Source organism: Chiloscyllium punctatum, chromosome 12 (genome assembly GCF_047496795.1).
Source record: "Chiloscyllium punctatum isolate Juve2018m chromosome 12, sChiPun1.3, whole genome shotgun sequence".
Taxonomy (NCBI): Eukaryota; Metazoa; Chordata; class Chondrichthyes; order Orectolobiformes; family Hemiscylliidae; genus Chiloscyllium; species Chiloscyllium punctatum.
Window position 1 is genome coordinate 110841825 of NC_092750.1, and position 72089 is coordinate 110913913.

The window sequence follows — 72089 nt, forward strand, 5'->3', positions numbered from 1 at the left end:
TTCCTGACGCTCACCTTGTCAAGTCACACTAACTCCATTAGACTCAGTCCGCTGTTGTCACTGTTACCATCTCACACTCACTCTGTCATCATCACCCTGATCCCTATGCACTCACTTTGTCACTGTCACACTGACCTCCTCACACTCAATCCATCACTGCAACCCTGACATCCTCATTCTCACTCCGTCACTGTCACCCTGAACCCCTCAACCTCACTCTATTACAGTAAGACGAGCATCTTCAAACTCTCTCCATCACTGTTATCCTGAAACGCTCACACTCACTCCATGAACGTCACTGTCTAATTTCTTTCCTCACACCCACTCCATCACTGTCACCCTGACACCCCCACACTCAACTGGGTCACCGTTACCCTGACCCCGTCACACTCAATTTGTCAACGGTAACCTTTACCCACTTACTCCCAATTAGTTACCGTTACTCTGAACTTCTCACACTCTGTCCGTCACTATCACGCTGACCCCCTCCACACTACTCCGTTATTGTAACCCTGACCATTTACACTGATTCTGTCGCTGTCACTGTGACTACCTCACAGTCACAAGCTCACCATCACACTAACCCGCCTCACACGCACTGCATCGCCCTCACCCTGACGTGATCACATATACTCCATCACTTCTACCCTGGCTCCCTCACACTTCGTCAGTCACCCTCACTGGCACCCTGTCCCCCCCGCTGATCACTTCATCATCCCTACCCCCCACCGTCATATGCGCACAGTCACGCTAACCCGCTCACACTCTTTTCCTCACCATCACCCTGACTCCCTCAGAATCATATCATCGCCATAACCCAGAATCCCTCACACTCACTCCATCTCTATCAACCTGACCTTATCAGACACCCTCCCTCACCATCCCTGTGTACCCATCACACTCACACTGTAACTACCACCCTGGCAATCACACTCACTGTGTCAATGTCACCCTGGCTACTCATACACTCTCACTCCATCTCTGAAACTCTGACCACCTCACACTTACTCCACCATAGTCACCCTGAAACTGACACATTCATTCCATCACTGTCAACAGGTCCAGCTCACCCTCACTCCATCATCGTCAACGTAACACCCTCACACTCACATAAAAACTATCACCTCACACTCACTCTGTCAATGTCACCCTGGCCACCTCACACTCACTCTGTCACAGTCACTCAGACACACTCACATTCACATGGTCATTGTCACCCTGACCTCCCCCCGGCCCACACTCACTCTGGAACTATTACCCTGACCCGTCAGACTCACTCCGTTGACGTCACCCTGGCCATATCACACTTACTCCATCTTTGTCATCCTCGCCACATCACATTCACTGCATCAACCCGATTTCCTCACAACCACTCCGCCTTCGTCCCTGGGATCTCCTCACACTCACTCCGTCACTGTCAGCCTAACCTTCTTCCCCTCACACACACTCGGTCACTGTCACCAAGACCCTCTCACACTCACTGCATCACTGTCACCATGACAACTTCAATCTACTCCATCACCTTCACCATGACCCCCTTACACTCACTCCGTCACCCTGACACCCTCACACTCAAACCATCATTGTTACCTCGACCTTGTAACAATAACTCCTTCTCTGTCACCCACTCCATCACCATTCGACTGACCACAAACACTTACTGCGTCAGTGACCCACTGACTCCCTCACACTCACTCCACCTTTGTCTCCCTGACTCACCAACATTCACTCTTACACCATCACACTGAAACCCTGATATTCACTTTGTCACCCTGATATTCTCACACTCACTCCATAACCGTCACCATCACCCATCACATTCTCTGTGTCACCCTGACCCCCTCACACTCTGTCAACCTGACCGCCTCCCACTTTCTATGCTGTTGTCAGTCTGACCCTCTCACGCTTAATCTGTCAACATCACCCTGACCCACTCATACATACTCTGTCACTATCACTCTTACCTGCCTCACTCTCACTCCACGGCCCTCATCCTGATCTGATCACATTAAGATCATCACTGCAACCCTGACCCCCTCACACTCACTCCGTTGCCTTGACCCACTGACTATCACTCCACCCCCGTCATACTTACCACCTTACACTCTGTCTTTCACTGGTGCACGCACACACTGACACCCTCTCTGTCACTGTCACCCTGACCCAATCACACTGAGTCCATTTCAGCACAAATTTCTCCTTACACTCACTCCATCACTGAAAACTGAGCCACTCACACTCACTCCATTACTGTCATATTGACCCTCTCGTTTTCACTCCATCACTGTCACCCTGACCCCCTTACACTCACTTTCTAACCATCATCCCGAGTCCCTCACACTCAGTCCATCACGGTCACTTTGAACCCTTCAGTCTCATTCCATCACAGTAACATTGGCACCCTCAATCTCTCCACCACCATCACCCTGATCACCTCACACTCACTCCATCGCCATTGCCCTCACGCCATCACACTCACTCCATCACTATGACGCTGACGCCCTAAGTCACACTCCGTCACTGTCACCCTGAATCCCTCGGTCTCACTCTGTTACCATTACCCCGAACGCCTCTCTCTCACTCTGTCATCGTCATCTAAACACATCACACTTACTCAATCACTTTCACCCTCACTCGCTGACTCTCACTCTGTCTCCATCACCCTGGCCCCATCAGACGCACGCACATTCTGTAACTGCCAACCTGACCCACTCACATGCACTCCATCACTTTCATCCTGACCTCCTTACACTCAGTCTGTCACACTCACCCTGTCCCAATCAGATTCCCTCCGTCACCCTGACACCTAACACTCACTCCATTCCCCTCATCCTGATCACTTCACACTCCATCCCTCACTGTCACCCGACTATTTCACACTCACTCCATCACTGTAACCTTGACCACCTCACACTCACTTCGTCACCATCACCCTGACCGCACACATTCACTCTGTCACACAAACCCAATCACACACATTCCGCCCGGCATCTTGGCTCCCTCCCACTCAAACCCTCAAAGTCATCCTGCCAACTCAGACTCACGTTGTCACCCTGGCCACCTCACGCTCGCTCCATCACTGTTACCATGAACCCCTCAAACTCACTCAGTTATAAGAACCCTGACCCACTCACACTCACTCCATCACCATTACCCACCACATCACACTCACTCCGTCACTGTCACCCTGAACCTCCAAACCCACTCCCTCATTGTCACGCAGACCACGTCCCACACACTCCGTCACCATCACCGTGAATACCACACACTCACTCCATCACAGTAACCGTTACCCCCTCACACTGTCAATTTCTTCCTGACCACTTCACACTCACTCCATCACAGTAACCCTGACCTCCTCACGCACAATCCGTCACCATCACTATGAACCCGACACAAGCCCTCCATCCCAGTCACCCTGACCACCTCACACTCACTCTGACACTGTCAACATGACCCCCTCACACTCACACCCTCACTGTCACCCTGATCCCTTGACACTGACTCCATCACCGTCAACCTTGCCCCCTCACAGTCACTCTGTCACCGTCTTCCTGACCACCTCACACTCATTCCATCACTGTCACCCTGACATCATCTCACTCACTCAGTGAACGTAACTGTGAACCTCTCAGACTCACTTCATCACTGTCACCTTAACCCCCTCACACTCATTCCGTCACAGTCACGCTTACATTCGTGCTCACTTCATTACACTGTCACACTCACAACAACCCTCATGCCCCTGCACCATCACACTCATTTCCTCACTCAATCCCCCATTATTACACTCACTACTGTGCTCCCTCACCAGGACTCCACATGATCTGCAAACGTCACGCTCAATCTCACGCTTCATCTACCAATGTGCTGCTCACTCCCGTGCATATACCCCCACTGTAAAGCTCACTCACCCACACACTTCCCCACCATCAACACTCACTCTCCTGTACATGCACCCAGAGTCGTAGTCATTCACCTGCACAATTCCTCACCATCAAGATCACTTCTCTGTTTGCACCTCAGTCTTTTCTCTCACTCATGCAAGTCGTGTCCCGCCATCATAGTCTCTTTCCAGCTCACGCCCCAACCATCACGATCACTCCCCTGTACACTCCCCCATCGTCATGCTCACTTCCTTGCACAAACCTCCACCGTTATCCTCATATTTTTGCACATTCGTCCACCATCACTCTCACTTCACCGCACACTCCCCAACACAATGCTCACTCCCCTACAGTCTGCCACCATCTCCATCACTCTGCTGCACACTCCCCGAGCATCTGCCTCATTCGCGCCAACATCAAGCTAACTTCCCCACAATCTCATCCACGTCACACTCATTGCACTGCACACTCACCCACAATCAAACTCACTACCTGCATTCTCCACACTGTCATGCTTACTACCCTGCACACTGACTCACAGTCATGCTCATCCCCCCACACTCTCCCCCACCCTCACACTCTCACAACCCCACCGTAGTGCTCACTTGCCTACACGCCCCTACCATCGCACCCCCACGCAAACGCCTCCACCATCATTTTCACACCCCACACACACCCACAACAACATATTCATTCTCGCACAAAATCCCCCACCTTCACACTCACTCGCCTGCAGTCTCACTCAATGTCATTTTCATTTGCCCCTACACTCCTGCACCATCACACTCAGTCGACCTCACACTGTTCCACCCTCACACCCACTCTCCCACACGCTCTCACACAATGAAGTTCACTCTCCCACACACTGCCCCAGTGTGACACCCTGTTAACACCACACGCACCCACCATCACAGTCACTCCGCTATCCACCTTTACACCATTACACAAACTCCCCCACGCACTCTGCTACCATCACACTCCCTCCCCCCATCCACCACTTCCTTTGCATCCACTCCTCGGCATATTCCTCCACCATTTAACTCACACCACTACACACTCACACAACATCCTACTGACTCCTGCACACACTCATCCACCCTCATGCAAACTTGCCGGCACACTCCCCCACAATCAAGCACACATCCCCACACGCTCACCCACCATCACACTCAGTCACCCGCACAGTCCACTTCCGTCCAGCTCACTCCTGCACTTGATGTCCAACCGTCTCGCTCACTTCACCACACACTCCCCTACAGTCCCTCTCACTCCCCCCACTTACACCACAATGTCATGCTCACACCCTTGCACGCTTTCTCACTGTTATTTTCATACTACCCGCACACTGCCCCAGTGTTGTTTTCATTCCACTGTGCACATGCCACCATCACGCTCACGTCTCCTTGCACACTGCCGCTATCATGCTCTCACACCGCCAGACACTACCCAGTCACTCTCACCTCCCTGCACACACCCCTACCATCACACCTACACCTCTGCATGCCCCCCCCCCACTGTCACACACAATCCACTACACACACCCACTGTCACAATCAGTGTCCCAGATCCTTCCCCAAGGTCATGCTCACTCTCCAATCAGACACACTCCCCTGCACACTGCCCCACTGATACCATCACTCACCCCCCCACAAACACGACTACAGAACGTTCATTACATTGTACTCTCCCCCACCATCACACTCACTGCCCTGCACACTACTCTGCATTATGGTCATTCCCCTAACACTCCACCACCATTACACTCACTTTCCAGCACTCTCCCCCACCGTCACACTCACTCACCTGCACACATTAGCATCATCACACTTACGCCCCCACACACTTCTCCAACGTCACTCTCCCTCCCCATGCATACTCCCACCATGCGACTCCTGCCGTTGCACACTCTCCCACTGTCACTACCCTAAACATTCACGAACCTTCATGCTCACTCCTCACACACTTCCCACCCTGAAGCTGATTCCCTGACACACTCCTCTACTGTCATGCCTACTTGCCGCACACTCCCTCACCATCACGATCACTAATCCGCCCACACCAACACTGTCAGAATCTGGCCCTCACACAATCCCGCACTATCATACTCACTCTCTCTTGCTTCCCGACTGTTAGGCCCACTCCCCCGTGCACTCCCCCACCATCACTCTCACCCATATGTTCCCCTCCATCAAACGAACTTTCTCATCATAGTGTCGACTCCCCACAAAGTCTGCCAACATTACACTCATTCCCCAATGCATTCTGCCACCGTCACACTTACTTCCCAAACACTATTCCATCATCACGCTCACTCTCCTTGCACTTCCCCACTGTCACACTTACTCACTAGCATATGCTCCGACCGTCACACTACTCCCCCGCACACTCCTCCACTGTCATGCTTACTCCACGACACACTCCCCCATGGTCATGCTCACTGCCTCATACTCCCGCGATGTTGCACTCACTCAGTAGGACTCTCCATAAGCATCACACTCACTCCCCTGCATACTCCAATATCATCATGTTCACTTCCTGCAATCCGTCCCATGGTCACATACACTCCCGCAATCACTCCAACATCACACTCACTCCCAAATATTACTGAACACTCTCATTCACCACCCGGCACAATTGCCCACTGTCATGCTCACAATCACCTACAATCTCCTTCAATGCCTTGCACACGTCCCCACTTTCACACTCACTCCGACACACTCCCGCACTGTACACTCACTCTCACGTACTCTACCCCACCATCACTGTCTCTTCACTGCACATTCCCAAAACCATTACGCTCATTCCTCTTTCCTCTCCCTCATTGTAATGTTCTCCTCCCACACACTTCTCCACCTTCACTTTCACTCCTCTGCACACGCACCCACCATCATACTCACTCACCTGCACACTCCCCGACCATCACACTCACTCTCTCACATATTGACCCAAAATTCCACTCATTCCCTCGCACGCTCTGCCAATGTCGTGGATGCACCCATACACTCCCCCACTGTCACTTACTCTGCTACACTCTCCCCCATGGGCAGGCTCAGTCATATGCATAAATATGCCAACGTCACTTTCACTCCACCTGCACACCCACATCGTCATGCTTACTCTCCTGAAAGCTCCCATATTGTCAAACTCACACCCTCACACACTCCAATACCATTGCAATTATTCCCCATATGTTTGTCCACCATTTAACTCACAGCCCCAACTCCCTCCACCATCATTTTCACACCCACATACATTCCCCTATTGTCATGCTCGCTCCACAAAACACTGTCCCACCGACAAGCCTACTCCCTACACATATGCCCTCCATCACCCTCACTCACACGCACTCTCCACCATCTTGAGCACTACCCTGAATGCTCTCCACAGTCACATTCAGTCCCCTACACAATTCGTCATGGTCACATTTACTCCCTTGCACACGCTCCCAAAATCACACTCAAGACCAAGCACACGCCCCCATCGAATGCTCACTTCCCTACACACCGCCACAACGTAATGCTCAATACCCCACACACTGTCCTACCATCACACACATTCCCCTGCACACCTTCCCACTGTCCCGCTCACTCTTCCAAGCACAACCCCGCTGACACATTCCCTCAGCTCTCTCTCCCACTGTCATACCATCTCCCCAGCAAACTTGCTTCCATCACACTCATGCCCCAGACACTCCATCATTGTCACACTCACTCCCCTACATACTACTGCACCATCATCGTCACTTCACTGCACACTCCCTCACCATCACACTCACTCCCTCTACACTCTTCTTCACTGTCACCCTCTCTTTCCCGCACACGCCAAAACCATCAAGTGCACAATCATCTCAACTGAACACAACATTGTCTGATGGGGGGACAAGCCCAGCTTATGGGAGTGGGAGCGCTGTTACCTTCAAACACAGGAAGCACGTATAATAGAGAATTAACAAAATTAACATTTGCTGTGTAATCCGAAAGAGATTACTTTGCTAAATCTAACACTTTGCTAAAATTTTAAGTAGACAGCCAAATTTTGCTGGATTCTGCAGGTAGACAGCTTGCCCTTACAAGTCTTGCAAAACTGTCAGAATCCGCAATAGTCAGGGAAAACATAAACTTCATATCAACAGCCGAATGTTCCCAGTTCCTGTCCACGAGAAGGATGAACGAAATGTAGTACAAAAAGAATAGTACAAAAAGAATATGTGAAGGTTGTGCAGCCCCTCACATACGGCAATTGCCAAGCGTATTGAGCCCCCTGCAGAAGTTACAACAAAGCGTTCTCTTTGCTCTTGCTTGAATTTGATTCGAGTCGATTTAATTTCCACGACTGTAAACCTGGGGGCTCGTTCGGTACCCCACGACTGGGTAAGAATCCGAGTATTCCCAGGAGGTGTAGGCTCCAGCGCGTTGTGGGACTTTCACTTCATCTCGGGCTGAATTGGCCCTTTCGCGTGAGAGGACTGGGAATCTGTGGATCGTCCCATAGCCGGGGTTTCAATCGAATAGGGCTGGGGTAAGAGTCGTATCTTAAGTAATCCAACATAGAGTATCATTCTAAGGGAATAAATAAAGCTGGAATAGGTTCCAGTGAACTTTCGCACAGTATTCGAGTAAACATCAAGGTAAGGGATTGCTGTCTCCACAGTGCTTTAGAGACAGCAAGTTTAAGGGTAGTTTGAGACTTGGAACCATCACTGCCTGAGTTAGACTCGCCAAAGACGTACTGGACATGTGGTTTCTTGGTTTTCCAAATCCAAGGCATTGAGGCGGATGCGCACAATGTGAGGAGGCACCTCCAGAGGTAAAAGCAAGTCAAAAAGGAAAAGATAACAGCTCAAAGAAAGAGACAGACAGCTGAACACTTTTCCAGTAACTTTGAAATGGGCTCCAGCAAGAGCAAACGAAAAGAGGGGACTTGGAATGGTCGACCAAACGTACAGTACATGTGAAATAATTATGACCCAGAGTCTGTAAAATAGTTAGAATTGTGGATTAAGGAATGTGGTTTTTCGGAGGGTGGCAGTTTTAGTTGAAGGCAGTTGGAAATATTGAAGTCACAGTTAGAGGTGAGAGAGAAGGAGAAACGGAAGAGAAGAAGAAAACCTATGAATTGGAGTGCTTATAAAATGTGGAAGGTTGAGGCTGATATCAGGGAAAGTAAGTACCAAGTAAAAGATAGATCACATACGCGTATAAACACGAGCACACATGCAGACTTGCGCGGAAAACAACCTGATGAAGCTGTAGAGTGTCTTAAGTCTGTTCCAGATCCTGACCATGATGACTGCCCTTCAGTCCTACAGTCCCCCTATGAGATCCACCTGCTGAAGGTTCCAAGCCAGCAGCCGCCGTCTTAGGGTGTGCTGGAGCACCGATAACCTATTGTACCTTCAACGAATTGAAGTAAGAAGCCTAAAATGAGTGTGGCCACTCCAAGACTGAAAGACATCCAGAGCCTGCTCACGATCAGTCCACGATGGATGATAAGTCAGATGGCGAGAGTACCGACGTACGATCATCTAAGCAGGTCGTTCTGCAAGCACCAATGGTTGAGGTTGCAGGTCCAGAAGGGCGCCCAGTGCTGGTCCACTGATCATGGACCATAAAGGATTTGGAAAGTGCCTATGGGCAGTTGCCTGACCCACGCGAGGTTGGAGGTAATAGGTTCGCTGAAAAAGTAACAAAATTCTGTGTCCAGTTCCATCCCAGGTCACATGAGATGAGACATCTCCTGGGAAAAACATTGGTGCCGATGCCACCAAAATCAAGTATAAATGGTCAGCCGTAAACGTCCATGCCAAATCAACCAACCTGCAAGCGTAAGAGAACAGAGACTTAAATGCTTTTGCTCTACGCTGGCAGCCGCTTATTGGGAGGCATTCCCAGTGCGAATGGGCCCGACCAAAGTTGCAATGTGTAAACAACAAGAAGGTGAGATAGTCTCCCAGTGCCCTACGTGCCTCAATGAAGTCCATAACGCCCATGGTGGACGGAGACCACCCGAGGACATGACGACAGCAGAAATTACACCGTATGCAGCACACCTGAGGAACATCGTCATCATTGGAATCAAAGACGAAACAGTCAAAAATGTAAAAGACACATGTATTACCTGGGACATGAGAAAGCTGAATTTGATAGAACAACATGTGATATATGCTGAAAAAAACGCTGGCCCAAGCAAAGGATAAGCAGAAATTAAAGATGGAACAACAAGCACATAAACCTCAGCTTACTATAATGCGAATTATCAGCCGTTGGAGGGAGGAGCTGCAGGGAGAGAGACAGATGTGTAGGTCGCGGAAGAGGAAGATGAAGGGGTCATGGAAGAGGCGCTGGCAGAGGTAGATCTGGCGGGTACTTTGTTTGCGGAGCAATGGACCACTGGCGAGACAGTGTCCGTCAAGACAATCCCAATCGGCTCTGGAGGCTGGACAGCAGGGTAATTGACAGGGGAATGCTGACGTGAAATTGGGCAGCCCACAAGGTACAGGTAAGCTTCTTTCCCTTATGCTTGGCAATGAAGGATCCCTTATGCTAATGTCTACTGCTAAACGTACAGGGGACTGAAACAAATCTGAAGGCCATATTGAGCACTGAGATTGCGAAGTGTGGACTATATGTTCATTATAACTATGATGTGTATAAGTCGATGCCTACCTCCGTGTTATATTTGGAAGGCACACCAGTTACCTTTTTGGTAGATACAGGGGCATCATATTCAGTCCTTAAATGAAGATAGTTCAGAGAAACAACGGAAATAAAGATGAGTGGAAGGCCGCTGAACACAATGGGTGCAACAGAAATCGTGATATGAGAGAAATTTTCGTCACCCCAAATTTGTGAACCGAGTAATGGGGGAGCATTCCAACGCTTATTTTTGTAATCTGGATTCTGTCCTTTAAATTTGATGGCTCGGGATGTCTTAGTGAGTCTGGTTTGGATTTCCTCAGTACCCCAAATGTTTGCATGTAATTCAAAGGGAATATCTACCCGTGCAGGCTGTAAATACGACCCACGACCCCAGATGTGTATCTATGAGTAGCGATTAAGCCAAAAAGAGAGAAGTTCAGTGAGTGATTCACTTGCCCTGGAAATAAGTGACTATTAACACCGATTTTCTTGCTGGGGATTTTCTTGCACTGCACATATACACCACGATGGCCCTGATGAATCATATGGAAAGGATTGGTTCAGGAGATTCGTTAAACCAGATCATTTGTTATTGTGCGAAACTTATTGGAATGATCACCAGATCTGCCGTCAATGTGAACTTATCTAAAGTATCTGTAACGGCAAGCAGACACTTCATTTTTGATGTGCACGGCTCTTTTTCCTCACGTGTCTTTGACGAAGGCGTCCAGCGACAGGTGGCAGGAATTAGGACCATGGCTGCTAAAGGCACAAAGGTTGGGTCTTCAGGGACGATGTGGGTATCTGGTTCAATGCAGATATGCAGACATATCGGAAGAAAATAAATTGGCTCACTCAGGCAGATCGCACAGTCCAAATAACCCCCATTAGTCCTGAAGAGCGTTGGAGGGTAGACTAGCGTTTCCCAAAGATAGAAGTCTCGGACCCAAGATTAAAAACGGCTTATACTGAGTTGTGGGCAAAAGACAAACATGGTGTGGGGCTCATACGAGGCTGTGAACCCCTAATAATAACCCTGAAGTCCGAGTATTGTGCTTGCAGGGCAGAATAACCATTAAAACCCGAGGCCATAGAAAGAATTACGCCAGTCTTTTAATCTCTACCAATGGCTGGAGTCATAATCCCCTGTGAAAACTCACCGTTGAGGACCCCCATTTTTCCGGTCAAAAAGGCAAACATTCCAGTTGAACCGGAGGAATGGAGGTTTGTTCAAGACTGTCAGGCTGTCAATAACGCTGTTGTCCCGCACGCCCCAACTGTTCCCAACGCCTATACAATAGTAACTCAAGTTACACCGGACAGTAAGTGGTTCTCTGTTGTGAATTTAGCAATGCCTTCTTTCGTGTACCGGTACACGCAGATAATCAATTCTGGTTCGCTTTTTCATTCAAAGGGAAATCATATAGCTTCACGCGACTTTGTCAAGGTTACTGTGAGTCCCCTATCATATGTAATGAAGTTTTATGCAGGAGTCTGGCGACTCTAGTTTTAAGCCTGGGGTCAGCGCTTCTGCAGTATAATAGCAGCACTGACAGAGGAACAATGTGAAAAGGATGCACTCGTATTGTTCTGCCAGCTAGCGAGGTAAGGGCAGAAAGCTAGTCTCACAAAGCTACAATTTGTGCAAAACAGATGAACTTCTTAGGTCACTTAATATCTGAACAAGGGAAGGCCATTGATCAAGACAGAGTTCAAGCAATCCAGCAAATTCCGAAGTCTCAGACGAAGAAACAAGTGTTATCCTTTTTGGGCATGTGCTCCTACTGTAGAATGTTTATTCCACAGTCCGCACCCCCTGAGATGCCCCTAAGTGACATAGCCGATGAGAGAAGATTTCAGAGCCTGAGTCCGTTGCAATGGACCCCAGAAACCGAGAGTACATTTGTTGAATTAAAAAGGCGCTCCAAACTACACCAACACTGGGGATTCCGAATCCAAACAAGCCTTTTGTAAAAACTGCAGATGAGAAGCGTGGCTGTATGACATCTGTGCTGTTGCACGATCATGGGGGAGATTTGAGGCTGGTAGCTTATTTTTCAGCTAAGCTGGACCCCGTAGCGGCAGGATTGCCTAAATGCCTGTGAGCTATGACTGCAGCTGAAAAGGCTGTTGTAGCATCCAGGGACATAGTCGGTTCTGGTAAATTAACCCTTCTGGTCCCACATGCAGTACCCTGACTGCTTTCCGAGCGAAAGACAGCACACATGTCGGAAGCAGATTGGCTCGGATACAATACTGCGTTATTGGAGATGCCTAACATTACACTAAAGCGATGTAACGTCCTTAGCCCTGCTAGCCTTCTCCCCACATAAGGAGGCAGAGACCCACATGCTTGTGTCGCTGTGACTAATGAAGTTTCCACCCTAGAACACATTTGCAGGATTCACCACTTCAGAATCCGCATATGGAGGTTTTTGTGGATTAGTCAGCATTCAGGAGCAAGGAGACAAGCCAGAATTGTTGTCGGAATGCTGTAGTGACTACCGGCGAGGAAGTCAAAGCGGGATTACTACCTTCTCATCTGTGAGCTCGAGCAGTGCTGATTATCTTGATTGAGGCATGTAAGTTGTCTAAAGGAAGACAGTGAATGTTTACACCGATTGCAGATACGCATTTGGGGTGGTACATAATTTTGGAATCCCGTGGAAACATAGGGGCTTCTTGAGTTCCACCAGAAAGACCGTCACACAACGTGACCTGATTTAAGATCTCGTGGAAGCGGTTGTATTGCCTATATCAATCGGTGAGTGTAAATATGAAGCCCACACGAAGAAATAACGATTTTATTTCTCAACGCAATACAAGTGCAAGGTCAGCTGTAAGGACGGCAGGGCAGCAGTGATCAGTTTGACATGTTTATGAAAAAAATTGTACCCCAACAGCAAGACGTACGGGAGTTACAGTCACGGACCTCGCTGGAAGAAAAGCGGGAGTGGACAAAAGCAGGGCCCAACGTGAGGGAAGAGGGATGGTGTGGCCCCAATGGTAAAACCTTGCCTACCACGATCATTATTTCCATTCTATGCCAAACTGACACACGGTAAGGACCATGTGTCAAAATGGGGATGCATGACAGTATTTTGGCACAATGGTACACGAATGGATTTAATCATTATTTCCACAAATATTGTTGTAATCTGTGCTACTAATAATGTGTAGAGGGGAGTGCAGATGAGTCAGGCAGCAGAACCCCAACCCCAAAGACCCTTCGAACATTTACAGATGGATTTTATTGAACGAACACTCAGCGAAGGGAAAGGTAAATGTTAATATGTATTCCACATGGGTGGAAGCGTTCCCCACTTCTAAACATGATGCCAGTGCAGTAGCCAATGTTTTGCTGACTTTAATAATTCCGAGATGGGGCAACCCTGAAAGGCTTAGTAATGAGAATGGGACACCATTTGTCAATAATGCCCCACAGCAAATCAGTGATTATTTGGAAATAAAGATGAAACAACACTGTGCCTATCACCCAGCGAGCGGTGGGGCAGTGGAAAGAGAAAATGCTACCCTAAAAAACAATTTGACAAAATGCTGTGAGGAACTGGGGGTGACATGAACAAAGTCACTTCCAATTATGTTAATGTATTTGAGATCTAGGAGCAAAGGGAGAGCTAATTTTATTCCGTTTGAGATTTTGTTTGGTCGGCTACCAATACAGGAATTAGAACAAGACCCACGGTAAGACAGATAACAGATCACTATGAGGGCGAAATGTTGTGTTAGTGTATGAAACTCTCTACACTTCTGTTTCAAATTCGGAATCAAGTGAAAGCAGCACGACCCAAACAAGCAGAAGGGAAGCTGCACGATGTAGAACTTGGAACCCGGATATTGGTGAAAGACTTCAGGATGAAAAACTGAAGTAGACGGGTTGGCTGGGACCGTTTCAAATGTTTCTCACGACACAGACAGCCGTTAAGATCGCCGAAAGAACGATGTGGAGACATGCCAGACATTGCAAACGTGCAACTGAGCCTGAGGAGACATCGGAAAGCACCGGAACCAATTAAGTGCAAGTAGTAATTAGAAACCTCGTACGCTCATGGGGATGCCCCAACTCGCACTCTTAGTAAGCGCCCTGGTACGACTGGCATCTGGGATACAGCCACAGATGGTAATCTTAACTGATGGTGCAAGAAAAACTTTCACATGCGACCCTTGTCCGTTTACAAACTAGGATGTCAATAATGTGGATTATAAACATTTATGCAGGGATTCTGGTAGCGCCAGTGACTGGCAATTAGAAGTAGCTACCACGGCTACAGGGACACCTGACCGAGAACTGGGTAGGACGTGCCTGGGCACGGGTGATAATATCCAAGACTCAGAAGAGCGATAAGGGAGTCTGGTGAAATGGATAGAACCTTCTCTGAAATCGATAGGCAGGTGAATATAGTGGCTTAGTCACACCCTACACCCCCGCCCCGAGATGCAGTGCAGAAGGTCCTCCAGAAGATAGTAGCACCGAGGCATAGCAACTACACAAACCAAATCATGGACCTAACCCCAAGCAGGGCTGAGGGCATTAATGTCACGCCCGAACCGGCAGGGAGTCGTCCGCTAACTCGGTAGTGGAATTGGCCCTGCAGGATGTTGATGGTGTAACTGCGACGCCAATAGGTTCGGAGATGCGAAGGAACATTGCTTGATATGAAGGGAACAGAGCATGTGCTTTGGCCCTAATACAACACCGGAAATTAGACGTTGACGACTTTGATACACGCCAGCCATTGTTGGCTACACTGCCCAACGGTGACTGCTGAACGAATTACAGAGAGCCTGGCAAGAAATGCGAGCTTTGTGCTTCCGTGGCGGTGACTACCCTGTCCCTGATAAGGGGAGAAATTATGGCAAACGTCGCGCCACCCGCCGAACTCAAGTCCAACTGCAGTCCCAATGCTGACACGCTTCTGACCACAGCCTTCCATATGGTGAAAGGCAGTGGAGAAACGTGTATTTGCACAAATGGCTACCCTTCCTTTGGGGAGGATTGGGGATATTGGATCCTACACATTCTACTACTTGTAGGACTGGCGATACTCATAATGCTTTGTATAGGACCCTGCTTGTGTACCTGGCTATGCCGTTTGCTTATGAGTGCAGTGGGCTTCCAAATGGTAAAACATTCAGTGGCCCCACAACAGGAGGATCCGATTGCGAGGACCACACCATACCGTGACGGTGACGAGTATGACGTGTGAAAATGGGCTGTGCACAGAGCACACAAGGGCAAGTGATGATACTAACACATAGCTGTGTAAAAGTTAGATGGTGTCTGAGGAAAGGCCTGGTGTTACCTAAGCAATTTTGACGTATAATTATCTAACTATGTATGTTTTTGTTGTTGTTGTTTTTGTCATTGCTGTAAAATACCAAAAGGGGGGAGATGTAATGGAATATTTGCCAAATTAACATTTGCTGTGAAATCTGAAAGAGAATACTTTGCTAAATCTAATTTTTCGATAAAACAAGCACTTTACTAAAATTTTAAATAGACAGCCTGACATTGCTCGATTCTGCAAACAGACAGCTTCGCCTTGCAAGTCTTGGAAAGCAGTCAGATTCAACAGGAGTCAGGGAAAACTACGCAATCATACCAACAGCAGAATGTTCCCAGTTTTTGTCCTTGAGCGTGTAATAAGGATCAGTGAAATGTAGTATAAAAATAATATGTGCAAGTTGTTCAGCCCATTACATGCAGCATCTTGCAAAGCGTATTGGGCCCTCTGCATGATTAACAGTAAAGCTTTTTTATTCCTCTTGCTAGCATTTGAGTAATGTTGATTTAATTTCCATGACACACGTTCAACAAGTAACCGTCTCCTTCTGCACCATGAAGTTGGATCAACAACCTGATGGAACAGCAACATGGCATTTGAGAGAGGTTTAACAAGGAATAGCACATGTGAGGTGCAGACGCTGCTAGGTTCCTAACCCCAGATCTACCGGTTTATTAAGGAGGAACTTCAATAAACTAAGCCATAGCGTCACGTTAACCTCGGAGGGAGGGGTGAGCAGGTTGATCCAATACCTCATAATGTTTGCAAGAATGACAATGGTCTTGTTTTAGGACTCAGCAATGGAAAGCAATTATACATCAAATTCAGGAATCCGTTTCACTTCTTGAACCTGGAACACAGGAACAGCAGAAGGAGATTATTTGAAACGATGACAGCAGATGTAGAAGGAGGATGTTTCGTGTCTGGATCCTGACATAGAGTTTCAGGAAGAGACCAATCAGTACCTTCGCACTCCAACACAGGACCCACAATGGACCATGCAGGACCTAAATTGTGTTACACAAAACAGGATGAGGCTATTCAACCTTCTAAATGCTGCAACACAAGAACTGGAAGAGGTCATAAAGTTATTTGAAATTTGCACACTAGTTTAAGGCTATTCAGCCGATTGAATCAATTGCACATGAATAGCAGACTGGCATGAAACCGTTTGAGTTTTTTTATGTGAACAGGAGGGGGCAATTCATCCACATTTATGTTCTATGGGAACCGGAGATGTCCAATCACACCGTTGTTGCGATTTCAGGGATATAGGAGTAGATGTTCAGTTTCTCCAGCCTGTTATGAAGAAACACGAGGAGACACTTCAGCCACTTGAAACGGTGCACTGCTGCAGCAAGTTTCCATGTGTACCCAGTCCTCTCATGAAGAAAAAGCTGAAAGCATTCATGTCTTGAGTGGCTTGGTCAGGAACAGGAGCAGGAAATTCAGCCCTTTGAGACCATAATATAGGAACAGCAGGACGACATTCAGCGTGTCAAGACTATAATGTAGGAACACCAACAAACCCATTCAACACTCAAGTGTGTAAAGTAGGAAGAGACTGAGTCCAATCAACTACTCATGCCTCTTTCATGGCAATTGGAGCTGTACTTTTTGCCGGCTTGTGCCTGTTACTCAGGAATTGAAAGGGAATGTGGAGATTGTGGAAAGGGAAGAACTTCGAATAACCAATTGCAGAAGGGAATGAAAAATAGTGAGCAAATTATTGGAATTGAAGTCATAATGTTAGATTCTGTTAGTAAGGTGATTATCAAAGTCAGCCCTTAATCCATCCATAACAAAATAATTTTATGTTGGATAAATTATTTTTGAATTATTTAGCTGAGTTTCTTTTAATGTGACAAGCATGGTGGATAAAAGGGATCCGAGAGATGTATTATATCTGCCCTTCCAGAAGGCATTGCATAACGTGCATCATAAAAGATTCAAATGCAAGGTAAGAACACAGAGGGTAAAGAAAATATAATTTCTTGGAGAGAGGATTGGCTGACCAATAAAAAAAAAACCATGATGTGGAGGTGCTGTTATTGGACTGGATTGGACAATGTCAAAAATCACACGACACCAGTATAAAACTGAACGGATTTATTTGAAAATGCTAGCTTTCAGAGCCCTGCTCCTTCATCAGGTGTTAGTAAGATAGGAAGGCCTTAAAACAGAATTCATAAGGAAAACACCAAGAGCTCATACAATTCATGCACATCACATGAACACATCTAATATAGCTCTTAAACATTTCAACATTTAGAATGGAGGGACAGATTTTTCTTTGATGATGAGAATCCAACAATTTTCTTCAAGTCAATGCCTGGAGATAACTTCAAGTATTATCGATGCAAAGTGCGTGAAACCTCCGGTCTGATAATGTATTTTAAGCGTGAGGTCTTGTTTACAGTCTGTCTGTGAGTTAAACCGGCGTCAGACTGGCTTTACTTCCTACATAGGAGTTTAAAAATACGACATTGACTGTTGACAAATTGCGTGCTTTTTGAACAAAATAGAAAGCAGCTGAAAAAGCAAACCTGCAAATCCAAATCCACACTGCAGGTTGACATGTATATGCGTGTGAGTATAGCGGGGGTGGAGTGTGTCTGTGGGAGGGGTTGGAGGGATATATGTGTGTGTTTGTGTGTGTGTGTGAGAGAGAGAGAGAGAGAGAGAGAGACTGTGAATTTGAGTGTGTGTAAGGGGAAAGTCAGATTATGTATGTCTACATATAAACACAGACAGATATAGCAGATACCTTTCCCCGTACTCACTCTGTAATTTCAGAGGTTCCATTCTCTGCAGCCTCTGCTCCATTTGTTGTTCAAGTTACACACCCAGATGCTGTAGTTACAGTCTTCATGCTTAATCCAGAATTGGTTCGCCAAGTCCTCAGGTCTGCCTGAATGTCTGAGACAGCTTACAGCACAACCTCCAGCAAACCATCCCCAACGCATCGACTAACTTTTCAATAACAGGAATCAGGTTGAAGCCCATCAGTCACAAGGTAAATGCCTGTTTCTTTAAAATACTTCATCATGTTACTGACCACATTGTCAGCTGAGAAGACAAACACAGGCTTGCGGTTGGCAGCTACTGACCAACTTTCAAAGACGTGAGTGAAGCTGCTGCGCACCCTCTCCAACATGGAGCACCACACGACCGACACCGGGAAGTGAACAACAGCCTGACAAATCTCATGTAATTGTTTCTGAGCCTCACGATGTCAGCACTCGATACATTCGGAAGCCAAACACCCAAGGTCAGGGAACGATACAGAGGAACAGAAAGCTTCGCGTTAAAGATAGAAAGAGACCATTAAGATAGAAATAGAACATGCTGAAATATGGAGGAAGACCCAGGGCAGTACGTCTAATTGGAAGAATGAGACCTTGATAGATCCAATCACAAGAATGAGAACGTTGAATAAAGGCCATGCCTCACAGAACAAACACAGACAGTCTTAACTGATAAAGGTTGACAGCTTAGCATGGAGAGCAGTGCACACTATGCTCGTGTAATTCTTAGTAAGCTAGACTATCTGCCCAGCATGGGGAATATTGAAAACCTTGGACAATATATTCCTGCTATATGTGCAATAGATATCTGTTGCGCATTGGAAGATTTGTAGTCCAGACTGTAAATGACGGTAAATGGGGCTCCCAAAAATTTATATTTCTGTATCTCCATGCATCAGCTCGATGCAAGGTTTTTTTTTAAATAATGCATGTGTGTGTCTACGACTGAGGCGATGATCAAATTGAAAATCATAGTCTAAGGTAGAACACATATGGAGAATATCATTTTAAATATGAATTACTGCAGGGATTGGGATGATGGACAGAGATCGAGTGAGAAATGGTTCATGGACAGATGTGTGGATATGCTTGAGAGTATTAAAGTAAAGGCATTGCCAGACCAATAACCACATACATCAGTGTGCAAAGGAATGACAGAACGATGGGGAATCTTTTTGAGAGTTCAGATAAGATCCGCATGGAATCGACACAGATTTACATCTGCAGGTTTGGAACTGGGAGCATTAGCAGCTGATTATTGGCTTTATTAAGACTGTCTATCATAGCGCAAAGTTCAAATAGCAGATGGGATGAGCCAGTGAACATATCCTACATGTGTCAGTAATTACAATTAGGAGTGGGCAGTTTATGGTAATAGGAATCAAATCAATGCCAAAGGGATCATAGTTGTCATTTATCTGTTTCAGCCTCCGATATTGGTCAGGGATGGGATGCAGTCAAAGGAAGGAAATTCAGTTTGTAATCAGAATAGAAAACAGTGCTCTATGCTCCCAATATTTAAATATCAAGGGCAGTGATACAATGAAACATGGTTCACAGGTAAAATTGAGTAGGTCAACATAGAGACCCATAGTAACACTGCCCGAAGCAACGAAGGAGATAGTGAATTATCAAGGATGCAGTTAGTGGTGGTTTGCAAAGTGAATATCTGAATCAGAGTCTCAGTAGGAACAATAAGAGCGGCAAGGATGGTAGTGTCAATGAAAAGAATAGTGTTAGAGTCAAACATGATTTCTAGAATCAATGACTAAACTGTAAGACTTACCAGAGACACCAAAGAAAGCTCGAACTGCATAATCAAAATATTGAATAATGTAAAGTGCATATTCGATCCAACATGATAATGACCTTCGATCATCATATGTGAAGGGAAGCTAAATATCCCAGTATAAACTTCTGTCCATTGTTGGAAGATTCCGTCTTATATTCTCAGATTCTGTTCAATTGTTGGAACATCCTAGTCTAACGTTCTCAGATTGTGATCTCTCCAGCCCCTCTCTGTGGAGGTGCTAATTCCTGTTAGTACTGTTGGTGATGCTCCGCTCATCCGATGGGTTAACACATTGAATGGAGCCGACGTATGGTTAAAAGATGGAAACCCTCCATTGGAATGCTTAGATTATTTAGAGATTGACATTAATCACCGTCACCAAAGGACTAGGTGAAATTAACCCCTTCCTAACATCACTTTACGTATCACAACAAAAGGAACATTTCCTCGATCTGGATGGAATGGACAAGGTTGGCTGACCATAAATTTTCAATATTTTAAATCATTCCTCCCTGTATGTAGGAGCATTGTCAGAACACTGCAGGATTGTATATGACAGAGATAAAATAACAGACCACCTGCACAAAATGCCTAGTGGGCATTTTCTCGAGACCATAAAATAAGGTAACAAGATTTATTGCCCATTGCCTTTTGTAATTTCATTCCTATTGTTAAGTACCCTTTTACCAATCGTTCCAAAACCTCGAGGAATCATCCAAAACATTAAAATTGCTGCTTAGGAACAGGAGGAAGCAATTCCGTCCCCATGTGCCATTTGCAGAAGGATAGGAGAAGGCCATCAGCCTCTCTTGCCTGTTATACCAGGGTAATTCAGCTTCTCGAGTCTGTTACAGAGGAACAGAAGGAGGCCATTCAGCCCCTTGACCCTGTCACAGAGGAACAGGAGGAAGCCATTATACCTGTTTGGTCTATTATGCAGTAAATATAAGTTTTAAAATACTTATGGAGAAATTAAACCTGACATAAACGTTAAAGCTTGAGTAAGGACAACTTTGTACGTTTTAGGCTGGCACTTTGAAAAGATGCTTGAGAGAAGCTATTGGCATGATAGTGCGAGGCTTTCACAAATGAGATTAAAGAGTCTAGCCACAGTATACTTCTTTTCAAGAGGAGGGTAAGGCTGGTAGGTGTAGAGAATGCTGGATGGCTGAAAGGATGGGCGTTCTGGTCAACAAAAAGTAAGAAATTACAAAAAAGAAAGAAGTGGGTAGTAAAGCTCCACTGAATCCATCGAGCTGTACAAGGGCAGTAGAATAATACTCAAGAGGGAAATCAGGAAGGAAACATGGCGACATAATATGATTTTGGAAAATATGGGCAGCAATGATCCAAAGAATTTCTGCGAACATGTTAAGGTCAAGGCGACCAACATGTGGCACCACAGGATTTGGGGAGACACTAAATAAATATTTCTCGTTCGTATGTACTGTGGAGAAGGATACGTGATGCAGATAACCTGAGGAAATGAACAATGATATCTTGACAAGTGTTCCTTTGACAGAAGATGAGGAGCTGTCATTCTTAAAATGCATTAAGGTGAATGACTCCCTGTCTTTTTTCCCTTTTTTGCAGGGGTATTCCCCCGTGTCGTAACAGAATCAAGTTTCGGGAATGTGCTTTATTCTTGATGCTACTGAAATAACTCCACAGCGGCCGGTATCACCAGAGCGAGTACTTGACACTGATCCAACTCTCTCAGAGGCAGCTCTCAGGGTGACAGAACCATTGACACCCTGTTTATTTTTTTGACACTCCTGTTCTTTGTTCGTGCGTGTGCAGATGTGAGACAGTGAAAGACACAAGGTGTACAATTCTTTATTCCATTTCCACGACCAGGAAGAAAAGAAACACCCAAGCGGCCAATGACCAGCAGTGCCCTTAACATCAAAGGGCAATGCTGCGTGATCAAATTGTAAAGGGGAGTGCAGGGATTAAATCAAAATAGAGTTGGAACTCCCTGTCTTTAAAGCCACTCCTGGATACGTGGAACGTAGTAGAATGAAAGGCATGCAGGTTAGTTTGGTTTTGGAGAAGCATGAAAGATCTGCACAATATCGAGGGCTAAATGGCCTGTACTGTTCGATGTTCTCTGACCTAATCAGATATTTCACGTAACCCATTGGGAAGCTTGGAAAGTAATTGTTCAGCCTCTCGCTGAGATACTAGTATCATGGACAGTCACAGGTAAGCTGCCAGCAGACGACAGGGTGGCTTTTATTGTGCGAGTTTTAAAAAGCAACTGGGAAGGAAAAGCCAGAAACTGTAGGCCGGTCTGCCAAATGTCATTGGCAGGTAATTTGCTACACGGGACTCTGAGAAACTTGTTTTTTGAAAGCCAAGGCCTGAGCAAGATAATCAATGTGGCTTTTTGTGTGGGAAATCATATTTCACTAATTTGATTTAGATTTCTGAAGATGTGACGAAGTACATTGATGAACGGGCGGAAGCATGGGTTGTCCATATAGTCTTTGGTAAGGTGTTTAAAAAGATTCCTCATGGTAAACTGGTAGCACTTGTTAGGTCACATGAAATACAGGGAGAGTCTTGTACCGAAGGTAAGAGATGAAGGAAATATTTGCAGAGAGGTTTTCTGCTGAGTACCATAACGATCTAATGAATTTTGTAATGAACATAAATGATTTGGATGTGAATAAGGTAGGAATACGTCGTGGGATTGCAAGTAATACCAACATTGGTGATTTAGTGAACAGTGAAGATGGTTAACTCAGAGTACAACGGGACCCTGATCAGATGAACCAAAATGTCGAGGACTTGCTAATGTTATTTATACTCGACAAACTTAAGGTGTAACGGTTTGATAAGGCAACTGGGGGCAGAAGTTGTATGTAGGATCTTGGGATATATTGCCAGCTACATACACCAAAATATAAATCATGGCAGCTCTGTTGAGTAGAAACAGGCCATTTGGCACATTGTGTGCAGACTGACCCGCCAAACAGCATCTCGACTAATACAGCCATGTATTACTCCAATAACCTGACATTTCCCACAGCCAATCCACCACAACCCAGGGTACTGCGCAGCAGTTTAGCAAGGTCACTGCACATGTTGGACTGTGGGACGAAAGCCAAAAATAGTGTTGAAACCCACACAGACCCAGGGAGGATGTTCCAACACCACACATGCAGTCACCCAAGGTCGGAATCAAAGTTAGGCCCTTGGTGCCGTGAGCCAGCAGTGCTAACCAGTGAGCCACATTCTACCCCCGTGACCAGCGTAGCATTCTCCTACTTTCTCTGGAACCCTCACATCTGTTCAGATGATCGCGAGTTCCAGTGGAGTACTTTCAGCATGCTCACCTTTTCTCTCGCACGAGGATTTACATTACCCCTCCCAAACTTTGATGGACAGGGCCTTCAGCTGAAACTGACCCATGTCTTGAACTTCTGCCCTCACTCCCTCACTCCTTCCTAGATTAAGTCAATCATTACTACTGTGGTATGCACAATAATTGACGATTGAAAAATAAAACAGAGTGCATATGCTGGAGATATGATACAAAAGTTCTTCTTATGAAGCGTCCTCAGGTTTGAAATGTTCACTCTGCTTTCTTCCTTCAGATGTTACGAGTCCTGTTGAGTTTTGCCAGCAATTTCTTGCATATCTAACGCCCTGCTTAAATTATGCACAAAATTTGCACGTTTGACATTGAGCATTCTCAGATTATAAAGAAACTCCCACCAGTATTTGTTTCTTCTTGCTTTTTCCAAACTCCAGACAAAATGTTTCTTTATATTCTGACCGCCGTGGGCTGTGATGAGATTGATTATAGATTCACTGAGATGTTCCCTGAGGCCTTCCTTGATGTTAAGGTAAATTCGCTGCATCGTGTTTGTCGTTCTCAAGGGGAATGGTGAGATTCTTCCCGGGGCTCCCCTTGTTCTGGCTGAGTGGAGAATCACAATGATCTCCCTACAATTATGTACGTTGCTCCCTATGCCTGCTCTAATCTTGGGAGCAAATTCAGAGCAGGCAGACATGGTCTGCTGTCATAGCCCTCACTCCTGGATCGAGGGGAAGGAGAGGTTCTGCCTGTGACCCTTCTCACCCGAGAACTTTGCATAAAAACATTAAATATTAAGATGAATCCATAAGAACAGAAGGAATTGGAGCAGGAGTCGGCCATCTAGCCCCTCAAGCTTGCACTACAATAACGTCAGGGCGGATCTTTCCATAGACTCAGCTTCCCTTACCCGCCCTCTCACCATTTCCCGTGATTCCTTCACTCTTCCAAAATCTAGCTTTGCTTTAAAAGCATTCAGAAAACTAGCCTCAAGTACTTCACTCAACAGGGTATTCTACAGATTCAAGTGAAGATGTTCCTCCACAACTCTGTCCAAAATCTGTTCCGATTCATTTTCAGGATCCCCCTAGGTGCTAGTATCACCCAACAGTGAGAACATCCTCCCTACTATTACCGTATCTACTCCATTCACAATGTTATGTTAGCATAAATCCACAATCATTCTTCTAAGAGCCCATGAGTATAGTCCCAATCTACTTAATCTCTAATTATTATTCAACGCTCTCAATTCTAGATCAGCATAGTGTAACTGTTCTGCACCCATCGAGTGCTAGTATATTCTTTCTCAAGTAAGGATTCCAAACCTGTATGCGGTACACGAGGTGTGGCGTCATCAGCACCATTTACAGCTCCAGCATAACCTTTCTCTTTTTGAAGTGTATCCATTCAGCAATGAAGGATAATATTCTATTTGCCTTCTTCGTTATCTGCAAATCAATGTTTTCTGAGTCCTGCACAAGGAAAACCAGGACCCTCTGCATAGCAGCATGCTGCAATGTTTTACCATATAAAAAGTTGTCCAGTGTACTGCTATTCCTGCCAAAATGATGAACTCACATTTAACAACATCGTACTCAACCTGTGAGACCCTTCCCCACTCACTATACTATACCACTCTGCAGATGTTCAGTGTCTTCTATACACTTCACCCGCCCACTTATTTTATGTCACGTGCAAACTTTGTCACACACGAAATCATCCACGCAATACCTCTGATCAATGCACTTAAGATCCTCCTTTTCAATCAAACAGATGTCATTCTTTGTTAGGAGATCTACCCTATTTCATCTTTCGTTTTATATAACATCCCTTAATCTACAATCAGGTGGATGTTCAGTTCTCAGTGTTGGTCGCCCAATCACCATGTTTCTCCAATGGCATTAAGTCATATCCATTTCTTAATCCTTTTTGAGAATATAAAGTAGTTTACAATAGAGTACCTTTCATCAACTTTTTAAAATCATTGTTCCCTTCTTTACTTCCGCCTTTATTTCTCATACTGACGCCATCAGGAAACAGTGTGACAACGCCATACTCACAGAATCAGGCTTGATGGGTAATGTTTCAAGAAGCCTCATCACCAACAACAGGGACTTCTTTCCATCCGGCATGATAAACACACCAGTGGTGGCGACACGGTGGGATACAGACGGAAAAGGAGATACCTTGGAATTCTGCAACATTGATTCCAGAACCCGGGAAATCGGATGGTAACAGGTCGGAAATGGTCAAGGAAAGCTACTGATGATGTACACCTACTGCCCTCCACAGTATTCCTCGGTGATAACACAGTTTCCCTCGATGTCGAAAACAAATCAGAGGGTGCCAAGGACACAATGATTAGTCTGAGTGTGGGACTTCAACGTCTATCACCAAGTGTGTCGCCATTGGCCACCACTGACTGAGCAGGGAGAGGCCTCAAATACACAGCAGCCAGACTGGGGGAAAGTGATGGGGGAAACAACAAGAGGAAAACATTTTAACCAAAACAATTCTCACAGATGGATCTGTCCCAACATTATCTGTAGGAGCAGTCAGCACACGGTCCTGGTGAAGGGAAAGTCTCAGCTCATATTGAAGATACCGCCCACTGTATCATGTGGCACTCCCTCCTGTGCAGTAGGACATACTTCTAATGGACCGAGCAAATGGAAACGGCACCTCCATGAGGCACTGTGGGCTAGCTGTAGCTAGAGCATTAATGGCATTCGCTCCATCATAAAATCAGAAGTGAGCTGCTCAGTAATGGCTTCAAAATTATCAGCACCATTCACAACTACACCGATACTAAAACAGGCAATTCAGACCATGAGAACATTTAAACAGGAACAGAATGAGGCCATTCAGCCATTCGAGTCTTTTACTCAGCAATTGAACCAGAACTTTTATCTCTAATGTCTGTTACATGGGAAATGGAAGGGAATATTCAGCCTTGCAAAGCTGCTACATAGGAATACTGGAAGAACTGGTTTCTGAGATGGGAGCTGGGCTAAATTAGGGATAAATCAGTCTCTATCAGTTTGACAGAAATTAACGCTGCGGTGACGCAGTGACCTGTGCTTGGGCCTCAGTCATTTGCCACTAATATCAACGTTTTCGAAAGATTTAACAGAAGTATTCTAACTAAGAAAGGCAGGAAATTAAGATGGAAGGAGGCGGTACAGTATCTCTAATTGGATAAACAATGGAGGACAATTTGGCACCTGGAATATAACGTGGGTAACTGTGAACCTGTTACTTTTACAGGAAGAATAACAAGCTATATATTTATAAGTGTGGAGAGCTTACAGGACTTCGTGATACGTGTGTACTGGAGGATTCATGCTGTCGTTCACAAATGGGAAGTGTTGCTCCAACTCCTTAAAGGTCTGCTCCCTGATGTTCTCAGTGGCCCAGTTGCTCTCAGTACACACCGGACATTTTTATTGGCTTGGATGGCGGTGGGAAGTGCTGTTAGAGTATGCTTTGTGCTGTGTATCAAGGGGACGGCCTTTATCCAATTGGCCATCCTTTCTTTTGACGTGGAGACTCGAGGACAATGCAAATGGCTGACTGCTTCTGAATGAAGAGGCCAGCACAGTGGGCTTCCACGATCATGATGTAATGTGCATGGTCACAGTGCAACATTAATTGAGGGTTGGACGGAGGATCCAATCACAAGAATGAGAACTAAATGCATTGCCAGATCAGCTGAAATAGTTAGTGAGAACTTGTTCTCAATCCAACACAGAGAACCATTAACTCAGAGGAGATATCTGTTCAGCACAGTGTGAAGTTCGTGCTCTGCTGAGACTAACCCAGCAGTCTGCCGAGTGCGGACAAATGTGCAGACCACGCCAGTGCATTAATCTATAAACTCGGAGTAGATATGAGTCTCACGCTGGGAGCTATCCCCACCACAGCAGTGCATTCATCCAGACACACCAGATATCTATCCAGCACTGGCAGCTATGCAGACCACAGCAGTGCATTGCTCTATAAACCCTGTCGTGCGTCACGAGCTATGCAGATCACAGCTGTACAATTGTATTCAGGCTACTCTCAGTGAAGCACAGTGGAAGAGGTTGAGATGGATTTTCAACCACTCTCTCTAACTTTCAACATTTTTATACAGTTTTCCAATTTTTAGTGAGAATGTATTGTAAAGTCCTAAAACAAACCCAATGTCAGCATGTGGGCCAGCAATAGACATGCCCATAACCTTTTAGTAAGAGACAGTATTGCAAGTAATTGGAAAAAAAAACTGCGTTAAATCTCTAAAGTCATTCTTCGAAGAAGGAAGCAAACATTCTAAAGAGAGTGGCAGAGTCAGAATGTACCTTCCGGAACTTCTCTGCTCTGCCCGCTCATTATACCAACCTTTATTTATTCTGTTTTCTGGAGAGACTTCTTCTTCACAAACTTTTAAAATTTTAAAATTCCTCCGATGGGAATGGAGGAGGTGAGTCCCAGACAGGGGGCTGTCACGGCGATGGGAGGCCTCGAGAAAGCACAGTGTGCTCTTGAGACTAGACCAAAAACAATCTGGATATTGAACTTAGTGCAGCCCGGAGAATGGGCCCGATGCGGTCTGGAGACTGAGTCTGGTATGGTGTGCAAACTGGACCTTGTATGGTCTGGAGACTGGGCCTGGTATAGTGTGGAGACTGTGCCGGGGGCCGCCTGGAGACTGGGTCTGGTGCTGTATGTCTACAGGACCTGGGGAACTATGGAGACGAGGACGGTGTAGTCTATTCACTAGGTCTGGTACAGTCTGGACACTCTGACTGGTGCGGCCTGGGAACTGGTCCTATTGCGGCCTGGAGACTGAGCACAGTTTGGCCAGGAGACTGTGGTCGGTGCAGTCTGGAGACTTGCCACGGTGCGGTCTGGAGACTGGGCCCGGCACTGTCTGGCTACTGAGCCTGGTGAAACCTGGAGACAGGACTCGGTAGTGTCTGGATACTGAGCCCAGTGAGGACTGGATACTAGGCCAGGTTCGTTCTGTAAACTGGGCCTGGTATGGTGTGGAGACTGGACTGGTGCCTGCGGGAGACTGGTCCCGTTGCTGTCTAGCGACTAGGCCTGTGGAATTCTGGAGACTGGGTCCCATATTTACAAAAGACTAGGTCTGGAACAGTCTGGTGACTGGGCCCTATTGCACTCCGGATACTGGCCCCAGTGCAGTCTGGAAACAGGGCCCGGCCCATTGTGGAGAATGGGCCCGGTGCGGTCTGGAGACTCTTTGCTGGCACAGATTGTTGTGTCAGGGACTGTAATTCATGTTTGTTCATGTTTTTCCCTTTTACTCTTCTTCTGGACTTTCAGTTCTCATTCTTTCATTTTTGGACCAAATACTTAAGAATCTATACCTAGATTTCTTGAACCTAAGATGGCGCCATAAGTGAAGCCATTGCAATGTTGCCACTGCATTCATTAAAGTGTACGTGACATTGAAGCCAATTCAATTCAAATGTGAGCGATTCACTTTCTTTGATGACTTTTCCAAACAGAGCTGCGACTTGTGCAGGGTCACGGGGCAAACATCAGAGGTTGGTATTACATCACTTAGAACACAAGATGGAGAGACAAAGAGAGAGAGTGAGAGAATGAGGAAACACATTTTGATCCTCATTTCAATGAATTCATTTGCAAAACAACTGAAATCCAATTGCTCAAAGATGCAGATGCAGATACGCAGATGCAGACTAAAGCACGCACACGTAGACACGGGAAAAAAACAAACACACACACACAAACACATGCAGACATTCGGTCCCTAGTCGCTGCCTTGCCATTCAGTAAGTTCATGGCTGATCTGATCCCTGCCATTCAGTTAATTCATGGATGATCTGATCTTTACATCACCTTTATCACCTCTTGGGAATTAAGGCAGAACATGTGGTTTAGTTGTTAAAATGGGTGACTGTAATTCCATTAGTTTGACAATAGTTCTGGAAAAGGATGAACAAGATCCACAAGTTAACATCTTAAATGAGGGCAAAGCCAATTGTGATAATATTTGGCAGAAAGGTTCAAAAGCTGATTGGAGAAGCTGTTCGCAGTTAAAAAGACATCTGGCAAGTTGGAGTCTTTCAAAGCGAGATAGTGAGAGTTCAGGGACAGCATGGTCCTATTCTTGTGAATAGCAATGTTAGCAGGAGTAGAGATCAGAGCATGGCGGTTATTGAGTGTCTGGTCAAGGGGAATCAAGCAAGTATATGTTACGTATTGGCATCAGCGATCAATGGAATCCCTTGTGCGTAATGTGTATAGGAGTATACTTATCAGGGAAATCAGGAGGGCAAAAACAGGGCATGAGACAGCTGTTAAGGTTAAGGAGAATTTAAAGAGATTATATTATTGTATTAAGGGCAAAAGAAAGTCTACAGAGAGAATAGGGCTCCTAAAAACTTAGACAGCCATCTTTGTGTGGTCCCATATGAGATGGATTACGTTTATGAGGTTTATTGTCACATGTACTCACATGAGGACAGGGATTACTGTACAAGTCGCCATATATGACGCAAGCTTATGCACAAAGTCCCCCCCCCCAAAAAAAAACACAGCATCTTGATATAAAGCAGAAAAGTAAAGAAAAAACAATTAAAATGTAAGGCATTATAAACAATCTGGAAAAAGTGGAAGCACAGAAACACAGTTAACGTTTCAACAACACAGGATATCTGTTTCTGACTATTCTGGGTTCTCACTACTCACAAAGAATCAACCTCAGCCCATTCCAACGCGTTAGAGCCAGTTTCTGCTCAATGGGCGAGATACCCTATAAAAATATAGTGTCAGTATTTACTCTGGAGGAAGACATGGAAGCTGGGGAAATTAGGGAAATAAATCGATTCAGTGATGTTTTGAAATGCGGCTACATTACAGATGAGGAAGTGCCGGAATTTAGAAAATGCACAACGTTAGATAAACACCCAGGGCCTGTTCCAGTATAGGTTTTTCTACGTGAACCTTCATGAGATCCAACAAGATGCCACATGGTAGCCTGGCTAATAAGGTTTGATCACATGGGATCAGGAAAAGTTTCTAAATTAAAGTAGGAGACAGATGGTGCAGGGAGAGATTTGTTGTGACTAGCGGTGTGCCACAGGACCAGTGCTGGGGCCACTGTTGTTTGTTATTTTGAGAAATGATTTGGATGAGAAAATACAAAGGATGGATGGTAACATTGTAGATGACACCAAATTGCTGGTAAAATGGCAGTGAAGAAGGTCATTTAAAAGGAAAATGAGATAATGATTAAGTGCGCCAGTAGGACGAGGATGGGCAGGTGGAGCTTCTTGCCGTTAAATATGAGGTGCTGCCTTTTTTTTTAGAATAATCAGAGCGGTACTTACACATGTGGACAGGGTGGTGTGGAAGGCAGTAGGTACGATTACCTTCATCAGACAACAGTGAATATAGTAATTGGGACATGATGCTGTGCCTGTACAAGAGGACAGTAAGGACAAATTTGTAGTACTGTGTACAATTCGTGTTGCCCTGATATACGAAGAATGTTATAAACCAGAAAGGGGGCAAAATATTTGCAATGATGAGAACGAGACTGGAGGTCATGAGGTGTAAGGGTAGCCTGGATAGAACAAAGAGAACAAAGAAAATTTACAGCCCAGGACGCCCTTTGGCGCTTCAAGCCTGAGCCGATCCAAATCCACCCTGGAAACCTGTCGCCCAATTCCTAAGCATCTGTATCCCTCTGCTCCCCAGGGTCTCATCTATCTGTTGAGATGCATCTGAAATGAATCTAACGTGCCTGCCTCTACTAATTCTGCTGGCAACGCGTCCAGACACCTACCAGCCTCTGTGTAAGGTATTTGCCGTGAGTATGTCCCATAAACCTTTCACCTCTCATCTTGAAAGCGTGACCTCTCATTACTGAATCCTTCATTCTGGGAAAACGCTTTTCTCGATATACCCTGTCAATAACTTTTATGATTTTATAGAACTCAATAAGGTCTCGCCTCAATCTCCTTTTTTCAAATGTAAACAATCCTAACCTACTCAACCGCTCTTCATAGCTAGCACCTTCCATACCAGACGAAATCCTCATAAACCTTGCCTTCACCCTTTCCAAAGCCTCCACATCTTTTTGGTAAGGTGGCGTCCAGAAATATACACAGTATAACAAATGCGCCCGAACCAATGTCTTGTACAATTTTAACAGACCTGGCAATTCTTATACTCAATACCCCGTCCGATGAAGGCAAGCATACTATATGCCTTCCTGACCAATCCATCCACCTATGAGCGACGTTCAGGGTACAATGGACTTGCACTCCCCGATCTCTCTGCTCATCAAATTTTCACAATGCTATTGCGTTTACTGTATAATTCGCTCTAAAATTAGACTTCCCAAAATGCATCATCTCACATTTGCCTGGATTAAACTCCATCCACCACTTCTCTTCCAACCCACCAGTCTACCTATATTCTTCTGTATTTTTTGACAGTGTCCGATGTTTTCTGCTCCTCCACTAATCTTCCTGTCATCTGCATACTTGCTGATTATACCAATAGTGCCCTTTTCCAGATCATTTATATAAATCACAACCAGCACTGGTGCAAGCACTGATCCCTGTGGAACACCACTCATCACGTTTCTCCATTTCGAGAAACTCCCTTCAACTACTACTCTCAGTCTCTTGTTTTTCAACCAGTTCTTTATCCACATAGCTACAACACTCTGCCCACCATGTAACGTCACTTTCTCTGTTGGTTTACCAAGGGAACCTTACCAAACGCCTGTCAAAGTCTATGTATATGACATCTACAACCCTTCCTTCATCTATCAAGGCGGTTACTGAATTCGAGTACGTTGGTAAGGCACGATCTCCCCAGTACAAAGCCATTTTGCATATCACTGCTAAGTCCATTCTGTTCCAAATATAAATAGATTTTACCCCTGAGTACCTTCTGCAGCAACTTTCCTACAACTGACGTCAGGCTCACTAGTCTATCGTTAACCGAAATGTTCCTACAACTCCTTTTGTTCAGGAGGGCAAACAAGCAATTTGCCAATCCTCCAGCACCTCACCTGTGTTTAAGGATGCTACAAAGATAGCTTATCAGCGCCTAGGCATTTTCTCTCTTGCCTCCCACAGCAACCTGGGATAGATCCCACCCAGTCCTGTGGATTTTTCCACCTTAATAAACTCTAGCCTCTACTTATGTGAACGTGATCCAGAGTAATCAAACTTTTATCTCTAATTTATGCATTCATCACGTCCCTCTCCTTAGTGAACACTAATGCCAAGTAATTATTCAGAGTTTCACACATCTTCTCAGGTTCAAAATGCAGCCTTCCTTCCTTATCCTTCAGTGGACCAATCCTTTCTCCAGTTACCCGCTTGCTTCTTATATCCTAACAAAAGGCTTTAGGATTCTCATTAATTGCGCTCACTAAAGTTATTTCATGACCACTTTTAATGGAACATTGAAAATAGAAAAGTAGGCCTTTTGGTCCACGACGTGGTACCGAGCATTAATCCTAATGTAAAATCAAATAACTTAAGCTCCACACCCCTCAGTTGTCTGCTATCCATGTGCATGTCCAGCAGTTGCTTAAATGTCCCTAATTACTCTGCTTCCACCATCACCATTGACAACGCATTCCATGCATTCACAACTCTCTGCGTAAGGAACCTTCCTCTGACATCCCCTCTATACCTTTCTCCGAATATCTTAAAAACTGCGAGCTTTCATACCAGTCAATCCTGCACTGGGGAAAGGTCTCAGGCTTTTGACTCTATCTATTTCTTCTATTACCTTGCGTACCTCGATCAGGTCACGTCTCTTCCTCCTCTCCAGAGGTAAAAGTCCGAGCTTGGTCAATCTCTCTTCACAAGGCAAGCCCTCCAGTCCAGGCAGCATCCTCGTAAACCTTTTTTTTTGCACCGTCTCCAAAGCCTCTGTACCTTTCCTACAATAAGGCGACCAGGACTGGACACAATATTGCATGTGTGGTCTCACCAGTGACTTGTAGAGCTGTACCAAAACCTTGTGGTATTAACGTCGATCTCCCTGTTAATGAAAGCCAAAACACCATATGCTCTTTAACACTCCTATCCACTTGGGTAGCAGTTATGAGGGATCTATCTACTTGAACACCAAGATCTCTCTGCTCCTCCACACTGCCAAGAATCCTGTCTGTAATCCTATATTCAGCTTTCGAGTTCGATCTTCCTAAATGTATCACTTCATATTGTTCAGGTTGAACTCCATTTGTCATTTTCACCCCAGCACTACATTTAGCCTATGTCACGGTGAAGCTGCAGTATCCTTTGATACGATAAACGGAACTCCAATCTTTGTGTCTTCTGCAAAATTTACTCACCAATTTTAATGTTTGCCAAAGCTTCCAGCACATCAGCATCATGGATTTTGATCGAATCAAACTTGTATACGAGTTCCTCAAAGCTCCCATTCGAAACAAAGTCCCTTTCCTTCGTGATGACGGAAGCAAAAGTCTCATTTCGGGCTTCCCCTGTCTGTTCAGACTCCACGCACAAGTTCCCTACGCTGTCCCTGATCGGCCATACTTTATCCCTGATCATTCTCTTATTCCTCACGTACGAGTTAAATGCCTTTTTTATACCCGTTCCTGACTCTCGTCAGTCCATTTCTGAGCTCGTTTATAGTAAGCCTGTGATCCTCTGCGTAATCTTCCCTTCTTCCTATGGATAGGAAGTTCATCTGTTCTCGTCATCCAAGGTTCCTTAATCTTACCCCTTCTTACACATTTCAGAGGAACAAACTTGCATCACTCGCAACAACTTCTCCTTACACGGTATTCACATGTCTGCTGTGCCCTTTCTGTGGAACAATAGCTGCCATGTTGCACTTCCCAACTACTGTCTGATAGCGTCATTATTTCCTTTTCCCCAATTAAATGTCTTCCCTACATGTAACTGCTGCTTTCCCTCTCCAAGGCTTTGATAAATGTGAGGCAATTATGATAACAGTCACCAACGTGTTTTCTCACCGCGAGATCTGACACCGGTGCTAGCTCATTTCCGAGCACCGAATCCAAAATAGCCTCTCCCTTCGTCGGCCTGTCTACATACTGAGTAAGGAAATCCTCCTGAACAAACCTGACATAAACGGCTCCATCCAAACCATCTTATCGAAGGAGATTCCAGTTGATTTTTTTGGGAATGTTGAAATCACCATGACAACAACTTTGCTACATCTGAATTTTTCCAAAGCCTGCCCGCCAATGAATTCTTCAATCTTATTAGTCCGCTTAATTCCTCGTTAAAGAATGGTCCTACTCTCCCGATATTCCATCAGGGCCCATTCTGTTCTTAGCTACCTGGGCGTTATTTACGCTTCCCTATTCCTCTTGGCTAATCGTTCCATTACTCCTGTCATCCACGGTTCACGAATCTTGCCTTTCCTATCCTTTGCTTTCAACAGGGCATGAAAATGTGTTGCTGGAAAAGCGCAGCAGGTCAGGCAGCATCCAAGGAACAGGAGCATGCCTATCCAGTACTATCTTTGCACTATCTTTGAAAGCCTCCCACATATGAAATGTGGACTTCCCTTCAAATAGCTGGTCCCAATCCGCATTTCCCAGCTCCTGCCTAATTTTGATACAATTGGCCTTGGCCCAGTTTAGTACTCTTCCCTTAGGACCACTCTAATCTTTGTCGTTGAGTAGTGTAAAACCTCCATAATTGTGGTCACTGTTCCCAAAAAATCCTCCAACGCAACTTCTACCGCTTCGCCTGCATCATTCCCCAACACCAGGTCCAATATGGCCTCTTCACCCATTTGACTATTGACATACTGCTTCAGAAAACTCTCCTAGCCGCTTCTTATAAATTCTATCCTATCCAGACCTCAGGCACTAATTGTCTGCCAGTCAATGTTGGGAAAATTAAAATGCCTTACTACCACGACATCTTTGCATAATCTGTTCACCTATTTGTCTTTTTACCTTACACTCACTGTTGGAAGGCCTGTAATACAGCCCCAACAATGTAACTGCACCCTTCTTATTTCTCAGTTCCACCCATAATGATTCACTCCTAAAGCCCACCATAATTACCACCTTTTGCAGAACTGTGATATCATCCCTGACCAGCAATGCAACTCCTCCCCACTCTTTTTACGTCTCTCCCTGCAATGGCTGAAGCGTTTATATTCTGGAACATTTAGTTGCTAATCAGGCCCTCCTTTCAACCAAGTCTCTGTGACTGTAATAACAAGATAATTCCAGGCGCCAACCCAAGCCCTACATTCATCTGCCTTCCCCACTATACTCCTCGCATGAAAGTATATGCACTTGAGGCTACCATTTCTTTGCGTTCATCTGCTCTCTACCTACTCTTCCCCTTATTAGTGTTAACTTCGTGATCCTTATGGTCTCCAGTTTCCACCTTGTTGTCTTCTTCTCTGCAATTCTGGTTTCCAGCCCCCTGTCACATTAGTTAAAATCCTGCCCAACAGCAGTTGCAAAACTCCCCTAAGGACGTTAGTTCCAGTCTGGTTCAGGTGAAGACCATCCAATTTTTAATAGTCCCACTTTCCCCAGAACCGGTCCAAATGTCCAACAAACCTGAACCTCCTACACCATCCCCCAAGCCACGTGTTTCATCCTGCCTATTCTTTCATTTGTATGCTGGCTAGCATGTGGTACCGGTAGTACTCTCGAGATCAGTGCCTTTCAAAGACTGGGAATTTTTTCCCTTTTGCATGGCAGGCTGAGTGGTGAACTTGCAAAGTGTTATTATAATGATGGACATGGATAGGGTGAATAGCCAAGGTCTTTTCCCCAGAGAAGAGGTGTCCAAAATCAAAGGTACACTTTTAAGGTAAGAGGGGAGAGTCGTAAAACAGATCAAAGATTTAGTTGTTTCGCACAGACTGCTATGAATATGTAATAAGCTGCCAGAGAAGGCAATACAGGGAAATACAATTACAACATTTAAAATACAATTCAATGGATACATGAGAAGGAAAGGTTTGGAAGGCTATATGCCAGATGCAGACAAATAGGATTAGTTCACGTTAAGAAACCTGGTGAGCATGGCCACGTTGGGCAGAAGGTTCTCTTCGCATATTGTGTGAATCTAAGACCCTATGACATTATAAATCTCTTTCATCACAAATGTTTTGCTGCTCTCAGCTCATTTCAAGGACAAATATCCACTTTAAAGATCGTGCTCCTCTTACTTTGAAAATAGCATTCTTAATATTGATGTATTACCACAAGCCACAGCAGCAGCAACAAAATGGTATTGAACCACGACCTGAAGCCTTTTGCCCGGTATACTCCCTCAGTCTACCATTACCAACGAGCCGATCTATGATTTAGCGATGAGTGTGTTGCACATGCAACTTAGAAACGTGTGGACTGAAACCTGATCACAATCTGTTAATGTTACTGGACTGGACTGGTTGCATTCCAAACAGCAGAACTAACATCTGAAAGAGAAGGTGAAATGCTTTCAAGACCAACAGATCAGATCGAAACTCTTCAGTCCTGCCCATCCATTCGTAAATGTTGATGGAAAAATAAACAGCTTACTGGAGGAGATGACTCCACAAATATCCTATTATTAGGAATGGAATAGCCCTGCGCATCAGGATAAAAGTGAAGCATGCAGTATTTGAACTATCATCAGTCAGAAGTGTTCAGTCGATGATCCAGCTCACCCTCGCCATGATACCTACAGAATCACAGATTTCCGTCTTCAACTAATTTGATTCACTGCACCTGACGTGAAGAAACAGCTGAACAAAATAGGTATAACAAAGACAACGGTCCGTGACACCATTCCTGGAATAGGACTCAAAACGTCTGTTGCATGTTGTCTCTGGGGAAACTGTTTCATTCCAGCTCCAACTCTCACAGCTCCCTAACAACGTGGAAAGTTATTTAGCTGTTCCCCGTCCCCTAAGAGGAGAATAATTACAATTTGACCAATACCACCGCTTCAGTCCCATCAAGACAATAACATTGGTGGGAGTTCTTTTTGGCAGAGCTGTCAAGCAGCTCAGAAATAACTTGCTCAGTGTGGTTTCTGATCGGTTCCCATGTTGAGATGGTGCTGTTGTGGAAATGTCATTGGATTACTAATCCAGGCCAGGCTAATGCTCTGACAGCTGATGGAAGTTAAAAACAATTAGTATAATACTGAGAGCTAAAGTCTAGTGTCAGTAACAGTGACCCTGAATTCAGCGTCGACTGGAAGCACCACTTTATTCCCCAATGTACATTCAGGAAGCAAATCTCGCACGCTTTCCTGGTCTGGCCTAAACATGACGTCAGACACACAGACATATGCTGAACTCTTCAACAGTCTCTGAAAGGGCCAAGCAAGAACATAAATTGTACCACATTGCTCTGAGGTCTTTAAGGATACACCGGATAGAGCACCCATCACCAGCCTCAGAATTGGAAAAAAAACATCCGAATACACAGTCCTTTAGACCTTCAGAACCCTCCTTGCGAACACGTGGCTACTTGTGACAACATTTACCGAGATTTCCCACAGACTGCACAGAAGCATCGGGAAAGGAGTAGGTCATTCAACACATTGAGCCTCCTCCCTTTCTAGTTCATTTGAGAATATCCCATCAATACACTTTACCCACACAATGTGCATATTCCTTAATATGATTAACTATTATAAAAATATAAACATAAACATTTGATTAATCCCTTTGGTTCATTGAGGTTTCTACCATAATCCAAAAATAATAGCTGATGCTCTATCTCCACAACATACACCTGTTCTCTCCCTCTCGTGTATAGAAATCCTCATTTATATTCAGTGCCTTGACTTCCACAGCCACATATGCGAGAGAGTCCCCCAGGTTCACCAGTCTCTGAGCGCAGACATTTGTTGTCATCTCAATGCAGAGTGACCTGTCTATACCTAATCTTTTGGGCACTTGTTTTAGACGTCCAAGCCAGGGGAATTATCATCCCAGCTTCCAATCGTTCTCACCCTGTCAAAAATTATATATGTCACTGAGAACTCCACTCATTTTCCTAAATCCCAAGGAATACAGGCTCATTCGCCCCATACTCTTCTCCCACACAATCCTGTCATCCCAGAGATTAGTCTGGCTGTACATCGCTGCTTTCCCTCAATGTCTGGTGTCATTTGTTACTTAAGTAATCCAAAACTTCACACAATCCTCCAGAATGTTCAAGAGGAGGTATCATCAAGCCCCTGTACAGTTGCAGTGAGATACCATCACTGCTGGACACAAATCCCCTGGAAATATAGTGCAACACATCATTTCTCTTCTTAACTGCTTTCTGTTCCTGCAATATTGCTTTCGCTAACTGTAGTGAAAAGAGATCCAGATCCTTTTCTGTGCTACAGCTACCCATGTGGGTCTATATACACTGGTCAGCGTGCCAATGCCATTCCTAGTATTGACTTCTGGCTTCAGAACTCACTGTCCTGCATGGTCCTCGGAGGGGTTTGCAGCAGGAAACAGGAAAATGATCATAATTCATCTTATTCTAACAACATTCTTTCACCAATGCCTTTTCAACTGGTATTTTGCCATTTTATGTTTCCCACCAAAGACCATAACATCAGGTCCACACACAATACTCTTCATCTGCCACGTATTTGCCCAGTCACTCACTTGTCTCAATCACCTTGGAGCATTATTACATCCTCCTCACCCACGACCATCCAACATCGGTTAGTGCCATCAGAAGACTCGGAAATATTGCATTTGCTCCTCTCAATCAAATGTTTGAGATGTACTGGCTGTGGCCGAAGTACCACTGTCTGTGGTATCCCATGATGCTTCTGATACAAAAAAATGGATATCTTTATCCCGATACACTGCTTCCTGTCAGCTCGCCCATTCTAAAACCATGTTCATGTATTAGCCCCATTACCATTCGGTTTGATTTTGCACCCTAGGCTTCGGACTTTATGAAAAATATTCCTAAAATCTCAAATGCGCTGCATCCATTGTTTCTCTAGACTGCATCGGACAGTCATGTTAACTTTGTCGATAACTATTACTTGCAACACAAAAAGTTTCTCCCAAACCTTCTATTTACAAACATCATTGTGTTGTCGGGAGTGTGTTGCTGGAAATGCACAGCAGGTCAGGGAGCAACCGAGGAGCAGGAGAATCAATGTTTCAGACATCAGCCCTTCAGCAGGAATGAGGCTTGTGGAACAAAGCTGAGAGTTAAATGTGACGGGGTTGGGGTTGGGGGGAAGGTAGTTGAGAAGGCGATATGTGTTTTAAAGTGAAGGAGAAGGTGATAGGTCTGAGGGAGGAGGGATGGACAGTTCTGCTGGGCGGTGTCGAGTTGGAGACTTGGGATTGGAATAAAGTAGGGCGAGAGGAAATGAGGAAGCTGTTAAAATCCACATTGATCCCGTGTGTTTGTAGGGTCCCAAGGCGAAATATGAGGCATTCTTCATCCAGGCGTCGTGTAGCAAGGGTTGGCTGGACCTGTATGTCATTGATGTAGAGGGAGCGGGCATTGAAGTTTTCAGCAACAGGGCGGTGGGATTGGTGGGTGCTGGTGACCTAGAGATGTTCCGTGAAATGATCCACAAGAAGGGAAGACAGAGCGTCTTGTCTCCCCTTATAGATTCTGCTTGTTTCCCTGAATGTCGAGGCTGCTCACAGTACAACCTCCAACATAACATCCCCAGCACTGCACGAACTTTTTAATAACAGGAAAAAGCCAGAAGTCCCTAAGCTGCAAGATAGATGCTTGACGCTTTCGAATAATACTCGAGGGTCTTCCTCGTGTTACTGACAGCACAATCATCTGAGAGGGATAAACAAGCGGTCCGTGGACAGGAACAGACCAAGATTCAAAAACATAAATCAAAGCTGCTGAATGCCCTATGTCCAACATGGAGCACCATATGGGACACACTGGGAAGTGAACAACGACCCGACACACGCCATTTCATTTTTTCTGATGTTCAACACTTGACACAATGGGGAGTCAAAAGCCAATGTCAGGGAAAGAGACAGAAAGACAAGTGATTAATTAATGGCTGACATGTTGTGAACTTATGGATAAGGAGACAGAAGAATAGAACTAACTGGAGAAGTGAGACAATGGTTGGCCCAATCACAAGGATTAGAAAATTCAATAAAGACATTGTCAGATCAGTAGAAATGGTTTGGCACATCAAATTCTGAATTTTCCTCATAGAACCGCCCCAGACACCATTAACGGGACAAGGTACCAGCCAGAATGGAGAGCTGTGCAGACCGTTCTACTGCAGTACCACATAAATTGGGCTATCTGCCCAGCATGGGGAACATTGCAAACCATTGCCATATATCACTCTTATGCTTGCATTTGAGAAATGCGTTGCGTTGCATGGGGGGGATATGCATCGAGTGACAGTAAACGAACTCCCATAAATGTATGGTTCTGTATCTCATTTGCTCCAGTAAAAGGTAATATGTTATGTGCATTTGTGTGGGTGTGTTTTTGGTCATCGATATGAAAACCGTTTTATGAGATAGAATACACATGGAGGAAATCATTTTAAATGTGAACAATTGGCGAAGGTTTGGGTAATCAACATTGAGTTACTAAGCACCGATAAACAGACTTTTCAACTTTATTTTTAAATTTTTTTGCGATTTACATATGAAAGAAATAATCTGGATTTTTTTCAATATATAATTTCAATTATATCACACTGTAAACTTTTGCCATAAATTCTTATGGACGATAACTTGGTGATTTTTATCTTTGTACACCCCAGTCCAACACCAGCGTCTTCAAATCATGACTGAACAAATGGGTTCAGTTAACCCCTTCCTTACAGAATTATTATATCATAATAAAAGGAAACATTTACTCGGTCTGGATGGAATGGCCTTATCCTATCCATCTGTAACAGGCTCAATCGGCTGAATGGTCTTCTCCTAAGCGTGTATAGCAGGCCGGCGGCATTAAATGGCGCGGCAACCCATGGATGATGAACAGCCAGTAAACAGTATTTGCTGGTGCTCTCACCCTTCTCAGTTACGGAAAACATACAGCACTATTTACCTCAGGTGTCCTTTCATTAACACCTCGTACAGCTGCAGCACCACTTCTCTACATTTTGACCCATTCCTTTTGCAAAATGTGCCAAATTTCAGCTTTCCACCTCTTTCAGTAGTATAAGGCCCGTATGGGCTGAATAACCTCCTCATATCCCTCTGTTACAGGCATATGGTGTCAGATTAGCTTCTACCCGTTCCTGAGAAGCAGTCTCGGTGCTCTGAAAGATGTTTCAATGTTCTGAAAGGCCTTAATAACTGGTCATTAAAATTGGAGCAGCATTGCAAAAAGTCAGCGAACAAGAAACATTTTTACGTTGCTTTGTGGCCTCTAGACATGGCCCCATCAGACATTTATACAGCTGGTCTGTTGTTTTATCTCTGTCTTGTTTTTATAAACAGATTGGGACATATACAACCCTGTACTGATCTGGCACTATTTACAAATGCAAGGATTAAAATGATTGAAAGATTTATGGTCCCTCCCTCAGCAACTATCATCCATTCTGCTAATGCAACACAGCAGTAAAAGCTTCTGCTAATTAAAGCACGCAGACAGCAAAGCCCATCTTGCCTCGTAATCTGTTAATTCATGGGTGACAGAGAACGACCCCAAATATCACTGTTTAACGAAAAAAACTTAAAATGCTTTTCTTTAACTCCAAAAGTGATCATTAAATAACAAAATATTCCAACTCCGAGCCTCCTTTGTATTAAATATTTAGCTAACGTCTACTCTGTAACAATATATTGATCCAATATAGCCCCTATTAAATTTACAGCCTATAATTTTCAAAACCAGCTCGCAGTGGTCATCCTCCTCTGCAGGCCCCGGGTCGCCTTCGGCCTTCTGCTTGAGATTTGTTTTATATATATGGGTAAAATGGTTCCTTTTAGAGAGAGTTGCAGTCGTTCAATGGCAGAAGGTGCTCTTTTTATTGCTAACTGTCGGTAATGTTGGCGTTTATACCCCCAAAACACTGGATCGTCTCATTGGTTTAATACTGTCAAAACAGTAAAATTCAAATTCCATTGCCTTTTAGAGTATTGGGGCATTATTGGGGCATAATGTAAACAGGTTGGTTGAATTCAAAATGCTGTGAAAACAACAAGGCAACAAGGTTTCTTACACAACAGCCAAAATGTTTCATTTTCAAATTGTTCAGGACACTTTGTGTCTGCAGTCAGCCACATGACAGCTTTTAAACTTTCTCTTAAAAGTATTCTTTCAATTTCTTGCTTTCAACTTCATCACTTTATAACTTCTCCAGAGTGGGTCACCAAATGCTCTAAGCTTCTTTAATGTACATAGCAGCTTAAAACACAACTTCCATGGAAACAATCCCCAGCATTTCTCGTAAATTTTCAATAACCAAATTAAATTAGATGTCACTGAATGACAAGTTAGAATCCTAGTCTGAATCAAACACAGTTGAAGGGATTCCTCATGCAACTGAGCAAATGATCAGCAATAGTGGTTATCACGGGCTTTCAGTAAATAGGCTCAGCACAAGTTCCAAAGACGTTTCTGGAAGCTGCTGAAATCCCACTGTCCAACATGAAGCACCGTGTAGAGCAAATAAACCGCAAGCTATGCTTTTAAAAAACAAACTTTTCCTCAGCTTCTTAATAGTGGAATCACGAGGGGAAGCATCACTAAATGCCATGGAATGCTACAGGACAGTTACTCACTTTAAAACTGAATGTCAGTTTCATTAACAACAAATGTGAGGGTTTGGAAAGTAGACAGCGGGAGAGACACTGGGAGAGAACATTGTCGGAGGATGTGTTCACAGGTTTCAGTATGCTGAAAATAAGACATTTCAACAGAATTTTGCAGTATTTCCAGTAATAGTGCATAAATAGAATTTTGGTGTGAACTCAGACAGAGTCAGAGAGTCATGGAGATGTGTAACATTTAAATAAACCCTTCTATCCAACTGATCCCTGCTGAACAAATATCCTAAAACAATCTAGTGACACTTACCAGCATTTTACCAATATCGCACTAAACCGTTTGTAGTCATATACCTATCCGAATGCGTTTTAATTGTTGTAGTTTTACCCGCCTCCACCACGTCCTGTGGCAATTCATTCCAAACATACACCACCCACTGCATGAAAAAGTTGCTCCTTAGGTCCCTTTTAATTGTTTTCCCCTCTCACCTTAGATTGTAACCCTCTAGTTTTGGGGAAAAGACCTTTGATATTCACTCTGTGCATGCCCCTTACTGTCCAAGCAACGTAGCCCCAAACTAATTAACCTCTCTCTAAAGCTCAAGTCCCAGCAACATTCTTGTAAATATTTTTTAACCTCTTCAAGTTTCAAAGTTCTTTCCCACAGGAGGAGAGCTAGAATTGAATGCAGTATTTGAAAAGTGATGGAATTACTGTCCTTTACATGACGTCCCGATTCCTATAGTCAAAGCCCTGACCAATAACGACAAACATACCAAAGCCTTTTCACAATCCTGTCTAACTGTGACTGCATTTTCAAGGAGCTATGAACCTGCACTCCCATGTCTCTTTGTTTATCGACTCAGGACCTGCTCATTGAGTGGATAAGTCGTGCAATGATTTGCTTCTCCAAATACAGCACTTCACATTTGTCTATAGTAATCACCATCTTCCACTCCTAAGCCTATTGGCCTATGTAATCAAAATTCCGTTGTATTCTGAGGTAACCTTCTTCCCTATCCACTACACTATAAATTTTGGTGATATCTTCAAACTTACCAACTGGTCCTCCTATGCTCACATCCAATATATTCATATAAGCAATGAAAACTAGTGGAACCAGCACCAATCCTTGTGGCACACCTCTGGTCACGGCCAAGCAGTTCAAAAACAACTCTACACCACAACCTTCAACACCTACTTTCAAGTCAATTTTCTAATTAAATAGCTAGTTCTCCCTGTATTCCATACTAATCTTGTTAACCGGTCTACCATGTGGAAAGTTGTCAAATCTCTTACTGGGGTCTATTTCAACAATGTACATTTCTCTGCCTCAATGAAGCATCTTAGTCACTTGTTCAGAAATCTCAGTCAAGTTAGCGAGACAGGATTTCCCACGTTAAAATCTACGTTGACTATTCCTAATCAATCCATGCCTTTCAAAATCGATGCAAATCCTCTGCCTCATAATCCTGTCCCAACAGCTTGTCCACCACTGGCGTCAGGCTCACCGCTTTTCCTTATCACCCTTCTTAGATTCTTTTAGTAATGACACCACGTTAGCCAAACTCGATTCTTCAAACACCTGACCTGTGGCTATCCATGATTCATATATGTCAGCATGGGGCCCAGCATTGTTTTCCCTATCTTTTCACGACTTCTAGGGTACATCTGATCAGGTCCTGGAGATTTTTCCAAATTTATGCGTTTTAAGAACTCCTCTGTCACCCAAACACTTTCCAAGATGTCATTGATTATTTCGGAATTCTCTAGCTTCAATATCCTCCTTCACAGTCAATATGATACAAAATGTTTTTTAATACCTCCGTCATTTCTTGCAGTTCTGCACATCGGTAATGTTGTTGATCTCCCTGGTTGCTCTTTTCTCTTTAATTCATTTCTGGAGTGCCTTTGGATTACCCTTAGCTTTACTTGCCATGGCTATCACATGGACCCTGTTTGCCCTCCTGATTTCATTCTGAGGTGCATTCCTACTGCCTTTAGACTCCTGTGGCGATTCACTTTAAATCTGGAATTAAGAGTCTAATGACGATGATTAATCTATTTTCAATTGTTTGGAAAATCCATCAGACACACGAATGTCCTTTAAGGAAGCAAACTGCGATACTTACCTGGTCTGGTCTACATGTGACTCCAGACACACAGCAATTTGTTTAACTCGAACTGCCCTATGGGAAATTAGAGATGGCCAATAAATTCTGCCTACCCAATGACACCTTCATTCCGTTACTGAACATTGAAAAAAACTGGATTCCTGCTGTCTATATCTGACATTTGATTCCCACTTATCCAGGAACAGAGCCTCAACTTCTCGAGTCATCCGGCATTTCTCACACCTCCCACCTTTACCCTTCACACTAACAGGAGCATACTGACTCGGAACTCTTGACAGCTCGTTTTTGTAGTCGTCCCTCTTCCCAGCTGGCCACTTACCTGCCACTATAAGGTCCAATCGTATTTTCAAAGTTCGTGCCGAATATCATCAAGTTTGACCTTGCTCCAATTTCGAACTTTACCTTTTAGATCTAGTTCGTCCGTTTTCACCTCTATTTTAAATCTCATAAATTTATGATGACTTGCCACAAATAGTGCCCCCCCAAAGGTAAGTCACGTTTAGCTACTTCTCTGTGATAGCGAGTAATGGACAAGCAGCTGCAGCTTTGAAACGGAGGATGGGCTTAGCAAAGTCTAAGTTTCTTTGCGCTGAATCTAACAATACTTTGTCTCAGTCACATTTTCATTGAGTGTTACAGGGAATCGTCTGCAGGAGGCCTCGCTAGTTTCCTTTCGAACTCATTTCAGTAACTACATACCTCACTCCATGGTGTCCTTCTCATTCAATGACAGTTCAATTCTCCCACCCATAATGGCTGGTGATTCTCACCATCTCCTGGATGCTCCTGGATATCCCGCAATCCCTGGCACGAGCGTTATTCTTAAAAGAACAATGGATGTTTCTCAGTTGGGAGCTATACGGCACAGTTTACCGTGAGCATTCCAGATAAGCAGAAATTACACAAAGTTTTGTCGACGGGGGCACAGAAATCCTGGAGGATCGGCTAGTATAGAAGAGGACCATTCTCTTCCCAGAGGGGGCCACACCACAAGACCCACCAAGCATGGTCTGAGCTTTCCACCCAGCCTAGTGCAGTATCTGCAGTCTGAAGAAATGCCCAGCAATACAAGGCAAGCATCAACGACCTTCACCTTATTCGCTCTGCTCCCTCATGCTCACTGTATATCTGTTATAGCACCTTCCCCGTGAACAACTCATTCTCCACCACTCTCCATTGCATACAGCATCTTTCCTATCTCTCTCTCTTTTTCTCTCTTTCTCTTCAATCCCCCAACAACCTTCTGCTATCCTCCCACATTAATAATACTGCATGGATTCAACACTGCGGATTGACTACGTACCGTCACTATGCCAATTCATATGCCAACACAAACAGCACGGCCACCCACTCCCACCCTCACTCCCTCCTTTCCTATCTCCCATTCCAGGATAAGAAGCATGGAATAAGACGGAAAGTGCCAAGCCAAGTGTAGGAGTGCCAGATATCTGTGTCCTCACCTCCTTCCTGCCACCATGTGGAGGGGACCCTGGTACAATTTGGAGAGGACTAGGATGCCTCGTGTGGAGATTCGGCGATATCCACGCCCTACAAGTGAGTCAGAAGCAATGTTCATTGAGGAAGAATTCTCACTTTAAACCCACTGGCAGTTCCTTTTACCCACTGCATACCTCAGAAGGTGTGGCCCTGATGCCATCTACCTTGTGTGTCTAGTTCTTACAATTGGAATCCCCACTGTCTCAGTGGGAACGAGGGTGTGCTCACAACAGATTGTCCCCAACACCTCCCTGGAAGGAAGCACAGTGTAACTCTCTTGCGCACCCTACTGTAAGCAGCTCAGAAACTGAAACGAATCTGTGGTATTTACTGCTCTCCCTAACTGTCCTGGCATCTCCAATACTCTGTGCTCATATAAACCCAGAACCCTTTGCTCTTGGACCCCGTCGAAAAAGATACAGTTTGTTTTAAGTTGTCTTTCAAAGTCATTCCTACCAAAGTGCACCACCTTCCACTGCTCTACTTTGATCCTCATCTGCCACATATCTGCAGGCATGGAAATTGTACTACATCGTGCTACACGCAAAACAACAGACAGGCTGACAAACTCAAACATCTGAGTAATAGTAATGCCGAGAAACCACGGCACAGCCGTGAAATAGTGAGAAAATAACCAAAGATCAAAAGATATACTTACAGATTCCCTACGTCGGTATAAATGTCAAGGCATTATTGTGTATGCCTGTGTTTCTGTATTACTGTTTGTGCATCTGTATCAATGTGTTTAAGTGTAGGTACATTTATATGTGTATTTGTCTCTGCGTGAGTCTGTGTGTGGATGCAGGTCTGGCAGTCTCAGGGATGCTAAAAGAGATTCAACGTCGCTCACAGCGGCAGGGGCAGAGGGTGATATGCCTCAATGATTCAGTCTGGGATGCAGACAGGGAGGATTGCAGGTCACAGCACCATCCAACCTGACAGCACGTGCGCGTGCACAAACACACACACATACGGAAGAATTGCAAATAGACTTGGGTCTGTCAGAATAGAACTGTGCACCTCCGACTGAACCATTTTTTCAGGGGATGGGATAATTTATTGCACAATCAGTAACTTGCAATGTTTTCTAATGCTTAAACATTGTACGAGAAAGAATTGAAAAGTCTGAAAAAAGGCTCAATAGTGGTCAGAATATTGCAGGAACAACATCGCTTACTATCGGCAAAACTGCTCTGTGCTTCCAAATATATTGTTTGGAAAACCAAACAACTGTTCAACGTTCGAGATTCACATCATTTGGTGTCTTCTCGAAGAAAAAACTGCCACTCATGCAATCGTGTGGGGTCGCCAGCAGAGTGTACTGTCGTATGATTATATTAAAAAATGGACAGACAGAGAGACAGGTGGGAGACTTTGATTCCAATTTTAATGGAATTACTCAGAAAACAAGACTGCAGAGATGTAGACAGAAGTACGCACAAGCAGAGTCACTGACACGAATACAGAACACATACACAAAGAGATACACACAAATATGGGCGCAGACACACAAACACATTAACCCCCCCATCCCCATTACGCACCCCCAAACACACATTTTATTTGTATGTATATATAAATATAGATAGAAATATGTTTCTCTCTCTCTCTCTCTCTCTCTCTCTCTATATATATATATATATATATATATAATTCCAATAGGCAGAGAATTAATTTAGTTCAGTTGGCTGAATTGTTGTTTTAAGAGCAGAATGACGCCAACAGTATGGGATCAATTCCCATTTCCGTTTTGAGTTCCACATGAAGGACCCTCCTTCGCCTCCGTTTCCCTCACCTGCGGTCTGGTAGCCCTCAGGTTTAATCAACATCAGTCGTTTCTTGCTAATAAAAGAGCAGACCCTATGATCTGGTAAGACTAAGAGTACACAACAATTAATAGGCAATCAATGATCAGTCGGAGAAGGCAGGTGAATAACTTGGAGAAACATTTCAGCAATGATGAATCGAATAGTCTAATTCTGCTCCAGTTCCTCATTCGCATACGAACTTATGGTGTACAGAATTGTCTTTCTGCGAATTAAGTGGAGGCTAAATTTGGAAATTTTTGAGTGAAGAGCATTAATGGGAGTGTGGTCAGGTTTAAGGGGCTGAATGGTCTATATCTGTTCCTAATTGTTGTGTTTCAAAAGGGCAGTGTATGGTTTGAAGGAAACAATCTTTGAGAATAAGGCATTCCCATTTCAGACTGGGATAGAGATACTGCTTTCTCTTTAGGATTGTGCAATCTGTGGTGTTCTCATTTTCAATATGCTGTGAGGACTGGGTGACTGAAAATATTCAAGGTTGGATTCCAGAGGGCTTTGATGAACAAGAAGACAAGCACAAATAGGATGTTCAGCCACATTCACATCAACAAAGAACATTCTGAATGATGCAACAGGCTCGACGGACTGAAGGGATAACTGCTTCTCCTAACCCATGTGCACTTATCATGGCTGTTGAAGTGGGAGGTGAAGATCCCTTCATCCATTCTACCCTCGACGGATTTACACAGGAATAGATTGAAATAATTCAGCCCTCTAATTGTATTACACAGTATAGTGGGGCGGGGGGGGGGGAACCAAAGTTTCTACTCAGCTGCCCTGCAACAGGTGAGCCCTGGTGAACTCTAAGGGAAGAAATATTCACGATAAATGTTTATTTTCGTGATGTGAAGTGGTGACGTAGTGGAGTGCCTCAGGAATCAGTGTGAGGCTATCAACTATTTATAATTTATACCAATGAGGTAGATGAGGGGATTTATTGGATTAGAGCTCAATTAATTCATTCACTAAGATAGTCATTTAATTGGACATGGAGACTCTGCAATGGGCAAAAAAGACAGGGGAGGTTACTGAGAAAATCTTCGGAAGTAAAGGTATAACGACGATTCGTGCTGTGACGGACGTACAAAATTATATTAAAATGCTTAAACGGAGAAAAAGAAAACGTAATATTCTGTGATACTCAGCAATTTGTATGTTGCAGTACAAGAATCACTTAAACTTAGTCAGGAGATTGAGGAAGTGATTAAGAAAGTATATGCAATGATGCAGTTTCATACAAAGGCAATCAAGAATAATCTTGGGGATGTTTTATTGCATTTTTATATGGTAATGCTTAGATTATATACTGATGCATTGTGTGTAGTTCTGAACCCCTATACTGTTCGAAAAATATGCAATTTATTTAGAAGTTTTTCAAAGATGTTGCACTTTACTCGTTACTAAAATGAAGGCCTGATGGATGCATAGAGTCATACAGCTAGTAAATAATCCATTCGGTCCAGCTCATCTGCACAGACCAGATATTTCAATCTGATGTAATTCCATTTACCGCATTAGGCACATAACCGTCTAAACCCTTCGGATTCATATATCCATCCAGATGCCTCATAAAGTTTGCAAAAGTATCCAACGCTACCACTTCCTCTGGCAGCTCTTTCCATATGCACATTATCCTCTGCATGAAAATCTTGCTCCTATCACCTTAATTTATGCCCTCTAGTTTATAGCCTCTGAAAATAACTTTAGCTGTTAACCGTATCTACATCCCTCGTGGCCTACACAAGTCTAGGGCAGTTCAGGTATGAAAGTGGAAGATATTCGTATTGAACCATCTAACCTGAGGAGAGTGCATCAGTGCATAGCCGATGGATGAGAAAATGAAACTAAGGACTCAATTTTAAGAAAACAATACATTAATTTTATGACAGGTACTTTGAATACATGCATATATTGTGAATAAATTCATGCAGGCACATGCAAACATGTATTTTCATTTTAAACTATGAATCACTCCTAAATTGAGAAGAGACCAATGATGGAGTCATGCAGTCAGGGGAACGTTCAACGAGACTGTACATGGTTCAGGTTGATTTTCAATTAACAACAACATATGAGAGCCGAAATCCCATCAGACAACTTTTTCACTTATGTAGGATCTCTGTTGAGGATTCAATGGAATATCTCTACTGCCTGCAGCAAAGGAAATTCAGCTAAATCAGACTATTCCAGGAAGACACCCCAATGCTAGCAGCTTGTGTGAACAGAATAACTTCTTAGGTAGAATAACAACTGAGACAATCGCAATTTTCTTTTTGTCATGGAATTTATTATTATTTGGAGGAAGCTCTTCTGATCTAATATTTTGCAGGATTGTGCACATTTCTGTGTCTCAGAAAAATAAATATTGATGTACATATTATTGATGTCCAAACTGTTTCTCATTTATCTATCCATCGTAGCTCGAGTAACTTTGTTTTAGAACTTACTTTTTAAAAAAATTAACAATCTGCATGACTTGCTAGTGACATTGAACCTGACCCAGTCTGAGACCGATATCAACTGCCACAAGACACATTTGTTCACATATCGAATTTGTTGGGATCTATGGATAATTGGGATTAGAAAAAGAAACAGTGACTCTCCAACTACAGTAGGAAGAGGAATCAGGAGAAACTCTCAAAAGGCCGTTTGATGGGAATTCTCTTCTCCACAAGTCTATGGTACCTGTGTGTGTACATTTATTCAAAGCTGTGCGTTAGTTAAATGTTTTTCGGTAAAGTGACTCGATGATATAATGAACCACAGATGGGAAAGTGAAGCCACAATATGATCAGCCACAATCTTTGTGACAGATGGAACATAGAACAACTCCTGCTCCTCAGTTCGACGTCACCTCATTTCAGTCAGCTCCTCAAAATTGCAAGACAGGAGCAGTTGAAGACCACTTTCTCCTTGTAACTGATGCACAGAAAAAAAGCGGAGAAAATTCAACCCCTGCTCACAGTAAAGCATGGTTTGATATGGATTGGAAAACGTTCTTGAGGGAAGAGCAGGTGATACAGTGAAACATTCCCCTCATTTCGTTTCTTCTTGCAGAAGTTCCCCTGTCTCCATTTATTAGCCATGTTGTGCACCCAGATTCACTTTGAATACATGCCTGATGCCGCACCCAGACATTGTTCGTAAAATCGTTCGGTCTTTCTGAGTGCAAAATTCCTTAACAGGACTTCTGGGAAAATAAAAACAGTGAAACCACTAATAACAGAATGAAAGAACATGAGAAGCAGGTGCAGGTTACTCAGCACCTAAAGCCTAACTTTACCTTCAGTCAGACCATGGCTGATCTGCTTTCGGCCCCAACTCCTGAACTGCCTGACATGTCAAACATCTATCAATACCTATCTTCTGAAATTCTTAGTGATCGATCTCCCCTAACGCTCTGGAGGGGAGATGACCCACCCGTCACTACTCTCTGTAAAAACGAAGCACTCACTGCACGAACACCGTGACCTATTTACATGAATAAAATATATGCACACAAGGGAAGAGTGTCAGGTTCTTATATCAAGCAAGAGTTAACTGAGATTGGTATCAAGAAACGTGAAGAAAATTGAAGTTAATGGCAACCAGGAATAATCTCCCCACTGGTTGGAGTGATTTAGAGCACGAAGGAAATGTTTGAGGTTCGTGGACATCTACCATCTCAGTCATGGGACATTTCTGCAGGCGATCCTCAGGATAGACTACTCAACATAAACATCTTCAGCTGCTTCATCAATATTTTACGCCCATCATAAGATCAGAAGTGCGGATGGCCACTGAAGATTATACAATGTTCACAACAATGTGGCCCCCTCATCTCCTGAAGTGGTGGATGTTCACGTGCGGCAAGATTAGACAACATTCAGGCTTGTGCTGTTAAAGTGTGAATAAAATACATGTAATAGTACTGCTAGACAGTGCATATTTCCCCAGAAAAATTAAGGAGATCATTGAGCACCTCAAGATTGAAGCTAATCAGCCTCCCAAAATATTAGATAAGAGGGATAGCCCATTCTCTCCCTCCTGCTATTTAAACAGAAAGAGAAAGAAACTAGTCAAAATGTTGAACTGTTAAACAGGAACCAGCGGTAGCCAAATCATGTCCTTAAGCTTCTTCAATTAGATCAGGAGGCTTCAGTCTTTCAGGACCCTCAAATGGGAGGATGATATTGTTGTGGTTTTGTTCGCCGAGCTGGGAATTTGTGTTGCAAACGTTTCGTCCCCTGTCTAGGTGGCATCCTCAGTGCTTGGGATCCTCCTGTGAAGCGCTTCTGTGATGCTTTCTCCGGCATTTATAGTGGCTTGTCTCTGCAGCTTCCGGTTGTCAGTTCCAGCTGTCCAATGTCGTGGCCGGTATATTGGGTCCAGGTCGATGTGTTTGTTGATAGAGTCTGTGGATGAGTGCCATGCCTCTAGGAATTCCCTGGCCGTTCTCTGTTTGGCTTGCCTTATATCAGTAGTGTTGTCCCAGTCGAATTCATGTTGCTTGTCATCTGCATCTGTGGCTACTAAGGATAGCCACACACGCAGATGACAAGCAACATGAATTTGACTGGGACAACACGACCATTATTGGGCAAGCCAAACAGAGAACAGCCAGGGAATTCCTAAAGGCATGGCACTCATGCATGACACAGACTCTGTCAACAACAGGGATCAGTTCTGGGACCTCTGCTGTTTGTAATTTTTATTAATGACTTAGATGAGGGAGTCGAAGGGTGGGTCAGTAAATTTGCAGATGATACAAAGATAGGTGGAGTTGTGGACAGTGAGGAGGGCTGTTGTCGGCTGCAGAGGGACTTAGATATGATGCAGAGCTGGGCTGAGGAGTGGCAGATGGAGTTCAACCCTGCCAAGTGTGAAGTTGTCCATTTTGGAAGAACAAATAAGAATGCGGAATACAGGGTTAATGGTAGGGTTCTTGGTCAGGTGGAGGAACAGAGGGATCTTGGGGTCTATGTACATAGATCTTTGAAGGTTGCCACTCAGGTGGATAGAGTTTGTAAGAAGGCCTATGGAGTATTATCGTTCATTAGCAGAGGGATTGAATTCAAGAGTCGTGAGGTGATGTTGCAGCTGTACAGGACTTTGGTTAGGCCACATTTGGAGTACTGTGTGCAGTTCTGGTCGCCTCACTTTAGGAAAGATGTGGAAGCTTTGGAGAGGGTGCAGAGAAGATTTACCAGGATGTTGCCTGGAATGGAGAGTAGGTCATACGAGGATAGGTTGAGAGTTCTCGGCCTTTTCTCGTTGGAACGGCGAAGGATGAGGGGTGACTTGATAGAGGTTTATAAGATGATCAGAGAAATAGATAGAGTAGACAGTCAGAAACTTTTTCCCCGGGTACAACAGAGTGTTACAAGGGGACATAAATTTAAGGTGAAGGGTGGAAGGTATAGGGGAGATGTCAGGGGTGGGTTCTTCACCCAGAGAGTGGTGGGGGCATGGAATGCGCTGCCCGTGGGAGTGGTAGAGTCAGATTCATTGGCGACCTTTAAGCGGCATTTGGATAGGTACATGGATGGGTGCTTAATCTAGGATAGAAGTTCGGCACAACATCGTGGGCCGAAGGGCCTGTTCTGTGCTGTATTGTTCTATGTTCTATGTTCTATGTTCTAAACACATCGACCTGAACCCAATATACTGGCCACGACAACGGACAGCTCGAACTGACAACAGGAGCGGCAGAGACAGGCCACTATAAATGTCAGAGGAAACATCACAGAAGCGCTTCACAGGAGGCTCCCAAGCACTGAGGATGTCACCTAGACAGGGGACGAAACGTTTGCAAGACAAACTCCCAGCTTGGCGAACAGAACCACAACAACGAGCACCCGAGCTACAAATCTTCTCCCAAACTTTGAGGAGGATGATATCAACGCCCCAACATGACAAACCACGAAGCAAAGACTAGAGGGACAGTGCACGTTGTTCCTCCTGGCTCCAGTGTTAATGGTACACACGTGGTACTTTATAGTGGTTTGCTGATGGTGAGTTAGTGTTATGTGCAGAGTCTTCAAGTAGGCAATTTCCATCTCCAATAAGACAGGCTAGTACTCTGTTTGGAGGTCAGAAGCTGGTGGGACCTGCTACCTCTTTCAGCAATAAGGCATTTTGCCAGCTGACAGATTTATGAACAACATGATGTTCAGTGAAGGGTCACAAGCCAACTGCACATTGAGATAGTGAGAATGTACTCAGAGCCTGGAGTTCTGTCTCGCCTAATATGGCGGCCCCACAGAGATACTTAAACTATCAGGCAAGGCATTATCGCGAAAATACAATTTCTTCTGCTATCAATGTCTTTCACTCGACATAATGAGTGTTAGTTCATAATCTTCAACATTTAATACCGTCACCTCTTATTCTGTCAGAGTGCTACAAATTGAACTCTTATTTCCTTCACATTCTCCTGATAGTACCATCAACCCATGGATTAGTCTGGTGAAAATCCTTTGCACTGTCTCTGTGATGTGGAGACTTTTGCTTATAAAGGAGATAACCTCTGTCCAGAATACCCCAAATACTGCTTCAGGAACTCTCTACAGCTGTACGAGGGTGTCATTTTGTAATGAAAGATAGCATGCAATTCATTGTACTGATTCATGGATGGTCTGCATGAATTCTGTTAGTGACTTATAACCAAGGGCATCAAGGTCCGTTTCGAGAAAAACGCTTCCCTACTTCTCACCTTCGAAGTAATACAAAATGAAAAGGACTGTATACGATGGTCCCATTATTTGTTGTTCAAATCATTTATTTGAGTTTTGAATAGTGGCGTTTCAACGACTCATGCATGCAATACCAATGAGTAGTAGCCTTCAGAACAGAACAGGGCCCTGCTGTCAGTATTCTCACCATCATTCAATTCTAAATGCATTTAGTATATTCCCCCTTACCCTACAGTGTTACTTTCTTCACTCACCTGTGCGCAACCATGTGAAACTATCTTCTCAGATTAAAGTGCACCACTCCCACTGCTTCTCATTCGTCGATGACACAACCAACATCCTCTATAAACTCCAGTATTTTTAGCAAAAATAATTTCCTGGTCATGAATGTCGACTGACTCTGCTAAATCATATCATTATTCCCCAAGGGTCTGGATATCGTTAATTACAAAAAAAATGCGAATATTTTCCTCATACCCGACGTCAAGTTATCGATCTGTTGTTTTTCTGTTTTTCCACTTTGCGTTCAGACAGGTTACCTTGCAGTCTGCAGGACGCTTTTCCATCATCTAAAGTGTTTTGATGAACTTTTTCCTCCCACATAGAATTAAGGAATTGACGGTGCAGAAGGAGATCATTGAGCACCCTCAAGATTGAAGCTAATCAGCCTACCAAAATATTAGATAAGAGGGTCTCAACCAGGTCCAAAAAGTGTTATCCATCGAGCTCAACTCTCCAACACTATCTCTGTAGCCCTTTAATTTCATCACTCATCTTGTCCAGCATCTTACCTACCTTCATTACCATGAACTTTTCCAATACATAAACTTTCACATCTCTAGTTTTTTGAAGTTCCTCACTTTCGCCAGTCACCCTGTTCTCTAAAATTTCAAAAAGACTAGAACAAACAGCCCTACCAACCATCAAACCAAAAATCTGGATCCGCTACGTAGATGACACTTTGTCATCACAAAAGGAAACACGATAGAAGAGACATGTAGCATCATCAACACCCTCACAGGCATAAAGATCACTCAGGAGGAATAAACCGACAGCAAACTCGCATTCTTGGACGTCACAGTCAAACGAAAGGACAATGGAGAACTACAAACCTGCGTGTACAGAAAACCGATAAACACTGACCAACTACTTAACTACACCAGCAACCATCCCAACACACACAAACAAAGCTGTATCAGAACACTATTCCAATGAGCCACCACACACGGCAGCACAGACAAACCTCGGAAAACAGAGGAGAACCACCTATACAACGTATTCAAAAAGAACGGATACTCAAAAAATACAGTCCGCAGATTCCTTAGGAACAAACCACGACAAGCAGACTTAACACAGCCAGAAACCCTAACCACCTTACCATACATCAAAGAAGTCTCAGAAATGACAGCCAGACTACTAAGACCTCTCGGAATCCTTTTAGAACAAAAATGCACCAACGCTCTCAATCAAAAGCTAACAAACTTAAAAGACTTAGTACAACCCATGGACAAAACCAACATCATCTACAAAATTCCATGCAAAAACTGCCACAAACACTACGTAGGACAAACAGGAAGAAAGTTAGCCACCAGGATACACGAACACCAGCTAGCCACAAAAAGACACGACGCTCTCTCCCTCTTAGCCCTACACACGGATCAAACAAAACGCTATTTCGACTGAGACAACACATCTATCCTGGGACAGGCTAAGCAAAGACATGCCAGAGAATTCCTAGAGGCCTGGCACTCCAACCACAACGCCATAAACAAACGCATAGATCTAAATACCATCTATCAACTCCTCAGAAAACGAACAGGAAATGACATCACCACAAACTGCAGGAATCCCATCCAGGACAAACATGTAAAGAGAAAGCAGGAAACAATAGCTTTGCTTCACTTGGCGGTCGCCAATGATGATGTTACCTAGCCAGGTAATGAAACGTCTGGATACCAAACCTACAGCTCAGCGAGCAAACCGACAACCCATTTCCAAAAGATTTTCTGTTGCTTCCTCTGTGGAGAAACAACCAACATTTTACCTCGAACAGAGATGGCCTCTGTCACGTAGCAAACACGTGAGAGGATGACACTGTGGCATATTTGATACATCAGCCCCACATGTTCGGATTGTTCTAGAAAACAAAACATTTGTTGGGTATTGTCACGACAGTCTTCTGTGTCGTATGGAACTACAGGTTGTGCTGAATGACGTTATAAAGCTCTGTGACCTCCACTTTGGACCTGGATAGGACACAACATTGGAAAATAGCTAAAATGAGAGTGGAGTGCCTTGGCCCTCCCTGTGAGGTCTCTGCAGACCCAGACAATTTGTAATTTCAGTACCTACACCTTGTTCATTGTGGGGATACAAGACCCTCAGATCACCCTGAACAATCAGAGCAACTGACAACTCAAATCCAAGATTACCATCCAGTGAATTTCCGCTGAATGTCCAAGAAAAGGAACAAGTAAAATCTTCATGTACATGGTACACCCGCTAATGTTAGAAATGCCTCCTCTCATTAGTTTGCATTTCTGGCTAAGCACTGGCATCCTGCAGTGGTTCAAGAAAGCAGCTCACCAACTCCTTATCAAGGGCAACTGCGAAAAGGAAACATATACTGACTCAGAAATAACACTGATGCACAATTAGTGAATAAAAGAAGATGACCACACTCAAGGAATCAAAACAGAAGGAACATAACTCACTTTATACAGGGCCATATCCTGACCTGGGCATGATTCTCAGGAATATGGGAAAAAGTGAGGAATCAGTGATATTAATCTCATATTTTTATTCCATCCCAGATAAATATCAACAATTCCTTTGCCGATTCCTTTTTCTTTCTCTCTATTTCTTCATATATTAGATCACTCCACCAACACACATTACACTATTTCCCAAATAATTTCAGACCTGACCCGTGATCAGTGTACTCAAAAATCTGTTTATCTGTCAACAGAGTCTGCCAAACCTGTCCGTTTCCCCAGCACTCTGCTTCTTTCTGTTTCAGATCTCCTGTATCTTTCTTTGTTTGGTTTACCCTTTATTTTGTTACTTTACGGGATTTCAGCAAGGGCAGCATTTGATGACCATTACTAATTTCCGTTGACTGTGATCGTTCCACAAGGCAGTATAGAACCAAGCACATTGTCATGGGTATGAAGTCACTCTTAATCCAAACTCGGTAACAGTGTCATATTTCATAACCAAAGGATATCAGTAAAACGGATATGTTATTGGACAAAATACTGCTGATTTTATGGTCACAGTTCGTGCAATTTGTTTTTTTTTAACTTCGATTCTTATTATTTGAATTTAAGTTCTGCTACCAGCTGTGGTAGGACATAAAACAGTGTCTTTCGTGAAATGACCTGTGGTTCTGATTTATCCATCCAGCGACTTTCCTACTATGATACATTGTCCCCATTATGAAGCAAATTTGAAGACACGCACAAGTTTGTGATTGAAATATGTGGAACTGGATCAGTGACCAGAAGAGAACCGGAACTGTAAAGTCTGATGTTCACCTTGGCTTAGATAATGGTTTATTCAGCAACCGCACTGACGCAGAGTTGGAGATTCGGGGTATTATGAAACAGGTAGTGGACAGGTTTGGTGATGGAAGATAATTCAATATATAACTTAGTTCAAGACAAAAACGGTGCTTGCTGTCTTGTTCTCAGATATTTGTGAGGAAATGTTCTGAATTATGCAGATAATGAATGGAGGTTATAATGAAACTAAATACAATAGTTTGTATATTTATGAGATATACAAAACAGAAAAAAACAACATGGTTTCTGAAATTAATAAATGAGCAGAATTAAAAGGACTTACCAGGAACACCAACAATAGCGAGGACTGGATAATAACCTGCCTGAATCATCAAGAGTACACATAGTATCAGTCTTGGTAAATCTGACTTAGATCTGTGGAACCAGTAAACACCTTCGGAGAAACGCCTGTCCGTAATTGTAACATTCCAGTCCATTGTTCTCAGATTCGGATCCATTGATTCAACATTCCAGTCCATTGTTCTCAGATTCTGATCGATTGTTGGAGCATTCCAGTCGAATTTTCTCAGATTTTTATCGCTCCTTGCCCTGTCTCTGGAGCTGCTGAACTCTGTTCATGACGGACTTGATGCATCTCTTGCTACAATGGCATAACACATTGAATGAAGCACCGTACTAATAGGAGAGAGAAAGCCTCCAGTGACACAGTTTGGATCCATGGAGTCTAACATCAATCACAGTCTCTGAACAAACAGTCCCAGTTAACTCATTAACTACAGAACTTAGAGCTCACATTAACAACTGGACTAGATTGGATGTCAATATCAATAACTATTGAGTTAATCTCCTATCATTCAGAATGTTCTCCATATACAATGCTGTAACCGCTTGCCTCCCTAAAAATCACACATTCAAGTTGTTGTAACTGTGCTGGTCTGTCCTCCGCTGTAAGAAATGCCAACCAAAAGATTGTCAAATGGCAGAGTTGCCCTGGCATTTAAGAAGGAGCTTGTATTTGTCTGGACGTTCCTCTCACTGCCCTCAGAAGTCCACGTTGTCATGTCAACACAGAGTGCTGGTCACGATACATTTTTTTAAAAAAAAATTGTAAGCATCTTATTGCTGTATTACACGTTGTAAAACTATAACTGACTTTTCTTGACTTCAGACCAAAGTGAAACTTGGCATTAAAAACCATGGATTCATGTGTCAGGGACCGAGTGGATATACCATTATCTAGGAGACAGAAAGAAACGCGAACAGTGGCTGTGGAGATATCACCCCAGTCATCTTCTCTCTTTCTGCCAGATAGGACGTAACACAATCTGAACCAAACAGGATAAGTTTAAAAGGAGAGAAGAGTATGTTACGTATAAACTTTAATCACTGGATATACAGATCGATAAGGTTAAGAATATATGCATAGGATATTCGGAATTAAAAACACAGACAGAGAACACAATGCACAGGGCCATGTGAGAATACAGAACATCAAAGTCAAGAAATAACTTATTCCGAGCTGGTGCAGAGATGATGGTCTCAGTAACTGCCGCCTTTGTTGTAATTTTCACGTGGAATCCTAAATTGTAATATTGAGGTATTCGGCCCATCGAGCCTACACTGACCTCTGAAGAGCACTGCACCCAGAACCACCTGCTACCCTATCTATGTATCTCCTATGGCTATCCTGCCACCTCCCCTATCCCTGTTCCTCCCAGAGCCAACTCAAGTAGCTGCAGATGAGCAATTTAGCATGGTCAATTCCCTTAAACTTTACATGTTTGGACGGTGGGAGGAATCAGGAGCAGCTAAAGGAAGCACTTACAATCAAGGGAAGAATGTGAAAGCTCAATACATGTACTGGACTCAGGATACAATTTTACCAAGGCCCATAATGCTATAAGACAGCAGCGGTAACCCTTGATCCACCGTGCCACCGTACCATGCTCCCAACTTCGTTACTGTGACAAGGAATACTCGGGAACATGGAAATCTGAAATGCAAACAGAAAATGGTGGCGAAATGCATCAGATGAGTCAGGATCGAAGAGTGAAGCAGAATTGGCATATTGTGTCTGATGTGACTCTGTTCTGAAAAACTCATATTGGTCTCAAAACGTAAATCCTGTTTCTCGCTGCTCAGATGCTTACAGATGTGCTAAAGTTTTCCTGCGCTTTCAACTGTCTTTTTTCTTTTGGACAGGATATATATATATGACCTGAAAGGAGATGGTGAAGCTCTCAAGCATTTGGTTAAGTATTTGAATGTAAATTTTTTTTAAAAATTGTGTTTGACAAATTTCTCAAAATCGATAACGTCATGGACTCTCATAATTCGCCATGAAAACGTTGAAATCAATGGCCCTGATGTCGCATTATCAACCGTCTGAGTGTAATCGATTCAAGTAAAAACCCCAATCCGCATTACCTCAATGTCATGTCTTTTCCTGATGTCACAGGGGTCGCACTCATCTAGCAAGTTCTCAAACTTTATGAAACATAAAATATCTTGGCATATTTATACAGGACATATTCATCCATGAGTTTTGAACGCACTAGCATTGGAAGATTGTATTTGACAAACCAGATCATTCTGCAGAAGGTGACAGAGAGCTGTCTGAATGAATCTCTTTTCTCCAAGTGATGCACATATACACATTTCAACATGTTTTTAGGGACATTTCAACATGTTTGTAACAACTGATAGTGAATTAACAACAAATTAGTCCCGAGACAGAATGACATGTAACTTGGAAAATAACTTGCTAAACTTGTTTTTTTTCTCACTATTCCCAATACTAGTGCAGAATATTCTCTAATTCGGATTTGTCACAATGTGGTCAGGGTCCTTGATGCTACCATCCGTCAAGTTCTGCTTCGATGAAAAGGGAGTTTACTCTTATCTCACCTCAAATTACACTGGAAGATCCATTGAAAGAATAAAGAGCAAAAGATGAGAGAACTGTTTTATTCAACAATGTCCTCAAAATTTTCAAAAGTAAATTGGTCGCGGACTTTTAATTCTGTCTGAAGATTTCTGTCCTATTAGGAATAAGACTCTTTGGTAAAGTTTTGTGAAAGAGGGATGGAAAGAAGCTCCTCTTTGTATCAGTATTGACCAAAATCTTCAGTTCACAGTGCAGCAGTAGTTGGAAACATATTATTGTCTTAGCTGTTGGAATTTGATAATTCCAAACTCATCATTCACTGAAGACCTGCAGTAGCACAGAAATCTGAAACTTTCAGCAGCTAGTTGAGAGCAAAAAGCGAAAGTGATAGTCAGGGAAAGTGGGAGTAATAGGGGAAGTGGAATGACATACAGTGCAGGAAGTGTGAAGGGAAATGGTCAGTGGAAGAGTCTGTAGCAGCTAAAGGCGCGATGCAACGGAAGTAAATGTTAAAGGAAAGTGTAGGAAGGCGAAGAGGAAGTATGGCTGTAAAAACATCAGTGGCAAAGAAAAGCCTGGATTTGGAAAAGTGAGATTGATGGACAATCAAATCGCACTGTTCATGAAATCTGGGTTCTTGTTTCCTTTGAAACCTAAGAAAAGATTTCTCCTACTTTTAAAATTAACACTAGATTCTTGTTCATATTGTGCATTCACTCTGCATTTCTGTATGTCTGTCAAGTGCACACAACATTTTCTTTTCTCCTAAATGCATTATTTCAACATGACGTCACTTTTTAAAACAATATTCAGAACCGTGGTTGTTTCTTCTATGAATTTGCTTCCAACTCAACCTAGGGATGAGAACGAGAAAATTGATCTTCTACAGAATGTTTAACCGTAAAATTTCATGCAACCTTTATTCTCATCGCTCGAGCTCTTTCAAGCAAACTTAACGAAAGAGTCTGTGTCCATCCTGTAGATGAAAAAAGATCTTCAGATCTGACTATTGCAGTGAAAGACATAAAGAATAAGCTGCAGGTGCGCATAAAACGGAAATGTTACAATGCACAGGGCCAAAAGCTTGTCTGAAAGTAATGATGCACTAGTCTTATGCACAATACATTAGATTATAGATTACTTCCAGTGTGGAAACAGGCCGTTCATCCCAAAAAGTGCATAACGACCATCCAAAGAGCAACCCACCAAGACCCATTCCCCAACATTTTATCCCGTCACCTAACAAAACGGGCAATTTAGCATGGCCAATTTACCTAACCTGTATATTTTTGGACTATGGGGGGAAACCGGAGCACCCAGAGGAAACCCAAGCAGATGCGGGGAGAATGTGCAAATTCCACACAGACAGTAGCCTGTGATGATGAATTGAACCCTGGTCTCTGGTGCTGTGAGGCAGCAGTGCTTACCACTGTGCCAACGCAGAGCAGAGTATAAAGGCAGAATTCTGCTCCATGTGCAAAATACTATTTGTGGCTCCCTCAGAAAAGACCTCAACGGCAACACGCTACAAATTCAGGAAGGGAGAAAAATAAGGGAGAATGGAATTATGACTTCTTCCTCTCTAACAGCTTGTGTAGAAGAGGAAGAAAATCAAGTATTGTTTCTGATATTCATAAATGTTGATGGTTAGAATGTGCGCGATGGAGGGGGTGTTGTAGGATTATAAACAATGCCGTGGATGACACAATGCTTAGCCGGGTCATTCACAGTGAGGAGGACCGTGTTCGGTTTCAGGATGGTAGAAACAGATTGTTCAGATGGCCCACAATGACCCACAAAGAACTTAACGCTGGAATATGTGAATGCTGCACTTTGGAAGAAAAAACAAGGTAGAGAGTACTCAACCATGAAGATAGGCTAGATTTGCTTTTTGAACAGAGAAGGTTGAAGAATGAACCTGACAGAGATCGTGAGAGGTACGGATAGAGTGAACAGACAGTCGCTGTTCCACTTAGTAAATGAGTTGAAAACTAGGGGACACAGGATTAAAGTGAAAAACAAGACATTGTGAAAGTATTTGTGGAATCTGCTTTCAACAAAGAGGATGGTATGTAGCCAGAATGCATTGCCTGGGAGGGTTGTTGAAGAAGGCAACATTACAAATCCTGTAAAGTACTGATATCATGAGGGACAAAAGGAGAAAGGATGTGTTGGGTACGCTAAATGATAATAAGGTGGACAAATATGTCAGGAATAAAAGGATGACTAGGGTAGGTATCGGTCAGTCAAGGATAGTAGTGGGATGTTGTGCGTGAAGGCAGAGGAGATTGGAGAGTCACTAAAACAATACTTTATGTCAGTATTCACTCAGGAACAGGACATTGTTGCTGATGTGAATATTGAGTCACAAGTGATTAGAATGGATGGCTTTGAGGTATGTAGGGAAGAGGTCCGGGGAATACTGGAAAGGGTGAAAATAGATAAGTCCCCTGGGCCTGATTGCATTTATCCTATTATCCTCTGGGAAGTTAGGGAGGAGATGGCGGAGCCATTGGCCTTGATTTTTATGTCGTCGTTGTCTACAGGAATAGTGCCAGAAGACTGGAGGATAGCGAATGTGGTCCACTTGTTCAAGAAGGGGAGTAGGGACAGCCCTAGTAACTATAGGCCAGTGAGTCTCACTTCTGTTGTGGGCAAAGTCTTAGAGAGAATTGTAAGGGATAAGATTTATGAACATCTGGATAGGAATAATGTGATCAAAAATAGTCAGCATGGTTTTGTGAAGGGCAGGTCGTGCCTCACAAACCTTATTGAGTTCTTCGAGAAGGTGACCAAGGAAGTGGACGAGGGTAAAGCAGTAGATGTGGTGTATATGGATTTTAGCAAGGCGTTCAATAAGGTACCCCATGGTAGGCTACTGCAAAAATTACGGAGGTATGGCATTGAAGGTGCATTAGAGGTTTGGATTAGGAATTGGCTGGCTGGAAGGAGACAGAGGGCAGTAGTTGATGGAAAAAGTTCATCTTGGAGTGCAGTTACTAGCGGTGTTCCACAAGGATCTGTTTTGGGACCATTGCTGTTTGTCATTTTAATAAATGACATGGAGGAGGGGCTTGACAGCTGGGTGAGCAAGTTTGCGGATGATACGAAAGTCGGTGGAGTGGTGGACAGCGAAGAAGGATGTGACAGGTTACAGCGGGATATAGATACGTTGCAGAGCTGGGCAGAAAGGTGGCAAATGGAGTTCAGTGTAGCTAAGTGTGAAGTCATTCACTTTGGTAGGAGTCATAAAAAGATGGATTACTGGGCTAATGGTAGGCTACTTGGTAGTGTGGATGAGCAGATGGATCTTGGTGTCCATGTACACAGATCTCTGAAAGTTACCACCCAGGTAAATAGTGCTGTGAAGAAGGCATATGGCGTACTGGGCTTTATTGGTCGAGGAATTTAGTTCCGGAGTCCTGAGGACATGTTGCAGTTTGATAAGACTTTGGTGCGGCCTTATCTGGAGTATTGTGTACAGTTCTGGTCGCCATACTAGAGGAAGGATGTGGAGGCACTGGTACAGGTGCAGAGGAGGTTTACCAGGATGTTGCCTGGCATGGTAGGAAGATCGTACGAGGAAAGGCTGAGGCACTTGGGGCTGTTCTCATTGGACCAAAGAAGGTTTAGGGGAGATTCGAAAGAGGTGTACAAGATGATTAGAGGTTTAGATAGGGTTGACAGTGAGAATCTTTTTCTGCGTATGGAGTCAGCTGTTACTAGTGGACACAGCTTTAAATTAAGGGTAGGTTAGTATAGGAGAGATGTTAGGGGTAGATTCTTTTCTCAACGGGTTCTGAGTTCATGGAATGCCCTGTCAGTATCAGTAGTGGACTCTCCCTCTTTATGGTCATTGGAGCGGGCATTGGATAAGCATATGGAGGTTATTGGGCTAGTGTAGGTTAGGTAGGCTTCAGTCGGCGCAACATCGAGGGCTGAAGGGCCTGTACTGCGCTGTATTTTCTATGTTCTATGTTCTATGTAAATCCCCAGGACTGGATGGGATCAATCCCAGGTTGCTGATGGAGGTGAGATCGGAAGTAGCAGGGGCTGTGACAGAGATCTTTGTCGCCTCTTTAAACCCAGGTGAAGTTCCAGAGGACTGGAGCATTATTAATGTTGTTCCCCTGTTCAAGAAGTGTTCTCAGGGTATTCCAGGTTAGTACAGACCTGTGTGCCTGTTAGTGGTGGGAAAGTTGGTGGAGAAGGTACGGAGGGATAGGATCCATTTCTATTTGGTAGATAATGATCTCAACAGTGATAGGCAATATGGTTATGTGCGGGGGCGTTCGTGCCTTACCAACTTATTAGAATTCTTTGAGGAAGTGACCAAGTTCATAGATGAAGGATGTGATGTCTATGTCATATACTTGGACTTTGGTAAGGAGTTTGATAAGTTTCCCCAGGGTAAACTAATGAAGAAAGTGAAGTCACATGGTGCGCACTGTCTTCAAACGAGGTGAATAAAGACCTGGTTGAGCAACAGGAGATAGAGACTAGTAGTTGAAAAGAGTTTCTCGAAATGGAGGAACGTGACCAGTGGTGTTCCGCATGGATCAGTGCTGAGGCCACTGTTGTTTGTAATATAAATAAATGATCTGGTAGAGGATATTGATGGTCTGATTGGTAAGTTTGCAGACGACACGAAGATTGCTGGAGTAGCAGAAACCACAGGGGACTTTAAACAATTCAGGAAAATATAGATAAACTGGAGATTTGAGCAGAGAAGTGGCTGATGGAGTTCAAATCCGGGCAAATGTGAGGTGCTGCATTTTGGGAATTCTAGTTCGAGAGCGAACTACACTGTAAATGGAAGAGCTTTGGGAAAAGTCGATGCACAGAGAGATCTGGGAGATCTGATCCATTTTTACCCTGAAGGTGGCTGCACAAGCAGATAGAGTGATCAAGAAGTCATATGGTATGCTTGCCTTCTTCCGACGTGATATTGAGTATAAGAGCTGGCACGTTATGTTAAAAATGTACAATACATTGGTTCGGCCGCATTTCAATACTGTATACAGTTCTGGTCACCATATTATCAAAATAATGTGGATGACTTGGAGAGGGTGCAGAGAAGGTTTACGAGGATGTTGCCTGGTATATCTATGAAGAAAGGTTGAGTAGGTTAGTTTATTTTCATTAGAAAAAAGGGATTGAGGGGGGACCTGATTAAGGTTTACAAAATCATGAAGAACAAAGACAGCATGGATAGAGACAAGCTTTTTCCTCGGGTGAAGGTTTCAATTACTAGAAGTCACGCTTTCAAGCTGAGAGGTAGAAAATTTAAAGGGGCTTCAAGCAGTAAGTTATTTACACAGAGTGTGGTGGGCGTTTGGAACGCGTTGCCAGGAGTGATGGCAGAGTCGGGCACGGTAGATTCATTTAAGACTCGTCTGGACAAATGCATGAGTTAGTGGGGAGCAGAGGTATACAGATGCTTAGGAATTGACGACAGGTTTGGACAGTACATTTGGATCAGCTCAGGCTTGGAGAACCGAAGGGCCTGTCCCTAGGCTGTAAGTTTTATTTCTTCTTTGTTCTTCTTTGTTCTTTGTTCTTTGAGATGTGGAGGTGTGACATTTTTGCCATCACAGAAATGTGGCTGAGGGAGAGCAGGACGGGTTACTCAGTATTCTACTGTGCAGGAACCATAGCCAGGAGAGAAGAGGGGGTAAAACTGGAGGTGGATTTGTTTATTAATCATGGAGTGAGTTACTGATTTAAGGAGGGATGATATCTTGGAAGAATCTTCAAGCGAGACTTTGTGGTTGGAGTTTAGGATTAAAACGATGACAGATGAATGAAAATACAGGAGCAGATATAAACACAGTAATATGATGGTTATACTGAGATTGTTAAAATCCCAACATTTATTGGGGCCGTGATATCTTTTTTTTCAGAGTAGCCAGATGGTTTGAAATTTATTGCAGAGAGTTTCTTATATTAAAATGTAGAAGCCTCAACAAGGGATGGTGGAATACTGGGACCTCATTGTGGGGAGTGAAGCCAGTCAGTTATTCTAGGCAGGATTTGGAAACCATTATAGGACCAGTAACCATGTCTCATACATTTTCAATTTGTCCAGGAAAAGTCAAAACAAAATGGCTAAGAAATAAGATGTTTTTCGATTGCGGAGGCAGATTTTTTTAAATGACAGGAGCTGGCGAAAGTGCAGTTATATCTGTTTAACATTGCAGCAGAACAGCGTGAGATGGGATCACATGATTTAAATGGAAATGATGTCAGTGCCGGCCCAACGTGTTACATCGAAGCTGAAAGTTTGGAAAACCAGCACAGAGACCCTAGAACGTCGACAAATTTTCAAAATGGAATAGAAGACGTAAATGATATCTTAAAGCAGGTATAATGTGAGCAGATCAGTGGAGGTACAAGAAGAGTACAGAAAGTGTGGGGCTGAACTTAAGAAAGTGAGTAGAAAAGCAAAAAGGTGATGTGATATAACATTAACGGGTAAAATTAACAACAATCCAACGATATTGCATCGGCTTGTGAAGGGGAAGAGGATAACACGTGAAAGAATTGCTTGTATTAAGGACCAAGGAGGCAGCATGTGCATGGAGCTAAAAAATATGTTAAACACGCAATTCATATCTATCTTCACTTTGGAGAAGCCGTGACTGAATTCAAGGAGAATGACAGTGAGATCCTCGAATAGACTGATGCAAAAGCTCAGGAAGAATTGGAAGTTTATGCGGGATAAAGAGTAGGCAAATCCGCAGATCTGGATGAGCTGTATCTTCGGATGATGTGGGAGATGAGCGAGGAGATCACAGGTTTTTGAATTTTCTTTCCTTTTCGTTTTGCCTCTGGTCACTGAGGGGGTTTGATAGGACAGATACATCTAATGCAGGTTCAATTTTCAGATTCTGAGAAATACGCCATTGAAATAAAGACTATCAATTCTGTCATTAATTGTCGGGAAACAATTGAGAAAATTCTGAAGGCTGTTCAGTTTGAATCCCAAAGAAAAGAAAGATTACCTGGGTTGGGATTAGACAATTATGGCTGACGAGGTACTCAGGAAAAGTATCACAGAAAAAGTGCGAGCCTATAATGTCACGAGAGCACTGGGAAATCAGAAGATTGGGAAGGCTACAAAAGCAAAGAGAGGATAACAAAGACAGAAATAAGGAAGTAGAGGATCAAATGTGAAGGTAGGCTAGCCAGTAATATTAGAAATTAAATTTAAATATTCTTTCAATTCATAAGAAACAAACGAGAGTGAAAAGTTGAAATTGGCCTCTCCAAATTGATGCAGTAAGTCTAGTGATGGGATAAAAGGGAATAGCTGAAGAACTTTATAAATACTTTGTGTCAGTCTTCGCAGTGGAAGACATGAGTAATATCCCAACAATCAAGGAGAGTCAAGGGGCAGTGTTCAGTATGGTGGTCATTGCAAAGGTGAAAGTACTTATAAGCTGAAAGATCTAAAACTGAACAATGTGCTGGCCTGGATGGGCTACGCCGTAGAGTTCTGTGAGATGTGGCTAAAGAAATAGTGGAGGCGTTGTTTTTAATCTTTCAAAAATCACTGGATTCATGGAAAGTCCCAGGTGGTTGGAAAATCTCTGTTGTAATCCTCTTGTTCAAGAAAGGATCAAGACAAAAGATGGAACATTATCGACCGATTAGACGAGTTTCAGTTGGCGATAAAAAATCTAGAAACCATTGTTAAGGATGACATTTCAAAATTATTGGAAGTACAGGGGCTAATTAGAACAAGTCGGCATGGATTTAGGAAGGAGAAATCGTGCCTGACAAATCTATTAGAATTCTTTGAAGAAATAACAAGTAACTTAGTAGATGTTACGTAACTAGACTTCCAAAACGCCTTTGGTAAGATGCCTGACTGGAGGCTGCTGAGTAAGATGAGGACCCATGGTGTTCAACGTGAACTACCCATAGGGAGGGCCTCAACTGGGATATTGGGTTGATGTCACATTACAGGTGACCACCATTACACTAACACACACGGATACTCCTACACACACACTGTCACACACACACACAGGCAATCCGAGAGACACGTACACACGGACATGGATACACACAGACACGGACACAGACACCCACACACATGCTTACAGATACACGCACTACCACACTCACACATGCACCCCCTCACAGATTTAAGAGACTCTGCATCACTACACACACACATACACTTTCTCACAGTCACAACCCACACCCTAGACAGACAGACAGACACACACACACAGACAAAGACCGACATGCACACATATATTTTGTGAGGTGTATTTGTATTTTCAGGGTTGCATTGTACTTTGCTCAAAAACTGCATACATTCATGTAGACCTCTGAGCTCAAAAACTGCATTAATTTATGTAAAACTCCGTTATCTCACCTTTTAGATTAGAATCAATCTAAACATCATGGCATAGACAGAGAACACCAGGCGCTAACACCTTCAACATATTGTCTAGATATCACCATTGTTAATATCTAACCTGAGAACGCAACTTTTATTAAAAAAGGTTTTGTGATTTACACATGAAAGAAGTGAAACTATCACTGCATTCTAACAGATAAAAGGCTTAACAGACAATCAAATTTTCAATGCATGATTTCAGTTACTTCACACTGTAAATTTTTGCTATCAATTCTGTGTTAGGATTGAGCCCTCAACCAATCACCCGACGAAGGAGCATTGCTCCGAAAGCTAACGTGCTTCCAATTAAATCTGTTAGACTATAACCTGGTGCTTTGTGATTTTTAACTTTGTACACCTAGTCCAACACCGGCATCTCCAAATCCAAGCTACAAAGGTATTTAACAGTGCTTGTATAGGATTCTCTGAAGGATGACTTGCAGGTTGAGTCCGTGGTTAAGAAAGCAAATGTAATGTTGTCATTTATTTCGAGAGGGTTGGAATGTAAAAGCAGTGAATTGCGACTGATACTTTATAAAGCTCTGGCTCGGCAGCATTTAAAATATTGTGTCCAGTTCTGGACCCCCTCAGGAAGGACATACAGGCACTGGAGCGTGTCTAGCGGAGATTCACACGAATGGTCCCTGGAATGTTAGGCCTGATACATGATGAACGGCTGAAGAGCCGGGAGTTGTATTCGTTAGAGGGGAAATCTGATGGAAGCTTATATGATAATGCACGTCTTAGAAAGGGTGAACACTGGAAATTGATTCCGTCAGGTGAGGATACCAGGACTCGTGGGCACAGCCTTCGAATTAGAGGGGGGCAATTTAAAACGGAAATTAGGAGACATTTCTTCAGCCAGAGAGTGGTGGGCCTGGAGACCTCATGGCCACAGAGCGCAGCGGACAGTAAATGTCTTCAAGGTAGAGTTTAATATAATGTTCAATCTCACAAGGGCAAGGGATACTGGGACAGTGCGAGTAAGTGGCTTTTGAAATGCCCATCAGCAATGATTGAATAGTGGAGTGGACTCGATTGGCCGAATGCCTTTCCTTCTATTCCTATTTCTTATGGACTTATGTAATCATTAAATATCATCAAGGCTGAGAGAGAAATATTTTTTAAACAACGGTTCTGGGTATAATTGCAGGGAAGTGGAAAAGGGGATTGTCAGAATAAATACAATGTTATTGAAAGGAAAGTCAGACTCAGTGAGGGGTAGGAATGCTATTGCTCCTATGTCTTTGATATACTCTTTCCAATAGCCTTAGAATTAGAGGGGGGCAATTTAAAACGGAAATTAGGAGACATTTCTTCAGCCAGAGAGTGGTGGGCCTGGAGACCTCATGGCCACAGAGCGCAGCGGACAGTAAATGTCTTCAAGGTAGAGTTTAATATAATGTTCACTGGAATATCAACCTCTCTCCATCTGGAGTGAGGCACAGTTTGGAATGCAATTGACGGATTCAAGGAATCATAAATGCATACTAATAGCCAGAAAGGACAAGCAGAGGACTGTGATGATGCAGATTGTTATGGAAGATATCAGGCAAACAACCTCCAAGGGCAACCAGTGACATGCAGTGTGCAGAAGAACATCCTGGGCCTGTTATTGAAGAGTGCTAAAGGTCCAAACACTACATTATTACAGTGTCTCCC